Source organism: Seriola lalandi, unplaced genomic scaffold (genome assembly GCF_002814215.2).
Source record: "Seriola lalandi dorsalis isolate HSWRI2012SDOR001 ecotype SW California unplaced genomic scaffold, Sedor1 jcf7180002053697, whole genome shotgun sequence".
NCBI classification, from domain to species: Eukaryota; Metazoa; Chordata; class Actinopteri; order Carangiformes; family Carangidae; genus Seriola; species Seriola lalandi.
Window position 1 is genome coordinate 30,275 of NW_019524250.1, and position 64,012 is coordinate 94,286.

The 64,012-nt window shown below is 39.0% G+C and overlaps 1 protein-coding gene across 1 annotated transcript; it reads right to left on the bottom strand.

Annotated features, from left to right (window-relative positions):
- Positions 1-3,801: 3,801 nt before the first annotated feature.
- il34 (interleukin 34) lies at positions 3,802-38,935 on the bottom strand. The gene is made up of 8 exons (XM_023401568.2): positions 38,720-38,935; positions 33,539-33,852; positions 17,778-17,878; positions 16,425-16,502; positions 16,087-16,164; positions 13,856-13,963; positions 12,457-12,640; positions 3,802-7,916 (listed from the first exon to the last, which is right to left on the bottom strand). The coding sequence occupies exons 2-8, from the start codon at positions 33,582-33,584 to the stop codon at positions 7,858-7,860; spliced, it is 654 nt and encodes a 217-aa protein (XP_023257336.1). The 5' UTR covers positions 33,585-33,852; positions 38,720-38,935; the 3' UTR covers positions 3,802-7,857.
- Positions 38,936-64,012: the final 25,077 nt, after the last annotated feature.

The following is a 64,012-nucleotide window of genomic DNA, read 5'->3' on the forward strand; positions in this document are numbered from 1 at the left end:
ATAATGCATAGCTGTAGATTAATTTGCTTTATTTCCTGCCGAACAGTTATAATGCTGTTAATTCAGAAATAATATATAAAGATTTGCTTTAAATAATATTTTTTGTTTTTATTTATTTATCAATTGTTTTGTTTTTGTCATTATTTTCTTGTTTCCTTTTGTCTTTGATTTTCATTTACATTATTGTTTTGCTTTATGATTTAATATTTGTGTGTGAGTGGACCCCAGGAAGAGTAGTTGCTACATTGGTAGTAACTAATAGGGATTCAAAAAAGTTGATAAAGAAAGAAATTAACGTGTATCATATGTGATGAGTGAATGCATGAACACAAACAGTAACTTTCATACAAACAGAGAGCTTTAACAAAAAGATACTTTGTGCAGTCGTGGGTGTAACTCAGACTGATGAGATAAGGACATGCAGCTTATTGAAACATAGCCTACAGCCTAGAGTCTATAAGCTATTACTAAATCCCTCATATACATCATTCTGCATGTGCTGACCATGAACCGTTGAGAGGGAAACATCTTCAGTTTATTAACAGAAAACCATCTTTACCATCGATACTCATGTCAGGCATGTAAAATACAACCACCTGTTAAACACAGTACTGACATATGAGACTAAATTTCATGAAATTGGCAGATTCAGTCAAGCAACAAGACAAGATCAAGGATGCAGTGCACTCAGCAGCTATAATGGATGTCCTTAGCAAATGAAAACAATGACCGGATATAGCTGTCTGAATTTCCTAACAATTCAGTGATCTCAAGAATAAACAGTAAACATGGTCAAATAAAATCAACCATGTCTGCTTTGCTAATTTAGCTTGCTAGCTAGACGACTTTGTTTAGGTTATTTGAGCAAACTGAGCCCAGCTGTTATTCATTTATTTATTTTATAGTGCCTATGCTGACCCTTTTACACAAACATAGCCACTATGCACAGTCGTCAACATATTAGGTCAGCAATATGTTCGTCGCTGGTTTGGTTACATGAGTGCACTGAATGTGAGTGAAACAAAGACAATGAGATTTCCGCTTAAAGCTTTAAGTGAAGGTGTTCACATCCAGGGTCTCAGAAAGCTATCACAGAGCGAGGCCCACAAATTAGTGTTAGCCAACTAGCTGTTTCAGAATTTCTTGACCTCTGGTGGATGAGATCAGACATAAATATGCAGACTACTAGTGTAGGTATTATAGCACACTGAAGATATCTTGAAAGCACAACATCGTGTTGTTCATATTTCACTTTTGATGGTCCAAAACAGTCTGAAGAATTTGGACCCCCTGCAGCTGTTCTGTCAGCATGGACCATTTTTCTTCCACTGCTGCAAAAGTATGTTTGTTTGTATGTTATTTGTAAAAAGGGTCAATTTATCAGTGGACCTTGAACCTGATATTTGGCTGCTGTTGAATTAATCAGGGAGCAAGTTGGCAGTCTTGTTTTTAAATGTACAGTATGTCTACTAACAAAATAAAGCAACGCAAATAGGAATAAATAAAAGCACGTGATAACTTCAGTTTTTTAAAAATGTTTTCCTATTTTTTACTCTTTAATTAGACGGGAATTTATTTAAATATCAGTGATCATACATCAGTTTAGTCAATATATGTGAACATGAACAATTCTCAGTTCAAAACTAGAAACCTGAATGCCACAGCATTAGTATGAGCTGCCATGAAAACACAAATACTTTGGACATGTTTACTGACAGAGATTTGGAAAATCTGAGCAGTTGAAGCTTTTTACTCCAAAATTAGTGTAGAAATTTTAATTTAAAGTTTATATGCGCATACAATCATCTCAAATATTGTTACTGTGCCTTCAAGTTTAGTCTGCTTTGAATGATGGTGACATGCCAGGGTTGTTTTTTTCTCAACTTTCCTTTCAGATTTCACTTTTTTTGCAGAGTCACATACAAAGTACTTGCAGATGTAGTTGTTAATCTGTACCATATTGGCAGTATATACGTATATACAACTGTGAGTAAACCACAGAGACTTGGACCACTGTTGCAGCATTTTCAACTGATACTATCTGGGTAATTTCCAAACCACACACAGACTTCATGAAAGAGTGAAATATCCGATTCATCACATGACACATCACAAGATTTTTTTTTTTTGGCCACTGTAAATATATGCAGAATGTAGAATAATAGCTATTTTAAATTACATTAAATCTTCATTTTTCAGCATGATGCATCAAAGTGAATAGCTCACTCACTGTCTCGCCAAGAAATAGATGAGAAGACTGATACAACCCTCATGTATACATGCTCAATGTGAAGCTGGAGCCAACCGATCAGCTTGGCTTAGTACAAAGACTAGAAACGGGGAAACAGCATAGCTCTGCCTAAATCCACTTACTAGTATCTCCAAAGCTCAGTAATAAACATGTGTCCAGTTTAATCTGTACAAAAACTGGCTATATTGCATGTAGTCTTGTAATTGTAATTCCTGTGTAGCATAGAAGAAGAGTGTCAGACAGGAAGTTCCTTCTGTTCAGCACAGTGAAAAGCAGAGATCAGCCAAGCTTTTATTTGCAAACGTTTAAGTGGCATTAACTGTAAGTTTATTGTTAATCATTACTGTCTTAATGTTTTTGGTTAACTATTTTCAGGGTGGTCTCATGAGCTAATATTGTGTTAATGTGTGACTACACTGTTCATAGCATACTTACCTCATGTATCTACTTCTGTATTTGTCTTAACAGCTTACCTTTATTTTTTACTCTACCTTCTTTTGTCAGTTTCACACTTCATATTAAATTTTGGCTAAAACAAATATCGCCTGTTCATCGTAGTGATAGTATGAAGAGCAGGTTTGCTGGTGGTGATGTGGATCAATTAAAAGGAGAAATAGAGCATTTAGACAATTAAAAGCCCACAACACATCAGAAACATTGGTCCACTGTAAAAGAGCACAAGCAACAGTTTAGAAAACAATTACATCAGCAAAACGTATATCGGAGACAAAACTGTAATGAAAATGGGAGAGAAACAGAAACACATCTGTCAGGCGTTTGGAAAATGATAAGGACAATTTATGGCATAAGGTGTGACTCTGAAATACCAGTGCTCAACATAATTGCCATGAGGTTGCAGCCTGCTTGTGTCTTTTTTTTTTTATGTTGCTGTTTCCATTGATGAGACTTAAAGTATTCAATGAAGTACCCTACGAGTTTTCTCTGCCAATGAACATGGTTTCATGCAGCTGGTGGTTTGCTGCTTGACAAGAGCTTCGGCCATCGTTGCGTGTACAAGACAAGACGTTATAATACACCCTCTGAGCAGCGCCATCTCTTCAGGGCAGATTGTAGGCTACAGTGAGTGGCTATCGGAAAGTGATGAGACGGGCTGGGGTTAGCTGTTAGCATGCTAACTTCAGTAGAAGATGTGATGGAGACAAGAGCTCTCTCTCTTTCTAACTTGATAACTACAATTTACACAAGCACATTCTTCTTGTCTTAGTTCCAGGTACCAAGTTTTGTCTATTGTAACTTCCAGAGTTAATTCAGCATTTAAGAAAGAAAACTATTTAATGTTATATAGACTTTAAAATAGCCGGGATCAGAAATGAAAGAATTTGCCAGGAAACCTTTTCATCAATAAAGGTCCAATGGGCATTTTCATGTTATCAAAGATAAACAATGAGTAATGTTTAAGAGAAAGAATAGGAACAACACAATATCAAAACACCTGCATTTTATTATGCAAAACAACTGCACACAGTGAAATAATAATGTCAGTGTATTTAAAAACTTGCTTTAATAATGACTAGACTCTGGACACAGGGTTAGTTGATAAAAATAGGAATTTGATTTTTATTTCTTTCATAAAAGTATTGTCACATAGCATTATACAGCATTATACATTTCCAAATAATAAATAAATTCAATATCTTGTGTATAAAAAAAAAATCTGTTTCTAAAATCTATTTTCAGACCACAGACAACAACCACCCATTTGTTTGCAGTTTTCAACTCTTTGTTGTTGCCAGTCAGTTGTGGGAAATATCACTTTATTTTCACAATAAGGGATCCTTGAATACACCTTAAAATGTTCTTATGGTTACAAAAACACAACCATATGGTTACATATGATCGATAAAGTATAATAAAAATACACACTGCATTTATAGAACTACGCCAATAATTATCATTTATCTGTTACATCATTATAGAGCTTCTTTGTCAAGGTTTGGGTTTAACCCCCTTAAAACTTATGAAAGCTGCTCAACCCATTGCTGTATATAACATAATAATTGAACAACATCATTCTCCCTCCTTAAGAGTGACACAATTAGGCTTGCAAGGCGTGAACGTATATCATATGTGAGGTTAGGAGTGAAGGCGTAAACTCAAAGTGTAACTTTCATACAAAGAAAGAGCTTTCACAAGAAGATAATTTGAGTTGTCTTGGGTTTAAATATATACATGAAAGATAACCAATTCTTATTCTTTGCTCAGAATTTTGAGTCTTTCAAACTAACTTTGGTAACAACTGCATAAAAAATATTCTATCACAATAAACACAATTAGCCCAAAGGTCATAAACTGACTAAACCAGCAAGTCAGGATTTGCAGGCAATTGACCAGGTGCATCAAGATAAAACTCACAACCGCTGCAACTCATATGCAAACACAACGGGCGTAGAAAAACACTGAAAGCATGAAGTAGTGAGCAAATATTCTTCAGCCCTGACGATGCCCAATACTGTAAATAACTGACCCCGCCCACCTCACTGTCACTGAACGCTTGTAGCAAATAGACACCTAGAAACAAATACATTTCACGCCACTCCAGCAAGTTCCGTTTACTTTTTTTTTTTTCAGCCGAAGGCTTGGTCACAGACAAGTTCACAGGTTATTATGCGATTCTTGTCGATAAAGTTCCCCTTGATTTGGCCTGTGTGACAAGCAGGTCCTTATCTTTTAGCGCCTGGTACATTTTAATATAAAGCTTAAAAAAAGTCAAAGATGGTATGTTTATTACCAAAGTCGTTTGTCGGGGGAGTGTGTATAGCTAACAAATATATTATAACTCCCATGTATTAATCCTAATAGGTAATGCCTTTTTCAACCTAAGGTCTGAGCAGGGCAAAGGGTAAGCTTTCTATCCTACAGTGAAGGACTTCCTCTGTTAAAATGATTTAACCGTCAAATAAAAGCCAGAATCTAATGGAATAAACCTGTTAAAAGGATGTGCCATTTTTTAAATCTATTTATTGGGCCATGGGAAGTATAACTTGCCCAAATAAGCCAAGTGCCTCACAGGTTATTCAAATGCCTCCCAGAAGGCCTACAGTGTCGCTTATGCTATAAATAAATCCCTCCTATCCATCACCCACACGTCTTTATTCTACATGTGCTAACCATGAACCATCAAGAGGGGAACATCCTCAGCTTATTATTAGCATTTAATCCTAACTTCATCATCATCTATAATCAAGTGAGGCATGTAAAATACAACCACCTGTGAAACACAGTGCTGACATATGAGGCTAAACTTTATGAAATCAGCAGTTTGAGTCAAGCAACAAGATGAGATCAAGGATGCACTCCAACTCTGACAACTACAGAGGGCCATTGCGTGATCTACTATACCCCTCAGCAGCCATATTGGATGTCCCAAGCACTTGAATACAATGCTGCTGAGTGTAGCTGACTGAATTTCCTACTCAACAGAACAGTATATTAAATATTCTCACCCTTGCCTTAATAAGCTAAATACTGCCGAAAGTTTGTGTTAAGTGGCTAGTGAATGGAATGAGCTGGTAGCTATAGATCAAATACAATCAACCACACCTGCTTAGCTAATTTAGCTTGCTAGCTAGGCAACTTTGTTAAGTTTACCTGAGCAATCTGAGCCCAGCTGTTACTCATTTACTTGATTCTTGTGTCTACTGACCCTTTTACACAAATACGGCCACCATGCACAGCAGACAGATCATATTAGGTCAATAACAGGCTCATCACTGGTTTGGTTACACTCCAGTACACTGAATGTGAGTGAAACAAAGACGATGAGGTTTAATAGCTCATTTTCAGCCAAAAGCTTTAAGTGGAGGTGTTCACATTCAGGATCTCAGAAAGCTAAAGTATGTCTACAGATAAAATGAAGTGACACAAATGGGAAAAAACCTCACAGCTCATGCAAGCATCACTTCAGCTTTCTAATAGTTGTGACCTTATATTTTACTATTTTTACACATTCATTTTTGAATGGTAATTTGAACTGCATCTCCCAAGGCCTTCTCCCATGGATGCAGGTTTTTTGTTTAGGTGAGTTTTTCTGTCCTGATGCGGGCCTCACACATCCCATTGACATGGCATTTGATAATACAGTTGACTTCAGCTTTTTCAGCACATTTGTATTACCCTTTATACATTGAGCCTTATAATCATTCAGCCTTTTAGACATAAGTATGATCTCAAAAGTAGAGCTGTTTATCTTTCTCAATTACATTTGAAAATGTATGTGTATATATTAAGTTTTGCACAGATCAAATCATCATCAAAATATTCAATAGTTGCCTGGAGGAAAAAAAAATCTGTTACAGATCTTTAGTAAATATAAAAGGCATAGCTTGGATGGAGGGAGATGATTGTATGTTGTTTTTCAATTTGTTCAACCCTCAGTCTTTGTGCAGGATAAACATATAGAAAGAACTAGGAATGGAGCAAAAATGAACAGCTTCTGATTATGCAGTCTGGGCCTATAGCACACTTGTAGAATAACGCTTTAAATGTAAGCTCTAGGTTAAATAGTGCATAGTCAACAACTGAAGAGGGAAAAGAAAACAGTAGTTACCATTTTGCCTTCAGTTCAGTTCATGTACACTGCTCTCGCTCTAGCTCACTGATGTTTGACAGAGGCGTTCATAGAAGAGAAGTCTGGCTATGCTACAAACTCAGTTGATGTTTTTCAGTATAATAACAATCCAATGTGTAGTCTCTCTTTTTATTGGTGGTGAACCGTGCAGGTACACAAGAGCACCTCACAGGGGGGCAGGGATTTGGCAAAGCCACAGTGACATCCTCACTCCAGATGAAGTTAACCCTTAGCTGACGAGGATTAAGCAGCTTCCGCCACACTCCCCTTCTTAAAGAATCCAACTTAGAAAAGAAGTTGTCTAATATATTGATCATATATCAGTTTAGTCAGTATACAGTGAATTTGGAAAGTGTTCAGACTCCTTCAGGTTTTTCAGGCTGAGCTCCAGAGATCCAGTGTCGAAATGGGAAAAACTTCCAGAGGGACGTTTATTTATTTTTTAAGTTTAAACGGATTTTTTAAAAATCATATATTGAGTTTTTCTTTTCAATTGTTTTACCATAAGGCTGCGACATAACCAAATGTGAAAAAACTGAAGGGGTCTTAACACTTTCCGAATGCACTATATGTGAACATGAATAATTCTCTTCCAAAACTAGAAACCCAAATACTACAGCGTCAGTCTGTGATGCCATGAAAACACAAATTCTTTTGGCATCCTGACTGACAGAGAATCGGAAAATCTGAGGAGTTGGAGCTTTTATTCCACAGTGAGTTTCATGTAATTTAATATAAAATCCATACATGCATAAAATAACCTTAAATACTGTTACTATGCCTGCAATTTGGATTGATGGAGCCATGCCAGGGTTGGTGATTTCATCATATCATCAAGACAATCTTGGCCCTATTTGGTAGATTTGGGAAAGATTTATTGATGTTCACAAATCAGGACTGAACTGTCTCGTTTCAGTGTACATTGTCCTTTTTCTCCTCTCCCTAAAGCTCAAGGGAGATAATGATACTAATCCCTAATCAGTATCAACATGGACAACTTCACCCCACTGTCCTCTTCTCAGCTTTCCGGCTGTAAGTCTTTCTTCCTGCCTTTCCTCCAATGGGAAACACCACAGTCTGTAAAATAGACAAGAAGAGAAAATCCATTGAAAACTGTTTAACTGTTACAAGAAATATTGTGCAGTGTCTATCACCACATTTTTTACAGTCATACTAGGAATGTGGATTACTCCCCTGGCTCACTATATATACAGTATGAGCAATGTGACCACAGTTACTCAACTTATGCACAACTTTCCTCTCAGATTTCACCTTTTTGAGGAGACACATATAAAGTAGTTGCAGCTGTAGTTGTTAAACTGCACTATGTTGGAAGGATATGGGCTGTTGGTGTGACATGGCATTTTCACAGTCATACAAGATAAAAATGAATATAATTAGTACTGTCATTATTTAAATATCAAAATGGTTAAACGTTTCTTTGTTTAGGTGAGAAAGGTAGCAGTATTGCACATGATCCAAGGAGTTGCAGACATGCAGCACCTGAGCTTTTTCAGGTACTGGATCACAAATCATTTGCATCTTTCTGCAGGCCTGCTGCATTTCCCAGCAGTGAGTTGGCTCAGCTGATCAATACGTATCCATTCTTTGATGAGCAGAAATGAAGGAATGAGCTGCACACGCTACAACAACAAACTGTTTCACAAGCCACCAAGAGAGTTGGTACAGCTTCTTATTGATAACATACAAGGCACACTCTCTAAGGCATACAATGGTTCTTCAGCTTCTGCTCACGATACCAGCCACCAGCACATCAGCAGAGTGCTCCTTTTCCTGTCTAAAAAGGATAAAAATGTATCTGAGGAACACATGTGCACAGAGCCTGTGTGGTAAATGGAATTCGTTTCACCTTTGGACAGAGCTATGCTAGCTGTTTCCCCCTGTCTCCAGTCCTCATGCTAAGCTAAACTAATGAGCTGCAGGCTGCAGACATGATAGTGATATCAATCTTGTATAATTCCTCTACTGTACTTTTATATCTGATGTAGATATACTGCAGCTGTTTTCTTAAACATACTAATGCTTATTATTGTAGATATGTTTGTATAGAAGATATTAACTATTTCACGTGATACCAGCCCCCTTACCATCATTAAGTAGTAAAACACACCCACAGTGGATTTTATGACTCAGGTAAGTTGCAATAACAGGAGATCATGATGAATGATGGCATTGTATGCTGAGGCTCTGGTCTTATTTCTCCTGCTGTATCCTGGTTTAAGTCATTGCCTAACCAAACAAATTTCCCCCCAGATTGTTTGTTGTTCTGAAGTCCAGTTGTAGTTTACTGGCTGGCTCTCTGGCATGTCACTTAAACAGTTACTTCCATCGACAAACAAGACTTGAGGCAGCCACTTCCCCTGACTAAACAAAGGAGAAGGTACCCTACTAATGCATGTGCCTCGGTTGTGCATGAGTGGAAAAAAGGAAAGAGGAAAGTTTCCACAACCATCTTTCATAGGTGGTTTCATTCGATACTAAAAAGATCATGAGATTTTAGTTTGACTGAGTTTGCTTTAATACCTACATGACTGACATAATGTGCCAGTGTTCGCTCGAGGAATGCAGTTACACTGAGCAGTCACAATCCAGATGTGAGGGCCTCAAACTGGACACGTTATATGCGATTACATCCAGACAATGACGGATTACCCTGTGTATGAGGGTATGGCCAGGGCAGCATAATTACTCATTATTAGTGGAGGTCCTGGTTTACTTACAGCAATCATATTGCATACAACAAAGATAATTCATCTGTTGCACAGTTAGTTTTTGTGCTTCAGTTTTTGAATACATAACCAAACAACATACAGCATGTTAATACTGTACGTTAGTGTAAGTAGAGCACATCACGAGGATTTCCTGTACAGAAGGTTTGTGACTAGATTCTGATAAAGAAAATTGTGTTAAATGTGAGCCAATATGTAAATTTAAACATTCTCATATGTTTAAACCTTTTTAATGTGTTGTTAAGCTACACAAATGGACAACAAACAGATCTGCTAGGAAAGCACTTCCTTTCACTGGGTTTGCATCTGTGGCGAGAGTACAACCACCCCAAAAAATGATGAGACCACAAATGTGTCATGTGTTGGCTGCTGTACTGATGAGCCACAGTTTGTGCTACTGCAGCACAGTGCGGTGGTAGTGATACATGCTTGATATTTGGAGATGAAGCATGACATTGATAGTATGAAAGTAATTAAAAGGTGGCTTTAGATCCTGACTGCCTAATTAAATACTTTTATGCCAACCACCCCGCATAAATAGCAGGAGGTAACTTCTGCCAAGTGTGGTGGCTGCGATATCTATCGTTTTAAAGACATGCATGTATGGCAACACCAAACAGTGTAGCACTGTTTTCATGATGAATGCAGTCATGTGTTCAGTCACCACACGTTAAATACATTGAGCATGGTCACATTCTGACGTTGAGGGAATCCACTGCCATGATTTTGTGAAGTACAGGAACAATTTCACAATGCTTGCATGAAATAAGAATAAATAAAAATGACTTTAGCTGAGCTTATACTGCTGAAGTTTTAAAATCCGAATAGATTTTGAAATCGGGTTGCATCATGGACCTAAGGAGAAAATTCACAGATGTTCTTCTCTCTAATCTAAAACATGCACACATTGCAAGGTTTGACAATAATGATGCATCACATACTACAGGATATTAGTAAGATTATCGTGCCAGAGGGACCAATGAGGGTAATGCACCAAGTCACATGTTCTCATCTCATGTGATCTCATGGGGAAGCAGATGTAAACAAAATGGAGACTGTGGTGCAAGGACTTTGTTGTAATGTTAGTAAAACTTTGGTTCGAGTAAAAAACAAAAGCAGAAGGCTAAATGAGTCTGGGGAGATAAAGCCAACACGGGTTGTCTACTCTTCAGCGAGAACTGGAGGGTAGATTTTAATACTGTCAGTTGTGAAAGTACTGATGCAACAATGATCAAAGTCATCCAGATTTCTCCTACGATTGAGGGTTAATTCAGGGATAAATTTGTGGTGAAGACTCCAGCACAACCCAGAGCATCAAAGGCTTGGATTGGCTTTGCAAGAGAGCACACTTAAGCAGGGCTCAGAAGGGGGCTAAGAACCGAGCCTTGGGGGTCACCAAATCTCAGCTAAGCTGTTGAGGAAGTACAGTTACCCTGAGTGACAGAAAACGCACGAGCTGAGTTTGAAGAAAGGCTGTGTCAGGAGGTCTGCCGCTATACTCACTTCTACAATTCTTCCTCAAAAAGTACAGCAGACAAAGCAGACTGTTTAAAGCTGTTTAAAGCATTATTATTGTTCATAAAAGATATCCATTGACATGAAATGACTTTCGTAAGAACTAGTTTGCAGATTGATCTATAGTAACTTGAGTAAATGAGGTCCAAATTAGGTTTCTTTAGCAATTGGTGAATAATGGCATGTTTCAAACTATATGGAAAAGAACCAGAGGATAGTGAATTGGTAAAAATGTGTGAAATAACAGGGATAACAGTGGAAAATACCTCCTTGAGCAGCTTAGTGGGGATGGTATCCAGGATGCAGGAGGAGGAGTTCATGTATGAGACTGTACTCTAACAGTGAAATTGTAATGGGTTGAAACTGGGTAAAAGAGGCAGAATTAACAGGGGGAATAGAGAGAATGGCAGGATCGGGCTGATATTCTCCACCTTATCTGCAAAATGAGCAAGACAAGTTTCTGACAGCTCAACATCAGGCTCAGGAAAAGACGTAGAGGGACCACTAATAATAAGTAAGTCGATCTCACACCCTAATAACATTTGGTTTCTAAGGGCAACATTTGTTATTTCAGACTTGTTGACCCTCCATTGTCGTTCACATTTTCTGCAGAGTCTTTAGAGTGTGATCATTCAACCAGGGGAGGTTATTGGTTTTTGTTTTCTTTTTTTAAACGATGTGATTTGTTCAAGGATGGATAGGCAGTGGATTGAGAGCAGATACATTGGAATTCAAGGATAATGAATTAAAAGCATCACATAATTTAGCAGCAGAACATCTGTGAAGTTTCTCTGTACGTGACGTAAGCCGATTTCAAAGCCATTTAGGATTTTAAAACTCCGTTAGTCTGAGCCCAGCTTTATGCGACATAGTAGGGCTAAGAAACAAAAAAATATGGGTGCACAGTGTCCTGTCCACTCAATTTTAGCTTTTTTGAGTTTGTTTCTGACTGACAAATGTGCAAGTTGAGTGAAATAAATGCACATCCACCTCAACCTGTTTAAGTTTCATAAAATGTTTAACCCTATACGAGGTAGAACTCTCTGGCTGATCCAATATGTAGATGAAAAACATATGCTGATGGAGGCTTTCACATCAGGACTCTGACATATTGGAATGTCCTGCCCAGGGAGTTTATACAGAATAATCCTCTTAATGTTATAAATCCGTTAGACATCTTTATATGGGATGACTTTTCATGATTAGTTTCTGCTTTGCTTTTTTACACACCTGGTTCTATGTGTGTGCTAGTCTCTGATATTATATCACAGTCACATTAGGAAAAAAACTATTTAGTTGTAGCCCACAGTGTCATTGGTTTTACTTTTACATGTTAACTCTATTATACTCACAGTCCTGCTGCACTTCTGTGCTGGCAAAGCACTCGCTGAAGAGGCAGTACATGGTGTGGCAGAAGTTGTCTAGGAGGGATTTCGGAGAAGCAAATCGCCAGCTGGACTCTGGCACTCTCTCAGGCTCTTCTGTTAAACGATCCCAAATGTCCTGGATAGTCTCTGGAAGCTCCTGCTGTAACACCTGGACACACATGAAATCATGCAGATGACAGTGAAAGGTTAATACACACAGGATAAATGATTTAAAAAATACTAAGCACAAAACTTCCCTGAGCAGCCAAAAAAGCACGATCAGTCACTTTTTTTCCCGACATTTCCCTCATCCATTTCCATTTGGGGAAAACCAACAGATGCTTTCAATTCTCAACATGGCCAAGCTTCCAAACTGAACTTGTGACTCCTGCAGCTTTAGTCGGCCCCTGCCCTCACACCTTACATCCACCCACACCCAAGACCTCAATGAAATCACATGTGAAGTTACAAAATGTGGGACATTCAGTTGTTACTTTGTCGCCTAAATTGTCAATATGGTGACATGATGTATGTCCAGAAATTTCCAGTGAATGGAAATGTAACAGGTGAGCATCTGGAAACAGGACAAAAGTCCAGGACATCTGGTGGGCAAAGGAAGTATGACAGGAGGCCAATAAACAGGGCTGTGATAGAAATGACATTATCTTATCTTTAACTGATCATAAGGCCTTTAATTGGTAAAGGCTTCTCTCAGAAGTTTTAAATAATTGGACTTGAATAGGGACATTTAGTGTCATTAATATGATCACACAATGATTAGATTAAATAACTGAGGTAACAAGCAGGGACTCGATAATTGTCGAGTCCTTGCAATCCAAGAGATACAAGGACTCCAAGTGGCAGACGCCCCTGAGGTATGCAGCGTATTCAGACCACTTCACATTTTTCACATTGTGTTATGATGCAGCTATATGCTAAAATTGGATAAATTCATTTTATTTCATTAGAATTAACTGAAATCTCAAATATCATACTTGATATCATATGTAAGACATCTAATCTGGTTGTGATCAGTCCAGACTTGCTGTCTGCTGACATTAAACTCACTGTCTGCTTCAATCCCGGGCCCTAAGGAATAGTGTAATATGCCTCATAAGACTTATTACCCTGCAAAATATGTTTCATTTGTATATATTCACTGAATGATCAATGGCTGTACTGAATTTAGTTTCACTGAACTTTTTTTTGGATCATAAATAGAAGCTGTGATGGATTTTCTAATGATAAAGTCATTCATTCCCAATATTGATAAATAGCATCAATGCGACATCTCTCTCCTGCCAAATATCCCCTTACACTTATTGAATTACTTCATTCAAGCAGTGACGACAGCTGTGGTACAGATATGTGACCTCTGCCTTACCTCAGCAGGATGTGACTGTACAAAGACTCCCTCAGCATCCCTGAAGCGTCTTTCCAATTCAGCGGTGTATGGACGCGAAGGATGTCTCTCTGGCATAACGCGGATGATCTGAAATTTCAATTAGTTTTTTGGTTACATTAAAACAACATTTAAGATGTGGCGATAAACTTGGACAGCAAAGATACACATCTTCTCTTTGTAAATGCCTAAAATTGACAAAATGAATATGTTGGTGGAAGGTTGGATTGATCAAATGCAGGACTACATTCGCAATCTGCACTGTAAGGAAGTGAAAGTATTTACTACAAAGTGCATAATACAAAATAAGATAAGCTTTTGCACACTGTAACACTTGAGTTATGGTAAACTTTAATTATTTTATATACACCACTAGGAACTGATGAACTGGAAATGTATTAAAAGTCATAAGATGCCTACTAACTAGAGCCACTAACCACCCCCAACAGCCTAGTAGCAGCTGTTTCCCACAACAGCGAAACAAGTCAGGCCCTCATGAGGGACAAACACGAACACCACCAATGACAAATCAACGTGGGGGCATGGTCCTCCACGCTGCAGATTCAGAGTCAGTAAAAAGCGGACTTTGTTTTCAGTTACATAACTGAGCTTTTGTCACTAACAGAAACAGAGAGCTGCTTACTCAGCTTCTGAAATTAAAACTGCTGTACTTTCCAGCTGAATCCAACATGTAATGAACTTGAAGAACACAACTTTTTTGTTGATTTCATCTGCAAACTAGTCTCTATGTGCATTACTGCGCACAGATGGACTGATGTATTGCAGCAGACTGTGATGAACTGTGCTACTCACTTAGCTCTGAATACCAGTCAGTATTAGGTTAAGTGAGCATCATGTGTGGTTTAAGGGTGTTGCAATTTTTTATAACTGTTACACACTTGTCCACATACGTGTTGACGTGTGAACACGCATTCTAAGTGTTGAAAACCCCATGTGTGGGTTTTGGGACAAACCAAAAGAGGGACAGAAAGGCCATCAGAAGAACTTAACTGTAGTGATGGTTACTTGTAATTAGAGCCTACTTAACGCACAGGATTACAGGGGCCCAAACCCTTGGCATTTAGAGGCCGCAAACAGACAGGAGACAGAGCTCCAGGGCTTTGTCAGCAGCTCTGGTGAATGGCATATATTACTTTAGTTTTTACCTGAAGGCCAAAACCGGTCACTGGTCAACAAACAGTCATTCAGTGAATGACAGACATCTGATTTTCAACTTATTATCTTGATTGATTGACAGAGTTTTAGTCATATGATTCACCTGAGGGCTGCATTTTATCTATGTAGGAACAAAACAAAAGGAAACATGACAAAAGTGGCTTGGTGAAGAAAAAATATTTCGAACATAAGCTTCATACACTACATGAGCTAGACTGTGAAGCTGATATGAAGCTGTTATTTGAGACAGTTTAGAGTATGAAACTGTTGAGTAACATGAAATAAAAATTAAAATACTCTTTCTCTGTTTATTTGGAAATAAGTTAATGAGTTAAGTAGGAAAAAATCTATTTTGTTTGTTTGTTTAATTTTCCTGCAAATTTCTCTTTTATCTATAAGGTAGAATAACTTAACATGAGCTCCTCCCTCACTGACACTAGGCTACATGTAACTCAAATGAATAGAAACAAGAAGGGAATATTTTTATATGCTCAAACCATAAAACAAAAGGGTTGAATGAGTGGGTGAGCTACACTGAAAAAACTAAACTAAACTTAATGAAAGAAACAGTGTCATTAATAAATACTGGTGTGTCTCAAAATACAGGCGACGCACAAACCCTCTTGTGATACATCCAACTTCACTAGAAACCTTGTTCCATGGGAACAGCTTTTAATTTGTCCTGCTGAATGAATGACTGCACAACAGACATCCTTCAGCTGTTAGCATTTTATGATCCTCAATCAACTCAGCTTAACCGTAAATAATAATAACAGTTCTCAACACATGCTTTGTGCTACTCACAATAATGACACACAATATAAGCAAATAACAAAATGTCAGTTTGTAAACTTTTGTGAATTTGGGATTGTTTTCCAACCCATTTCGATATTCATACTGAGTACTGACTGCTCTGCATGTGTTAGCAGGTCAAATTAGAGGCAAGGTTTCACATGTGGACTTGTGGACTAGTTGGTACTTTAAAGTGGTCCTTATCTCAAATTCCAATACTATATACTTTTTTCTTTTTTTTTTACCTTTTTTAACACGCCTTGGTTGACCTCGAACCACAGCCTCTGGAGAACAAGGTCATCTAACTCCTCCACTTGTAACTTCTGATGAGGAGAGGAGAGGAGAAAAAAATGTTAAAAGGGATGATGACTATATTTTAATAAAGGTTTCAGGTGCAGTTTGAGATGCATTGGTCTGATTTCCCAGACCTTTGACTGACAGAAAAAGGTCACAGACATGAAGTCTGGCCTTCTGAGACAAGGAGCACATCTGAGGAATGTCATCCACCTTGTCCTCTGACAGGAAGAGAGTCCATAAATCAAGCTTTACTCAAAGTGAGCAGAGAGAGTGTCATGATTTTTACCATTCTGCTGATGTTTGACAGTTTAAAAATTTCCTTCTGATGAACCCTGATGGTGTAGTTGATGGGGAAGTTGTGCTTCTGTAACACAAAGAAAAGGGGGAGACACAAATTAGCATGTGCATTTCATACACCAAAATCTTCCTTTAAACCCTTAAAAAGCCATGACCGGTTTTTATGCTATGAAAAATTGGTTTTGACATTTACTATCAAACCTGACTGTTCAGTAAGACACAAGGCAGTCAGAAATATGTCATGATTTATTAATGATTATGGCCCCATGTGGGCCATTCAGTGGAGCAATAAATCATTTCCCCATGTTTGGTCAATATCGTTGTAGTGCTTGTTTATTTGTGGTCATGCACATACAAGTTCCTGGCCCACATCTTCTAATAAGACACCAAAAATACAGTGGTTTAACAACATTTGTCATATTCTATTGCATATAATAATTAATTACAAACAAGGAAGTTACAAATATGTCACAAATAAGTAAGCCCGATCAGAGTAAATTTTTAAAAGCCATTTCATTTCATTACAATCTAATCATAATTACCCAAGGTACTTTGCATAATGACTGGAGAAAGGGCACTGATCCATGTTTCTGTGCCGACTTCATTGTTTGAGACAATTATTGCCACAGAATGACCAGTTAAAGGGATACTCAACTCATTACGCAAGTATGTATTTTTATTAGTATATGCACCTTGTTTTATTACCAGTACTTAAAATAATTATATAAAATATTATCCATTAAAAAAAGGATTTTACACTTCAAAGTGAGTTGAATTGTCATAAGGAGTATTAGTCTGATGATAGTGATGTCAGCACAGTTATCTCAACTTGAGCTAGGAGACTATACATCTCTAACATAAAACCTAGGGGCAGATAGTTTTAAATTGTTTACCATGCAAAGAGAGTTTAATATGTCAGCATTTGCTGCTTCAAGTTTAACCATTCTTTTTAAAAATTTGTCTCGCACCAGTGCTCTGAGTTAATGGAAGTGCAATGCTAAATTGATGGAGTCCCCGTTTAAATTCAGTTGAAAAAAATGTTTTAATTTCTGTTGAAAAGTCCCTTTTGCTTTTGTTTTGTTTTCTATTACTGTCTAAGTGGCAAGGATCAGCAAAAGTCATCCTGGGAATGGCTGGAAGTCATAAACTTCACCAAGACCGCAGTAATATACCAAACACATACACAGATGAGTATATTAAGAGTGTACTTGTTTGAAGTTGACATTTTGCAGTAAAAAAACTTTACTTCCTCTGCTCTGACTTCCCCATCCGGTCCAGACATTAGTACCACTGACTGTACAGTTTCGTCCACATGGATACAAGCATGCCATCATTCTCTCACCATGTACCGTCGCCTGTGGCTGAGGCTGTCGTTGAGTGTCTTCAAGGGCGTGCACATGCTGGCTGGCGTTGAAGCCATAACAGGCGCTAGCAAAAACAGGCCTACAGAAACAGAAGCAACAGATCATCAGATTGTGCAGTCATTTTCTTCGCAGTGTGAACTGTTGTGCTTGTGCCAGAACTCTACTACAATTGTGTGTACAGTTTGTGTGTACTGTCTATACATATGTTTTTCTTCTTCTTTTTTTTTTTTACAGTCTAACCCTAACCCTACAATAGAGAGAGGACTTACTTGATTTGTTAGGACAATATACTGTATATGGTCTATCTCAGTAAGTAAGCATTGCACATATGTGAGAAACGTGAGAAGCGTCTCTCTGTGAAGGCTGTCAGTGCTTGCAATGCATCTGTTTGATCTGTATAATCACTTTGAGCGACATAAAAATCTATCTATCTATGGTAAATATTATTCTTGACAAATAGTTGGACCTGACAAAAATCACACTTTGTTGATTTTTCTGTAACCTCTTATTCTATACTAATTAGTTTTACCATGAATTAAGCCATAGTTGACTGCAGTCATCACATCTAATTGTGAACCTATGAGGTATAAACCTAGCATATGGTTGGAATGTGTATGGATGACCCCTATGAAATTCGGCTCTCTTGTTCACCCCGTCACTGAGAACGGTGTGTCAAAATTCTTGTCCGGTAGCCGTCCCACCACATGTGCACTCCAGGCCTTTGACCTGTTTCATTACTTCCATTCTTATCTTGTATCAAAAGGGAGGTTGGCAAGCAGGCCTCAGAATTCCTCTCACAGAATGTCCTCCTTGATCCAAATCAGTGGAACCTTAAGAGCGACCACTCCACTGAAACCGCTCTATTGTCTGTGCGAGAAGCCCCCAGGGCAGCTAAAGCTGCAGCTCAGTCTTCAGTTCTTATCTCGCAGCCTTATCAGCAGCCTTTCACACAGTGACCCACTGCATCCCTCTTTTTGTACTCTCAGATATATCCACATGCATGAAGGAACACCACCTTCAACTAAACCTCTCTAAGCCAATCAGTCTCTCCATCATGATATCAATATCAAAATCGCTTTTTCATCTCTCACTGCAACCAAGGTTGGAAGAAACCTGGGTGTCATGTTTGATGACAGGCTTTCCTTCTCTGGCCATGCTGCGCCTGTCTCCTGGCCGTGCCGCGTTGTACTGTACAAAATAAGAAAAATTAGACCACACCTGACCCAGTACACCACCCAACTCTTGGCACAGGCCATGGTTATCTCTCACATCCACTACTGCAATGCCCTTCTGGCGAGCCTCCCTTCATTCATACTGAAACCATTACAGATGGACCAGAGTGTGGCAGTGAATCTGGTCTTTTATCAGCCTAAATGGACACGTCACTCCACTGCTCATGGACCTCCACTGGCTATCCATGGCTGCCAGAATCAAATCCAAGTCACTATTGCTTTCCTACAGAGTGACCTCTGGGTCTTCACCCATCTACTTGAACTCAATCATGCTCAATCATTCTAAGCCACTGGGTTCCTCCAAGGAATGCTGTCTGGCATTGCCATCCCTGCACACAAGGCTATCACAGTCCAGACTGTTCTCGTTTGCAATTCCCTGATGGTGGAATGAAGTGAATACTGGGAACAAAGACAGCTGACTGAGTTGACATCTGACACTTGTATGTCTTTTACTGGAACATTTTAACATAAGGTAAAAGTCAGTGGCATCGATATAAGTGAGACGAGTTTTCACTAAAAACACATGAGCAGTGGCCATTTGTTCAAATGTGTGAAACATGCTGCCATTGGGATGCTAGCACTACAAAGAACTTTCACAGGCTGCTAGAACTACTGTATGAATATGAGCATATAAAATACTGTATCAGTATATCAAATTATTGCCTTTTCATACTGTTTTGTCCAAAAAGTACAATGTACAGCAGAGTATATAAGTGAAACTTTACTGCCATGCTAGCAGCTCTGTGAGGATGTGATGCAAACATAATTTTTAGCAGGCATAATGTTGATAGTTTTCACCATTTTAGTTTAACATGTTAGCATGTTAGAACCTGCTAACTATTAGTTTATTTGCAAGTATTTGGTCATAAAGCAAAGAATTGAACAAATAAAAAATTTGACCTGATGGTGCTGGTAAATGACAGTAAAGGGACCACCAGCCCTTTCAACAATAGACACAAAGGTAAGATTTATGCTTTGTTGGGCTCTATAGTGTTTTCAAATGGTATTTTTCAGTTCTGCAAGAGAAAGACTTGCAGTCTAACTGGTTGATTTTTCAAATGTACATATAGTTCACTTTTCCACCTCCATTAAACCGTAGTGCAGAGCTGCATCCTGGAACTGTTCTATGGGACGTTATGCATTAATCACCCACATCCTTGATGAGACATAACAGTCCTGACCGGAGCAAAGAGAGTTGTTTCAAACATAAACATACATTTCTTGATAATCAATTCAATGGTTATCAACACATTTTACTCAGAACTAGAAATGTCAACCTCAAGGTGGCACTAAACATCAGAAGATTGCCAAAGACAGTAGTATACATCTTCTGGAAACCATAAATGTCAACAGCATGTTTCACAAATTTGGCCAAATGGCCACTGTTCTTCTGTTGTGTAGTGAAGACTCTTCTCATTTATGGAGTTCACTGACTTTTACCTTCTGTTAAACTGCTGCAGTAAAACACATAGAGGGATCAGATTTCTAGTACACTTAAACCAACAAATCAATCAAGCGAGACATTATGCTGACAGTTGCCTGACATGCTTTGTTAATCGTATAATTTCTGTGACAATCTAACAAAAGCAAAAAGTCATATATTTCAGGTAGACAACTGCTACATGCCGCCCTCTTATTTATGCAAATCCTGCACTGCCAATCAATCAGCTTTGGTGGTTCCCACTATTCACTTCAGCTTATCTGATTTCACCCTGACTTCTCTTAGCCAGCAATCTAGTTGCTGTCAGCATTTACACTTCAGCTGTCATTTCAGCACTTCAGAGACACTTCACACCCCCACTGCTCCACCTCAAGTTGGGATCCAGGTCCAGTACTGCCACTTTAGAAAACCTAAACCATGTCCCAAAACAGACAATACAGCTCTTCAGATGGGAATCAAACCTTAAGAAGGGAAATCCCTATATGGGAAGATGAGGGTCTGATCCCCAAAGACTCTTTATCTTCACACTCAGCAATTGCTGCAGTGCATTCTGTAACAAATATAGGCATGTGTGGACATCTAATTATCCCTCACACTGAACTGGTAAAATGTACACTGTGTGAGATCAATTTACATACAAAAAACTGAGCCAGTCTCAATCAGTGACTGGGTCAGACTTTTCACTCAAAGTTACTCAATGGACCCATACCCTCCAGGGGCTATATCCATAAACATTTTGACTCTTCACTTGAACTACAGTTGAACCCAGAGAGGAGTCCCAGGTCAAGATAAATGGAAAATGGACTGTACTTATATAGTGGTTTTTGTGGTCTTAGAGACCACTCAAAGTACTTTACAATATATGTTACATTTACACTCCCATAAACAAACTCATACACTGCATAGCCATCAGTAATTTGGGGTTCAGTATCTTGCCAAAGGATAGGAATAGGAAAGGAATACAGTAGCCAGGGATTGTACCACTGACTTTCCGATTAGTGGACGACCCATTCTACTTCCTGAGCCTAAATCGAGAGTGATTTAGGTAAGCGACACAACATAGTCTAGAGTCAGGTTTCCTGAAACTTCACAAAAAAATGGTAATCTTTTTGGATATGACTATGATTATGATGATTTTATATCATTCAGACTTTAGGACTTATGCTTACGAAGTTATTATTATGATTTCTCACATGTAATGAAAAACTTTTTTTTTGTTTGGGGGGTTGTCTTATATTCCAGAACAAGACAATTACATGTTCACAGCATCAGATATTCTTTTTGAATGGAGAAAATACCAGCGTAACTCTGTCTTCTACAGAGAGGATAAAGACCGTCTGAAAAGTGCTGTCAGAGAAAATGATCTGGACTATTTCCAAGAGCCAAGACAGGAGAACTTGTGAGTCAGCGACTGATAGACAAGATAACCAAAAATGGGTTTTGCATATTACTGTATTTCATGTTTCACTTGTATGAGAAAAAAAAAGGCTTCAATGATGAGGACTCTCTTCTCCTTGGATGAACAGTATCGTAGAGAAACTTTCCCAACAGGATGAGAATTTCCTATCATCAGACTAAAGACTAAAGGTTGGTATCAACTTAACTGATACAGAAATCTTCATTTTTATTTAATTACAAATTCCACTTCCTTGTCAAAATCTGGTGATCTAAATTGCCCACAATTCAAATCAACCTTCAGCAGATAAGTCAGGGGTTTGGGTGTTAAGCTAATAGCAGTGAATGTAGCCTCAAACAGGCCAGAGAGGTCTGGTGAAGTGATCTCTTTCTAAATCCACACCCCCAAATTTTTTTTCATTTGTAGTTTTCAGACCCAGCTGACACTAAGTCAAGTGGTTTCATTTGAGTTGGTTTCCCTTGGAACCACAAAAGGCTCTTTACAAATTATTTCACATATGCAGTGGTACTCCCCAAAAAGTAGACAGTAGTCCCTTTCCCTCACCTAGAAACATCACATAAAAAAAAGGAATTATCTAAACTCACATTCAGTGAACAGGGATCAGTAAAATTTTTGCAAATACTTTTTCATACATACTATATATAAACCATACCCTTAGTTCATTCTATCATGTTTTCCACCTTTTCAGTGCTGACTTTTTTAACCTGCAGCTTGTTATCCTCAGCAGAAATCACTTTTTACACACTAACTACACTTTTGGGGATTTGAATTGTTGTGGACTGTTGTTCCTTTACAACATGGATGACTTGGAAACCTTAGAGAGCAAGTTACAGAAGTTCCCCTGAGCTTAAGCTGTAGCTACCACTCTATCCAACCAATGCACCATTCAATGTATAAATCTGCTAAAGGGTCTGACCTAAAAATTTCAGCATTGTCGCATTTAAGAACACAACAGTACTAAGAACAGTCGATTCAAGTAGACGCTTCTGCAAGCCACATAGTTTCATAAACTTGGTGATTAATTCCACTAAAAAACTCCTTTACTGTTTGAATGATATGAATAGCACAGAAAACTACCTATGGCTGCTACATATTCAATAAAAAGAACCATATGTCTTCTTGCATGCGATTGTGTATGTGAGTGTGTGTCTGAAAACAGACTGATCCCTCACACAAGCCAATGTGCTGCTGCCTGTCTCAAAACAGGGTCTATTTACTCACAGGTAAGAAGTGCTGCTGTACCATCTGGAAGTATTTCCATATGAGGAGCACAGAAAAAGACTGTCAGATCCACACACTGATTACTGTAAGATGAAGAATGCCAAGGCCACATATGGAACGGCCATTACTTTGGTTTGAATATTCAGAGCTGCTTTTCTTTATGCCTTCATGCTGTTGCAGTTGTGACCGGAGGCATTATGTTTTCAGGTTGTCGGTCCATATGTGTGTCCACTCCATTCTCATGATCGCGATATTGTAGGACCTCCTTGAAGGAAGATTAGATTCTGATTAGATTTTGGTGGTCAAAGGTCAAAGGTCAAGTTCACAGTAACCTCATGCCATTGTGAACAAGATATCCCAGGAATGCCTGCAGGGAGTTTCATTACACCTGCCACAAAGATTCACTTGTACTAAAGGATGAACTGATTGAATCTGTCGGTCAAAGGTCAAGGTCAACATTACCACACAAAACATGTTTTTTTTGGCCATAACTCAAGAATTCACATTCTAATTAACTGCAACTGCACTTGTTGGCAGAAGCACACAAACACAAGGCAGTAATTCCAGTCTGTATTAGGTATGATTAATTCAAACCACTGATACAGATATCCCAGTCATTCACCGAGCAGTTCCTTATTAACATAATAATTCACATTACATTAATGATTTATTATAAGGAAACATCTATTGTTTGATTTAGTGCTGAAACAAAAAGGATGTAAGAATATCTGAGTAATTAGTTCAGTTCAGTTACTGTACAGGTGAAAGATTCAGAGAGGGTGTAAATGCTATGTAAAATATGGTTCTGTATCTGAACCTGCATGTCAGCACATGTTTGTAACTGTGACTGTGTGTTTGTGTCTCTATATGTGTGTGCGAGTGTGTGTGTGCGAGTGTGTGTGTGGGAGAGAGAGAGAGAGAGAGAGAGAGAGAGAGACTGAATTGATTCATTTTTTGATGCTGCCAATTGATAGAATGCTGCTCATGGTGTGTTTCAGTCCGTTGGATCACATTGTGCCACAAACACCTAGCTGGGAGAGTTTCATTGGTCAAACAGGTTTTTTCTTAGCCGATAGAACAATGATGTAATGATGTAATCAGTGAGTGGTAGTCTGCAGTTAATGGTCCTCATTGACTGTAATCATGACACCAAGATTACTAATGTGCTTTATTTCGCACATTTGTTTGGTTTGTCTTCTGTATCATAATAACTCCCAAAATGTTTGTACCAAAGTTCAAAACAATCTATCCAATATTTGTTGAGACATTTCACTGAAAACCAAAAATGTCAACCTCATGGTTGCACAATAGGAAAAGTCCAGGGATCACCAAAATCAGTAAGATCTATCCTCTGGGGACCATGAATGGTTGTATATAACTTAATGGCAATCCATCCAGTCACTGAGATACTTTATGTACAGGCCAAACAAAACCTCAGTAGTTGCAACACAAGTAACGGTTTTCCTTGAAGTAGCTAGACTAGCCCACCAGCTTGAGCTCACCATTCCTAAGTTGGAGCTGTATGCATCTCGAATGGCTGTGTCAATGGCTAAGGTCAGTAGAGAAACAGACCTGATTTTATTTTGTTTTATTTTGTGCTACAAACACATTGGTAGCTTGTCCCTCCCCACTGACCAGAACTAAGCAGAATGTAGTTCAAGATCTGTTTCAACTTTCTAGCACTTCATGAGTCACTGGAAAGGAACTCCTAAATCTTTACCAGATGAGCAATTGGTGATATATGTCATGAAAAATAGAGACACTTTTTTCATATATTCTTTCTAGCAATGAATCATCTGTCTATTGCTACACATACTACAGTACATTATTTATCCATATCAATCACACCTTATCCAGATGATGTCCCTGATAGTAGTTCCAAGCAAACACTACACAAGTTTCTGCAAGAAGCAAGATTCAGGTCTATTTTAAGATTCTTCAACAGGCTGGATGTGACAGAAACGATTACAGCAGAGCATTTTGTTATCCAGCTTAAACAAGAAGAATCAAATTGACCAAAGCTTCAGTGTTTTGATGCCAAACATATCTTCCCAAAGAAAAGTCAGCTAAAAAGTTTAGTTCATTTACTGATGGTAAAGGCTCGCTGGACAGGGATTATGATAATCCCCTTTTAATTACAAGTTGCCACTATGTAGCAGAGGTGAAAATTAAACAAGTACATTTACTCAGGTTCTGTACTTAAGCACAATTTGGAAGATTTGTACTTTACTCAAGTATTCCCATTTTACACTACTTTATACTTCTATTCTACCAGAGGCAAATATTGTTATTTTTAGTCCACTGAATTTACTGACTGCTACTACTACTGACCTTATATTAAAATAAAAAAAAAATCTGATGACACTATAAAATGCAAATTAACGCGCCATTGTCAAGGGTAAAATTCCCAAGTTTACAGTATAATGTCAGGGTGGCTATCACTTGCTGAAGCTCAGTAGAAGTTTGGTGATGCAGGAGGACAATGACCGAAACATCAAAGTAAATCTACTACTGAATTACTTTTAACAAAGGAAATCCACCTTTTGGAGTGGCCCAGTCAGAGCCCCGACCATAACCCAGTAGAGATGCTATGGAAGGACCTGAAAAGAACTGCCCACACCAGACATCCAGAGGCTCGTTTGTGGTTATTGATGCCAAAGGAGGTTTGACCTGTTATTAAAACCAATGGTTCACTTATGAAAGTTTAATGGTGTTCAATAAAGACATGAAAGAATATAATTATTTGTGTGACATTAGCTTAGGGACTCTGTGTCTGTCTACATTTCTGACTTAGATGAAGATCCGATCACATTTTATGAGCGATCAATGCAGAAAACAAGCTTATTCTAAAAGGTTCAAATACTTTCGGTTCACGTACAGGATACCTTAGTGATAGCACATAACCAAAAAACAGGTTCACATAATGGGCAGATTAGAGGGTCTTAGCTTGCGTATCTTTCGGCTGTGGGAGGAAACCTTTGTGAACACACAAAGCTTTCAAACCCCAAAAAATTCCAACAGGATTGGGCAGGACCTTCTTGCTGTGAGGAATTAACCCTCGTGTTGTCTTCACATTCTGTATACTCCCCTTGTCCTCCGGGTCAAAAATTACCCACCTTCACTAAACCCCTACAATTAAGAAGCTTAACTGAATTTTTAACACCAAATGTAGTTTGCATGAAGAAACAACCTGCCATTCATCACAAACTGTGTGAATATCTGAGTTTTCCCTCTTCACAGTGCAGAAAGACTGCATTTAATCAGTGGACCCCACTCGTTGTTATTACAACACTGCTGTCACAATTGTCTTCTTTACTAAAGTAGAAGTTTATTGTTAATATCATCATTTCTTAAGGTACTGCAGAGGTGGTAAGTGGTTAATATTAGGCTGTTCAGCAGTAAAACATGCATTCATGGCTTCAGCACAGAGAGAACTTGGGGTAGTGTCATCTGCAGCACCTTTCCAGCCTCTGAATGTAGAGGTATTAGTGAACAATTCTTTCAAGAAATCTTTATTTTTTGTCTGAAATTGTTTGAACTTGAGTCATGTATGGGGTCGTGGAAAGACGATGCTGCACCTGCACAAGAAAGTTGTAGTTCTGTCTAAGATCAATCAGTAGGACACAAACTCAATTGTTTGTGTGTGTCTGTCGTTTTTTAAGTGTGTAACTGACTCTGTGACTGTGATTTTAACTGCCGGGTCAAAAATGACCCGAAGACAATATTTGTACCCTGGTGGTGTACAGCTTACATGGAAATAGGAATAAAGGCAATATTTCACTTTTTCTAATGTTGGGCTCACTCTAGGAAAAGTAATCGAATTTCAAGTTGAAAAAAGATCATTTAGGGAGTTTTCTCTGCTGTTAAACACAGTGGCGGGTCAATTTTTACCCGAAGACAACACAAGGGTTAAGTACTAAAACCTTACCAACTCACTCAGTTGGCTATTTTATTATTATAGGCTATTTTATTATTAGGTGTACTCTGGATAAATGTGGACCACACCGATCACAGCAACTTCTGCAACCATAAAGCATTCCTGACTAACAGAATGAACTGCCAGGCTACACTGACCCACTGACACGCCACACACTTGACAACATGTGTGCCTGAATCACGGGGAACTGTCAGTTCTCTGTTTCTCTCTGATACAGCCCATCTATCTTCATTGTCTTTGAGAGGACCATGCGACACCTTAGGCTTAAAATTTTTAATACTGTTTAGATTTAGACAGCCATCAGTGTTTTTATTTTAATTTTGATCAGTTTGCAAAGATTGAAAGTGGAGATAATCTGGTATACTGAAGAGCATGTCTTACTCTACTTTTGCTAAATTATACTATTTATGCTTCTGCCTGGGGCATTTTACTGTCATATCTAAATATGGTATGGTAATATTCTCTTTGTATGGCACTGTTTTCCAATGCAGAGACATCTGAAGCAAATATATAACAGATGTCTGACCGTAGTAACCTGACTGTTGACTTGAAACTTGAAGTCATTCATTGGTGAAGGAATGCATTGATGTAGTGCTAAGAGGGCTATTGTAAAAATGTGAATTTCCTTGTTGGCCACCATTCCTTTTTGAATTGTTGTTTAAGCTCAGTATGTGAGATGTAGAATAAAGTAGCATAACGTTCACGTCACATCATCTCAGTCATTGAGTCACGGTATTTTACATGGTGTAAGAAGAGGTGAAGAGATTGAATTACAGTGTATACATTTTTTCAAGCGGCTGTAATTCTTTGATCCTGAGACTACAGAGAATCACCTTAACCTTGAGAATTTGCGGTCAGTCCTAGTTAATCCCTGGGCAGTGATTCTCTTCACGTTGGTTTGTCAGAATGCTTTTAAAGCCAGAGGATTATGAGGGCTGTTCAACAATCAGATAATTGTCAGGACAAACAAAAGCTTTAGAAATTTTGGGTTAAGTTGTGCAAGTGACTGCAGGTGTTGGACGTAAAACCACAGGTAGCAAAGTTGGGTGCAAAAGGATTAAAAAGGTCAATATTCTAAAAGGAAGAGCCAGTGGAGAAAGTGAAAGTAAAAAATGTGACATGGGTTTAGCTGATTTCTTTGGATATGCCGAAGAAGGTTGTGTGGCTGAGATCAGTTCATATAGATCACGTTATTCAATCTTACCTGGGGTGCTGCTTTCCTTCACCTGACTCAATTTTATCCATATCAACACACGCACACATAAACATAAAATAAATACACTGCATACATGCGTGTTGGTTAATTGTTGTATCCTCATGTTTTTAGCCCCATATCCCAGAAAATAATTCATAATTCAGTTTCATTTTTTCACTTCACAGTCCCTGGTTTCACGTACAGTAGCTGTTTGGATCCATTGTACTTGAAGCACCATTAAGAATATTTTAATATTATTTAAGTGTGAAAAAGTAACTTGTACTGCATATGACAAAAGCAACTCTGTACAATTTTCAGCGGCATTCACAAAAGTCATTTGTATACTACCTGTTCAGCACAAATGGGAGAGTCAGCTGAGAGTCAAAGTATACATGTGACTGGTAGAGAAAGTTTAGCATTAACAAGACAGTAGACCAGGCATCACCAAATGGCGGACCGCGGTCCGGGCACGGACCCAGTGATGGTTCTGCCTAATAAGGCCTAATAAAAAGATAAATCATTCGTGCATGCACAGCTAATTTAGTTTATACGACAGAAACGTCATCAATAGCCAAGCCAATCAAATCGATTGTTTACCTTTCAGCACCAGAGAATAGAGAGGGGGGGGGGGTGAAAATGGCTTGAGAAAAGTAGACAGTGAAAACCGAACTTTTAAAGATGAATGGACGGACCAATACATGTTCGTCCTGCCTGCAGCCAGTTCTAAACCTGTGTGTCTCATATGCTGTGAAACTGTGGCGTTAATAAAAAGTAGCAACGTTAAGCGTCACTATGAGACCAAACACGGATCGTTTGATGAAACATACCCGCAGAAGTCCGCAGTGAGGGCAAGTAAGATTATCGAACTGAAAGCACAGTATGACCGGTCTACCCGTGTCCTCACACATGCATTTACAGGCCAGCAAAGTGCAGATGAGTGTTCACTTAAGATTGCGTGGATTTTGGCGCAACCATCAACCATCAACTTCAACTCTCATCAGACAATTTAATCATCTGACTTATTCTAAGTTATTTCATTATCTTGAGATAAATCTTGTGTCCTTGAGATAAGATAAAACAAAAGGCTGTTTCCCCTTATTACTTATCTTTATCAGAGATCAGGAGTGCCATGCATATGGCGTCTTGGCAACTGTAACTCATTTGTGCCTTGACGTACTGCTCAGTTATGAATCCTCTCCAACATGGCATGACAGTGATTTTGAAGGCTGAAATCAGTTGTGATCAAATGAACCAGACACTCATTTTTGAGTTCTCCATAATAATAAGTTACTGTCAGATAGCCTTGTAAGCAGCTAACTGTAGTTATTGAGTGTAACTTATCAACCAACTACATAATATACATTATCACTTATATTATATACTTATTCATAACTTGAGCTTATCGCGTAAAAATTTAGTTGCTCGTCAAATGTATGTGAGAGGCTACCATCAGCTCAAGCAGCTGTAGAGTGCCGTTGTCAACAATATCATTTAGGTAGGGCTTGTCAGATGTCGTTAACTTAGCTTTACATTGTCAGTCATGACTAGCAAAACTCACGGGAGTAACAGAAAAGTAATGCAATGAGTCTAGTAATAAATCAACATAAGCAGAGCATGATTCTTACTTTTGAAGTAAAAAAAAAATACCGGCACTCACAGTTAAATGGACGAATTATTCAATATGGAACAAATGTGTTTCAGCTATAAGCCATCATTTAACTGTGAGTACTGGCATTTTCTTCATCTTGTTGACTCAGCTGCGACCATGTACCTGATACAGTGCGCGCTGCCACTGCGCCCTACTTTTGAAGTAGTTCCACTGAAGTGCGACAGTAAAGTTCCTCAGAAGATCCCCCTTTAAACTGTCATCCTGACAACAAGGGTCACAGTCTTGTGACGTTACTGTGAGGTCATCTTATCTTTATCTCCTCAGCTGTCAGTCTCAGTTGTATGTATTCTCAGTCAAACAACTGGGACTACCAGTTGAATGTTAGACTACTACGTCTTATTAACCTGCCAGCCTTCAGGAAACCCATTCATTGTAAAAACTAGAATGATAGCTCGAGAATTCTTCATGTGACTGAAGAGAAAGATAAAAGAAAACACTGTGTAGCTTCTCTATGTGCACACCAAAGGCTTCCAAGCAATGTCACAGAAGGATCGCATTTGTTTATCTGAAACCAAAACTGGAGTCACTGATATACAAAATATTATTTTGTTTCTGTGGCCGGTAACAAACCAACAGCAGCCTAATGATCAAATTGAATAGGACCTCATATTTAAACAGTGTTTCTATGTGATCATCCACATGACAAACTGAGTCTAAATCAAATGTCTATATTGATTTCCTCACAGAGAGGTGCCGTCAATCACTGTTGGAGAGCCCTGTTTTTATGGTTTGAGGCAAGAAGGATAGTTAAGGCACCAAGCCTGTGTGAGAGAGACCATTGGTATATCCCACCCATGGTGCAGTTGGGAATGGGCTGTGATTAGGAGTGATGTGTTTGGTGTGTTTGGGGTTAGCATTAATCATGGACAGCCCAATGGGGGGGGGGGGGGGGGGGGATACTACCCAAGAACTTTTTCACAAATAAATAACTGAACATAATACACCTACAGTATCTCTGTGCTTGCTATCAATCTCACCTGTTGCTCCTGACCTAGCTGGCTTTCCCACAGCAGCATGTTGGCTTCTATCCTCCTCCTCCTTCTATCATAGATCTCTCTCTTCATTTGCTACAGCTATCCCTTCCTGACCCTCTTTTGCTGCCTCAACTGCCACAGCAGTACTGGTTGTAGCCTGAAAATATTCAAAACAAATTACAAATTAATTAATTAGCCAATTACACTGGTTGAACTGTTCTGCTTTCCCATGTTTGTTTTCTTAAGTTTCTAGGTATTAACCTCTGGTCCAGACTGTCTTTACACCTCCTCAGGATCAGTCAATAAGGGAGCAAACATTCAGTATTATAGTTAGATAATTAATACATTATCCACTTGCACAAGCAGTCGATATTGACAAGCAACTATGCCAGCCATCTTCCCGGCAGGGAAGCAATCTCCCGCTTGTGATTGATTGAGTGTGCACAGAGAGGAGGGGCTGTTCAGACAGTCAGTGTTGTCAGTGTGTGTGTGTGTGTGTGTGTGTGTGTGTGTGTGTGTGTGTGTGTGTGAGTGAGTGAGTGAGTGAGTGAGTGAGTGAGTGAGTGAGTGAGTGAGTGAGTGAGAGAGAGAGAGAGAGACAGAGACCGAGAGAGAGAGAGAGACAGAGACCGAGAGGGAGAGAGACAGAAGGAAACTGCGAGAGCCACAGCTGACTGGCGTGTTTTTAACATTCACATTATTTACATTTTTATATGTAAGTACAATGTATTATCAGAGATATAATTCAGTAAGTAGAATGCCTAAGATATTTGCATGGGCCCCTCCTTGGCCTTGGGCGTACAGATGTACCCGTTGACGCCCCCCGCACATCTGTAACAAAATTGTTGAAACCCTTAAAGTCTTAAATTTGTAATACCTATAAATAAACGAGGCAGTGAACATCATTAATTCCCAGACTCCACCACCATATGCCTTACAATGGGACCAATTCAAATCACAACAGTGGGCACAAATGGGGACCATCCAACACAGTGACAGTGATAGTGCTCCCACTGCGACACCAGCAGAACAGGCTGTCTGTATCTCACTATGCCAAAGAAGGTTCAAATAATGAATGATTCCTCAACAATAAAGCAGCCTATCTAAGACATACAGGTCTCGCATTTAACAGATTCAAGGATTAATCAATTAATTGGGAAAATAATCAGCACATTAATCCATAATGAAAATAATCATTAATTGCAGCCCTAATAAGAATTGTTAACAGTATTTACATCTTTACAGCCAATATAGTGTACATACTGTAAATAACAAGTAACCTTTCATAAAATCTGATATTTTGATGGCAATAAGAATATCAAGTCCATTTCACAGTGACTGACCTATGACTAAAAGGCAGTGTAGCCAATCAAAGTCTTTGCACTTGAATCCAGCGCAGCAGAAACATGAAAAGACAGGAGGTGCAAATAACTCCAGTCCTAGATGTCATATCAAGTTACATATTTGAGGCCAAGCCTCAAGTTTTGCCCAAAGCAGCATCTACTAACAGGAAACTACTTTTCTTGTCCTTCAGTGTGCAGAGTCACATTGTGTGTCATCTTAAACATGACTTTACTGTCCAGTGGTGCAAATGTGCTTTCATATCTATATCTTTTGAAAGACTAGTGTGTGATCGTTGTAATTAAACTGTGCAATAACAGCAGGCTTTGACTACGTTTGAATGCAACAATAATATCAGCAATAGTCTGATTTATCCGCTGAACAGACTACAACAGAATATTCCCCAGACAAATCCAGTCACATTTTGTCGAATTAAACCAAAACTATGAATATATCAGGAGGTTAATACAAACGGGTCTTTTGTATGTGTAAACTGTTTATCAAGTGTCTTGTTATTGTGTCACCAGCTGCCACACTCCTGAAAGCCCATGTCAAATACTAAGTTATAGAAAAGACATGGAGTTGTAGAGTTAGAATACTGACATTGATCAGTTAAAAGAAGGTTCTGTGATTATTTTTGCAATAGCCTGCTTACCACATCAGATACAAAATGCACAATGCATTGTGACATTCTTAAATATAAGGGTGCAAATTACACGCAAACACGCACACACACACACACACACACACTGCTCCTGCAAGTGGCTGCAGGGGTTCATTATGCCAGAGAAAAGCCTCCTCTGGCAGTTGTGAAAAACACAGATGTGTAATTATCCATATACGCTTACTGCCATTATTAGATTTATAGGATATGTTCACATATTTTCACTAGCTTGAAGAATGGAAAAGAAAAACATGACTATATGTGGTTTTGCAAACACCTACAGTTGAATGCAGGCCAGCTGCATTATGTGCTATATTGGCGGCCTAGTTAAACACAAGGTACCACCTGATACCAAAACTCCTAAATGAAGCCGTGTGAGAGAGAAAAAGAGAAAGACATGGCAGCAGAATAAGAGTAAGAAAATATAGAAATAGTATGACCATCTCCTCCTCACTCTTTCGCACATCATTATTAAATATCTTGCACATCTTTTAGTGGATGCTCAAACTGACCTTATACCTGTCCGTACATTATGTACACACACACAGATACTCACAATTCCACTTCTAACCCTAACCTTAAAACCAAGTCTTATCCCTAAAAAAAAACAAGCCACCACACACTCATACACAAACAAATTTCTCTTACCCAAAAGGCCTCCCACCAGGCAGACCGAGGTGGACAGTTGGACCATACTCTGGCTTAAGTCCTCAGCTCCACAGTGCTTTCAACTCAGCAGAATGTGTATGCACAAATACACAGACAGGGCCGGCCACACACACACACACTGCTGCTACAACACTGGCGTCTGTAACTCTTCAGTGTGTGTGTTCAGCATGTCACACATGGATTGTAAGGCTTCAGGTCTTCATTGCACTGTTGAGCATCTCTGAAACATCCCAGCAGAGACAGCTCCTGGCTTTTATGGCTCTTGTGCTTCTGTACTTCCCGCTGTTGCAAGTCTGAAAGTAAGAGATAAAAACCAGTCAGGGAACCAGAAAGGAAGATACGCAAAAAATCAGACAGATGGTGGAATAAAAACTGGCAGTTCCTCCAGAGACAGAGTTTAAGCCTGAAAAGTCTCAAATCTTCTAAAATATTTGTATTTTGTTGTACTTGTAGACCTGTTAAAAGGTTTCAAGGATTAAATTTTTATACAAAAACATTGAATTGGAACTGTCTGTTAAGACAACAATAAATATTTTATGCATATACATGCAGTATGTGCATGTAAAGAAAGTCTTCAGGTAAAGTTTATATGGAATCATTTGGTCATTTGGTATTTGGTCATAAACCACAGTATTGGACAAAATGACATTTCACTCTGATGATGGGACTAGATGAGAAGTCAGAGCATCTCCAAAGTTACTACCAGTCGTCTAGAGAAAGGTATTAACATCTGTACAAAATTAAAAATGACAACCCCTCCAGTAGTTGTTGAGATATTTCCGTTCAGACCAACTTAATAATCAACAATACTGAATGGATTTTTGAGATATTTGATGTAGATATCCATGGTCTAAAGAGGATGAATTGTAAGATAGCAAAATCATCAGGTCACTCTTCAGGTTGGTTGTTTTGTCTGATGTACAGTTCACATCTACATCCTTATCAGGTGCATCTTGCTCCTTTCAACGCAAATGAGCTCCAAGGTCCTCATTTCAGCTGCTCGCATCCACAGTCTCATTCTTTTGATCACTAAAAGCTCATGGTCATAGATGAGGGTTGATCAGAAGCTTTGCCCTCCGCCTCAGCCCCCTCTTCACCACTGCCGTCTAGTACAATGTCAACATTGCTGGTGACACTGCAGCAATCCTCCTGTCCATCTCACGTTCCATTTTGCCTTCACTCGGAACAAGATCCCAAGATACTTAAATTTCTTCACCTGGGGGAGAAACGCACCCTCAACCGGGAGGGAGCAGTCCACTGTTTTCTGGCAGAGAACCATGGCCTCAGATTTGGAGGTGCTGACTCTCATCCTGACCACTTCAGACAGTGCATGCAATAAGAACGGTCAAATGAAGCCAACAGAACCACATCATCTGCAAAAAGCAGAGACACAATTCAGAGGTTCCCAAACTGGATACTGGTAACTGTAGCCTGGATGGTCAAACTCCCATGACCCCCTCAGCAACCTTGCAAGGGTAAAGATTTGGTCCTAGTGTTCTACGGCCAGAACAGAATCCACATTGCTCCTGCTGAATCTGAGGTACAACAATCGGTAGGAGCCTCTTTTCCAGTACCCTGGTATAGGCTTTCCCAGGGAGGCTGAACAGTGTGATACCTCAATAATGGGAGCACACTCCCTTTTTGAAGATGGGAACCACCACCGTGGTCAAATAACAATACCATTTCTAATTCCCAAATCCCTGTGCCTCTATTTGTAAACCTGCCTCTGGATGTAATGAGCAAGTAATCACTGTTACAGCTGACATCTGGTTCTGCTAAGAGCCAAAATGGTGTAATTATATGGACAATTACAGTATATCTGTCAGGAGGATCTTTCAAATTAGAACAGTAATGAATTCTGGTGCTCTTACAAACCCACTCCCAGACACCGTTCCTGAACTGGTACATTATCATTTTACAATTCTGAATCACAGGGGGTGTAAGGTTACCTGACACACAAGTGACTGCTGCAGGCCAAAATGAAAATAAATCTTTACAATTTCATCTAAATAAATGATAAAAAACAGAACAACTGAGTATTCACCACCATCACGGCAATATGTAATAGGCGGAACCTTTGGGAACAATTAAATTGAGTCTGTAACACTGGGAGTCTTGAGATTGCAAGAGAAGTGACATTTGGGAGAAAATTTGCTTTCCAGCAAGACAACCACCCCCACCCCCCCACCCCCGCGGATATGAGCCCAGGTTGCATCAGGAAGGGCATAAAAGTAAAACTATGCTAAATCCAATCTGTGGATGGTGATAGGCTGTGATGACCCTTCACGGGAGCAGCCAAAAGACAGCAACCAGAGGGAACTCTGTACTTCACCTATAATCTCTGACGCTATCATCAGCATCCATGCAGATATTTACAAGAGTCCCACAGAGATACAGAACTTAGCAATTGAGCCCAGCCAGCTTCCACTCATCACCAATAAAAGCCAGTTTACCTATTAGGTAATTCTATAGGATAAGGTCTGTGCACAGTTCAGAAAAGTCCTGCTGTTCATCTTCAACTCTGACCCATCTTTGGGCATCATCTGCGCATATGGTTAACAGATGTATCCCAAATACAGACAATATGCTTGTATCCTCACATTCAAAAACCTCGCACCTTCTGTGGAACTGCAAGGTAATCTGATATTCAACTCTTGAGCTCAGTGCAACTTCACAGCATGCAGCATACAAGATCAGAAAGAAGATCAAGATAAAAGGCAAGTCTATACATTTCACACTGTCAAAGAGGGGCTGAGTCAACTCTATGATCCTTTTGGAGGCTGAGTTTTGTGGTGTTGTTGTACTGGAGTGCATTATATTTATATTATAAGTGTGTCTAATATTTGTCCAACCCCATTAGACACAATATTAAAAAACATGTCAAAGAAAGCTGAGGCATTCTCATTCAAGTCAGAGAGCAGCGCACCCATCACTCTCCTGTGTCTCATCAATAAAATGTTCCGCTCTCAAGTAAACTCCAGTAAAGCTCAGGAATGCTTCTGATCTTTTGAATACACACATGGGAACTAATCTGTATAATCACTGGTGAATCCCACCAATTTGTTAGTCATTCAACAGAATATGGTATTTCTAAACAATTCCATGTGTCGATTTTGGGACAACATACTGATGTCATGTCAATAATGTAATTTATAGTTAATAGAGAGGCATAATATTTATGTGCAGTATTTATCCAGACAGTAAACAATTTTAATTATGAGTCATTCCTTCCTCCTCTCCCTCTCTTACTTGCACATTTTATTCCTCTGTCCCTGCCTTAATCTTCCTCCTCATCCCTTTCTCGCCCTCTTGATCGTCCTTTGGCCAATTTTATTCCAGCACCTCACTGCTGCACATCATACGTCAGTGAGCAGGCAGCTGGCTATAATTCAGTGACTTGCCTTCTGGTCGAATATGCCACCAGTGGTGTAGTCATTGCGGCAGGCTGCCAGCCTGTTGCTGCAGAGGTCAAAAAACGACTAAACCCAACAGTTGGCTTCAACAAATATGGATTGAACGGTCGACAGATTTGGCACATTTGATTAATATTTTTCTGATCTTACAAACACGACATATCAGCCACTCTAATTATATCGCCTTCCACTCTAGGTGTCACCAGAGCTGCGTGCACTGCTCAGTAAAACTGCTCGTGTTACACATCTGCAGCCTGCATTTCCATACTCTATTGGTAACATACTAATTGCTCTTAAAATTGATGTGCTCACTTCAGGTTTAAACATGTAACAGAGCAACTAGAATTTGTTTACAAGCTGCTGCTCAGTTCTACAAAACTGTGTTAATTGGGTAAAGGGATGCTCACCTGACCAGACACAAAACTGTCAATATGCTATAATATGTTAGGTCTCATGGTGAATCTTTTGCACCTACACTGGCAAATAATTAATAAAAGTTTAATCTCTAAACTGTTTTCAGGGTACTCTCAGAAAATGACAGTCTGTGATCATCCAAATTATTTACCAGTTGATTTGTTTAGTACTTCTGTTCTTACAAAAGCCCTAACAGTATATATTCATTCCCCATACATCCATGCTAACCTCATCCTAATTCTAGACTTAAACTCCATAGCAGCCATAATCCTCACACAGCGACGTGAGTGGGTCAAAATGTCCTCACAGAAAAAGTCATCACTGGAGGTCTAAACCTCAGGTTTGTCCTCACAAAGACAGATTAATAGGAGCAGGCGCGCGCGCGCGCACACACACACACACACACACATTGTTTGTAGCTGACTCACTGCAGCTTTCCTCCTCTGTTCTCTTACCCTCCTGTCCCCTCTCTGCACTCAGGATTTTTTTGGGGTCTACAGTGAATTTTTCCAACAATTCTTATCTGTCCTTTTAGCTCATCAATCCATCCATGCAGGTTTAATAAGTGAAGATGACAGGCCACTGAAGGGTGCACCATGATAAGATGAAGCAGAAATGCCTGCTGCATTTGCACTTACTGAAAAAAAAAGCTTATTCAATTGCATCAAAAAAAATTGAAGCTAGCTCAGATGAGAAAGTTGTTAAGGCGTGAACTGCCCCTAGTTGCATTAACTTCTCTCACCATGTCCACTTAATAGTTATTTACTCTTTTTGCAAGAAAGTTTTGATTCAGCCTCGGCTGCAATCACACCGCACTGCGTTTGCTCTGGTGTTGAAATTGCCTGACGCGGATGTTTATGTAGTCTAGCTGTAGTAGCGTACTCTTGCAGTGAGAAGTTCCCCTCTGGGATCAATATATTCTCACCCTACATGATCTATGGCAGCTGCTGTAAACTTCATGTGACTGGTTGAATAAGTCCGCGCAGGCTGAGCTACAGAGTTTATTTGTATGGCAAACCTCATCAGAGGGATCATATTGTAATTTTCCTCTGGCAGAGGTGGACACCGCTCAAGCAATAAATATCCTACGCACCTGACGAAAGTGAAAGTAGCCTGTTCCTGCACAACTAGAGGGGCAGCTGCATGCACACGCAGCCAGGAACACTTACAGACGGGAAGACAGAAGCACACCTGTGTGTCCAAGAGGAAAGTCTGAGAAATTAAAATACACGTCCAACAGCACACACCCACTCGCACACGCGTACATACATAGATACATACATACACACATACATACATACATACATACATACATACATAGGTACACACGCACCTCGAGTGTCCGTTTTGCCCAGGCTCCCGGGATGCGTAAATGAGGCAGATTGTAATGAGCCTTTATTAGATTAGAAGAAAGGCCGAGCCGACAAGAATCCAATCATGAAACGGCCTAAAAAAAGTCACTGAGGGAAGTCCATTACTGGCTCCGTCCATCCACGCTGCTCTGGTGCGCTGAATGTGTGTGCCGCCAAGTGCGCAACAGGCTGGCCTGCGGCTCCTCCAGTCAATTTCAAGCCGCAGACACGCACACAAATACAACCTGCTTTCAAAATAAAAGCATGCGCTGCTCGGTGCCCTTGTACATACCTTGCAATCCTGCCCAACCAACCAACCAACCGCCCACCACACGACCAACCGCACTCTGCATATGGTTCTCTTTATCTAAATTATACCAATCGAACATTACAATGACAAAATCGATAACTATTGATCCTGAAAAATACTCTTAAAATAATGCCTTAAAATAATAAATAAGAATAAAATAAATAAAATAATAAAAATTACAAGCAAAACAAATAACAATTTCGACTGCCATAAAATGACGCAGAAGCAAAAATAACAGACTTGCATTTGTAGGCTAAATTAAATCTAGGCTATAAAACAAACTACTTCTAAGGTCAGGTCAGGAAAGATAATCTTATTGTTTTATATCAACTACCGAGAGTGACCCACGTCATGGTATTAATTGTCATTGCTGTTTGCAGTTTATTTTTCTAATAACAACTCTTACCTTGACTTTTTTTTTTTTTTATTAACCCAACTTAGTCTTAACCCCCAGCCTACCTGGACAGTCCTGCTGTGTGATGCAAATATCGCAGGGATAAAGCTGAAAATCCTGGACTTCGGTACTCAATTAGAAGAATCTGCCTTTATCGTCAGGTTTCACGCAGTTTTGTCTCCATATAGACCTGGTTTATGAATGTATTGATGTCACAGCCTGCAGGGGAAAAACATGTGGTCTGACTTAACACAGAAACGCTCTCAGAGCTGTCCTTTCGTTTCTCGGCATGTTGCGTGGTAAAGGGAACATAAAGGTGTCGCTCCATGGGGATTTTACTTTGAAAGCTGAGTTAATCATCCACAGTAATTTCACAGCATCACCCCGCTTCTCCTCGGGTGGCTACTCTGTCTAGTCACATGAATGACCTGAACTCCCGCCGGGAAGATCAACATCCATGCCCACCATTAATCTGAGAATGGGAGTTTATAAAAGCCTCAGACAAAGCCCAGAGGACTGAGATGATCTTGTGGTCCCCGGACTGTCAGAGAGCAAATGTTCATTCAGCCTTAAAATCCAATAGCTGTCAAATCAAATCATAATTCAACTCGTTATAATCAGCTCTGCTTTCGATGCCATTCGGCTAAATTCCATCCCCCCCATGTGCAGAGAAAATTGTCTCGGTCAGTGCGTCTAGCCAGACGTCGCCACAGACGACCACGTTGTCCTGCCTGAACTGTCTCCTTATTCAAGTTTAGGCCCTCCAGATGTGAGGGTGTAGGTGTACTTCACTTCTATCTATCTATCTATCTATCTATCTATGTATGTATCTAGAGCCGCTGGTGCATTTTAATCAATTAATACAATACATATTCATAATATGTGGCTGGCCGCTCTTACATGATGGAGGGATATCATAGCATTATTACAAACCAGAGCCAGATCGCACCAAAAGACTCCGAACCAGACCTCCACCACAACCGCATGAGACACTCCAGGCTGCTGCTGAGCTCAGATGGGAAACCCCGCAGGAGCTCAGCAGCAGCCTGGCTGATTTTTTTTTTTTTCAGGATTATTTCCATATAGTCATACGAGGTTGCTTTTGATATAGCCTAGTTTTTAAACCAAGCTGTACTAAGATTAGGCGATTGAGTGCAGTATGAGCTGCAGACAAAGCTAAAAAAAAAAAAGTAGGACATAAGAGTAAGCTATTATCAAAGTCACTGAAATCATACATCAAAGTAAGTTGTATAAGTGCTGCAAAGAGAAAAGTACATTGCCAGAGCAGTTATGAACCTTTGATAAGAAAACGTTTGGGTTGCTAGTTTGTGAAACATTGTAAACATTTACATTACATTACAGATGCTTTTATCCAAAGTGACTAACAAGTGAGGGGCATCATTGTAAACATACTGTAGTACTACTATCCTATAAATGATCAACTAAGTATATTTTAAAGTTAACTCCCTTTATAACATTTGTTAAAACTACAATTTCCAGAAAAACCACCAAGACCATGACCTCAGTATCCTCTGTGGTACAGCAGCTACTGCCCTGAGGCCTGTCAACCTGAAACATTGCACCCCAGTACCGGATAACACTGGAAGCTGATGCCCTGAAGACGCGGATGAGCAATGCAAATATTTACAGTTACCCAGAGCACAGTTCTGATGATTAGATCCAGAGAAGACAGGCATTAAAACATTCATGAAATAATAATCAAAGTATTAGTAAAACCATAGAAAAGCTCTCCCCCTGCCAACAGTAGTGACTCAGCTGTGGAGGATTGTGGTTATACTTGGATTTGTTTTTGTTTTACCAGCTATCCATTTACAGTTTTCATGGACAAGGCCCAATTTAAATTTGGTATATAAATAAATATAATATGAATCCTTATAGATGACACCTTATTACAGAAATGAGCTGCTAGAACAGTTCAGACAAAAAAAAACTACTCTGGTGTGATGTAAACCTTTTCACACTCGGACAGTGAGAGTCAGTAGATTTCAGACTTTATGCCCATCAGTGGATGGCATGTCTATGAGACTTTCCTCTCTATACAAACACCACTATGTTAATTACAGAGTAGAGATGCTGCTAACAGCTACAAACAGCCTGAAATGCCAAAGTGAGCTGCATGACCTAACTTGCTCCTTTAAGTTGCTGATAGTGTTTACTGCATGACAGGCTCTACATCACACTCCGCCTCCTCACTGCACCACATTGCCCTCACTGATACATGTAATAAATGAATGATAAGGTATCTTAGGAAGCAGTTTTGTGTTTTATTGCTTCCTTGACCGTGGGGCTCGATTTTACAAGCCTGGCTGGAAGTCAAACTTTCACCATATCGGTGACAATGCCATTTGTCCAATGATTGTTCCTCCAACTGAACCATGATTCTTTTTGTCCCTCACAATGATATTGGGGAAAGGACTATGGATTGTCAATAGCCTGTCCGTCCATTTATCAAACACAACATCTGTGAAATATTCAATCAACACCATTGAGTTTGACTGATATTTGTTTAACCGTTTGATCACAACTAATATCTTTGGCCCTACTGCTGTTGACCCCACAGATGAATCCTAAAGAAATAAAAACTGTTTTTGAACCTCATTGTGGCTGTTTACACAGATTTACATGAGGAGAAACAATTGCACCTCCTGTGAGTGTGACATGGTTTAGATTATGGCTGTCATGATATAAGTTTTTTACTACATGATCACAATATCTAAAAAAGAATATGAAATTCATCTTTAATTTTATTTTTTATGCATTTTGTCTCTTTTTTGGCAAATGAATTACACTCAGATACGTGTGTAGGGAGGTAGAGAGAGTCTGTAACCATAACTGTACAAAAGCGCCAGATGAACTCCACAAGACCAAACATCTGCTATCACAATATTATCATGTGTACTATTAACATTATATCAATATTTAATTTTTTAAATGTCATGGTTATCATCAATTCTGGTATATAGAGACACTTCTAGTTTAGATTCAGTACATGTTAGAAATACTATGGCATCATGGGAGTTAGTCGTGCTAAAAGCTCTGTGAGCCTCTAGGTTACTTTGGCATTTTCTGGCTTAATGCTAACATCTGCATGCTAACATGCTCACAGTGACAATGCTAATATGCTGATGATAAGGGGGAATGTTTATCTTCAAATTGATATCTGTCATAAAGGTGCATTCATTGTCATTAAAACCTTAGCCATAGTTTACGTTGGAAAATACTTATTACTAGTGCACTATTATATTGACAAGATGGCTAAGCATTTTGACTATCTTAGATCTATCTTATTTGTAAACATTGAGACAAGGACATGTCAATCTAATGGCTCTGACATGTTCATTGACATAAATATTTACTTTATGAGGGACCCCCTCTCAGTGGGTGTAAACACGGGCCAAGAAATGTTTTTTTTTTTTTTTCTTCAAACGGGCTCCTGTTTACAACACGTTAATCCAGCCATGTTAAAACACCCTGCTAACTAAAAGACCACCAGACAACAGCAACTAATGCATAACTTCACAGGGATTGATACTGATGTCAATGAACTCAATGCAGTGTTCAACATCCACCCTGCGCCATCTGTGGTGGCTCATATCCAAAGAATCCCATCCAGGAGGTGACAAGCTGTGATTCATCTTTCTCTGGACAGAGCACTTTCAATATCATTCTGGTATATGTTAAATATGAGGCTACAGTCAGCAACCAGTTAGATTAGCTTGTCTATAAGGAGTAGAAAAAACAGCCTGAATTCAACTTTGCACAGCTAGTAAATTGACATTGACATGTAAAATCACTAACATCCCTTTAAACTCAAAGCAGAGAACAGCTCACACACAGTACTGAAGTAAGCTCAGAGGATAAGACAGAAGGGTTAGGAATTTTCCTGCTTCATCATCTCAAATAATAAATTCAGCAAAACCGACACGTTGTAGATAAACCAGTCCCAGGCTCTCTTATAATGTAAACATAAAAACAATTTCATGCTGCTCTGACACCAACAGCTCCGACTGCCTCCTGAAGACATTCGTCGTCACCACAAGACTCTCAAGACTGTCATCTGTTCCTGGTACAACAGGACTGGCTGTTCCCCATTTGTTTTAATGGCTCAACTTCAAGCTGCAGTGCAGTATGTTAATTTTTATTTGAACACTTCATCCTCTTCTGAGCTGATTAGCTGACATTACTTAGATACATTTTATTGTGATGATTAAGTGTGAACAGGGTCACTTTGCTGACCTTTGATTTATGATATTGGTAGCCTGGCTCAAAGGAGAGCTCGACCACCACAGGGCTTTCTGTTTTTGTTTGACGTTGCTTCACTGCTCTTGCATCACTTTATAAAATCAACTTCCCCTGGCAGTTTCTGGGTCGCTGAATACATCCAGCATATGTGTCTCATCCAAGTGGACCTCTGGGTTTACCTACAGTTGAAATGCAGAGCTTTAAAACCAATGCCGGTGTTTTTGGTTGCTTTCCCATTATAAGGGAGATTGGACTGAGGTTTTGTAAGAAAAAACTAAACTCATCACAAGTGGCAAATGCACACATCTTTCCATACTCAAACTGCTGTTTGGAGAATCTCTGAGTGTGCTAAGGGTCAAAGACACAGCCTGTGTTTTCACCAAACTTCTGGCATTAAGGAAGGACAAAACTAAAGAGAGTTATAGCATATTTTTTGAAAAACGTCTGTGATTTACAATATGTTTTGAACCAGAAGTGTCAAGTTGTAGTGAAGGTGAGAAGGTGAGCGTGACGGTGAGGAAATTAGTGGTCTGGATTTATGGCTGTAAGACAGGTAATCTACCATCATAAAACTTACTAATTTAGAGGTAAAATACTGTTGTTTGACGTGGGAGGAGGAGGTGAATGACTACCAGGTCAGATGTCAGAGTTGGTCCACTCTATCAGGTATGCTTGTGATAATTATTGGGCCCACCCTTTGGGAATCTACATTCTGTCTCAAATACTTAAAATACTTAAAATACTCTGTCTGCTCTGCAAGTCGCCATTTTATGACACATTCAATGCTTAAAATATACCTTCAAGTGGTATAAATAACCACATACAAAGTTAAAGGTTTGTAAAGGCACACAATAAATGAAACACTACTTAGCTCACACAGTAAAGGGGCTTTTAAAGGGCTGTAAAAAGCTTGGTATGATAACCCGGAGAGGCTTTTACACACTCAGTGATGCCTCATCAGTTTTTTTCAAAGAGCCTCTAAGGATCAGACAAGTCAGCTATGTCATCAGAAAATGTCAAGAGCCACCCAGCCATGCAGAGATTTATTGACAAAACAATAAGCCCCTTTCAAATCTAAATTTATATTATTCTGCTACTTTGTAACTACTTTAAAGCTGTGTACAATTCCTTATTACATGAGTGTTTGTTGAGTAAATCAATTCTTGTGTATAATAGCAGTCAAGTCAAATGATTCATACATTCTATGGCCAAGCCCAAACCGAATCTACAAAACCGAATCTACAGTTGATTTCTCAACTGTACTGTACTGAATTTGGCTTTTGGCTTATTACTGCACGGTAACTGCACCATAACTTCTTGTCTCCTATTATTTATTGTATTTTATTTTATTTCATCGCCTTCTGTTCTCATTCTTTTCTACTTTAATTGATTTCATTTACTTTTTTATTGTGTTTTTAAAAGTTTCTTAGTTGATTCTTCACCATATATGAAGCACTTTGTATTGTTCCTGATAGGTGCTATACAAATAAAGTTGCCTTGACTAACCATCATCTTAAAAATGTAAGATTTGCATTTCACCTAAATTTAGAAAAAGTTGACTACGCTAAAAAGTTGACCAGACATTGCTGATAGAGTTTTCAGTAAGACCAAGAAAGTGCATTGCATCCCTACAGTTCAGAGATTCTTGCACTGGCTTCCTATTTGGCAGTGAATAATTGACATTATAATGCTACTGCTGGTTTATTAAGCCCTAGACCTCTCAGACGACTGTCTCTGGGACAGGTCTGCTCACTGTCAAAACTAAACATGAACAGAATTCAGCTTTTATGCTCCACATCTGAACCAGACTTCCAGAAAACTGAAGGTCTGCTTCAAATCAAGGCTTAAGACCTCTGTTTACCACTGCCTTTTATTAAATTAAACTTGAGACTATTCACTGAGATCTTGCACAGCACTTATGTACTATATATACTACATATGCTATTTGGAATATGAAAGCTTCCACCTTTCTTACTCTTTTGTGGAGAAAATAATGTCATCTGGGTCATCTCATTGCCAATCACTATCCATGCACAACGCAATCAGCAATAATATGGTAGAATTGATGACTGCATCAATTACATACAATGATAAGTATACAGCCCAGTGGCTTACTGACATGTTTATCAATTATTTGCATATCTGTTATCTTTCGTCGCCATCCTGGCCCACTGTTATTTAATTGTTTTATGAATAACCCAAAATGGACTGATCAGCGCACAGCACCGTTTTGAGGATATAATATAATACCTGATGTTAAGACACTTCAAACCCTTAACTGGCATACAAGCTGTATTATTTATGTTCATATTTCCAAGTATTTAGTGTCTTCTCCAACAGGCAGTTTGCAAACTGTAGTCACATAAAATGATGCAGAGGCTACACTATGGACAGTATGTTGCATAACTCAAAGCAACCAGGCTGCTGCACGGTGACACACTGTACCACTAAGCAAAATAATCTAGATTTTTGTCTTCTGAATTTGAATTATTTGTTTTGAATTTATTTGATTTTATGATGTGAACAATATAGTAGAATTTATTAGTTAATTTATACCCAGAGTTTTAAATTCTTTTTTTCATAATCATTTTTTTCCCCAAAAATGTCTTATGAAGCTGAATAAAAAGCAAGAATTAACCAAGCAAATTGAAAATAACAATAATAATAATCTAACCTGGAAGTGAATTGGATCAGACATGGAAAAACCAAGCGTGTAGTCTGGATCAAGTAGCAACCTCAGGCTGGGGTTCAGCCAGAACATCCCACTTCTCACATCCCACTTCTCCTGCATCCATCCTGGGCAGGTTGGTGACACAGAAGCCCAGTGTTCCACATTCAAAACTTGCATTCCTGAGAATTGGAGCTGTGGCTCGATCCTGCACCAAGAGGTTGCTGGTGGACACCAGTTGTACAGCAAGGCATCAGGTTGAAGAGAAAGCATCTCACTTTTGGCTACCCAGGCATCTTTTGACTCTGGGGACAGGCACCAGGTCAGAAGTACAGTAAATTCCATGGCTGCAGAAGTAAAAACGTGCCTGAGGGAGGAGTTCAGCAAGCACACTGAGAAGGATGACCATTTGGTGACCAAAAAGTCATCAATCTGTTTGATAACTCAGAACTTCACCCAGGCTGGTCCCGGCTAGACGAGACGAGTGACCTTTTGGGTGCAGTTGTTAAGTCAAAAGTGGGAAGAATACTTTGAGGAACTTGTGAGATGTCCCCTCCATGGAGGAGGCCAAGACAGAGGTCTTTGGGAAAATGTTACCCATCTCCTTGAAAAGTGAAAGACAAAACACTCAGCTGTGGCATGGTGCAAGAGGTGGACAAGATGCTGAAGGCACTGGATGTATCAGGCTGTCACACATGACACCATCTTAATCACACGTAGAGGTTGGACGCAAAGCTTGCTAACTGGAAGTTAGCTGCAGTAATATATGGAATCTGAGGGTGTGCACCAATTCTTGGAGGATCACACTGCTCATCCCTCACCCAGACCCCTCAGCCTGAGTGGGAGACACACATGGGAGGGATCGTGGGAGTGTGTCCATCAAGTCTACATGTGTTTTTAAGACTTAAAGTAGGAGTATGACCCAACAGATGGTTCAGAGCCATCTGGTTCTTGTATGACTGAGAGCAGTGGCTGTCATTCAAGACAGTTTGTCAAGCACTTTCTAAATGGGTGACGGGCACTACCAAGGCTGTCATCAAAGACTTTCTTTTGACTTCAGGATTACATCTCTTTTGCTGCAGATTTATGGGAGGAAAATGAGCCCCAAGTATGTAGTAATATTTGTGTCATATGCGTCTCTGAGTTTTCAAAGTCCATCCTGTATACTCGCTATGAGTAAATCATCCTGCAGGTCTCATTACCTGCTCAACTTCAGCTCCTGCAGCAGCCTCAGTTCAGTTCTGTGAGTTGATAACAAACAAAATAGCTAGATGTTTACAGGGAGCAGACAGCTAACAGCTAGCTAACATATATATTTTTATCAATAAAGCAAGTAGGGGTTTGCATTTGAGATAATTCTTTTCAATTTCTGACAAATTTCTAAATTCTTACTCAGTTCTGCATAGGAAAGTCATGGGCAACAGACATATGAATAAATACAGGACCAACCTGCAAGCAGAAAATGTACATTATGTGATTTTGCATTGCATTTGTGTTTCTTCATTAAAATAGTAATGTTAAACATTTTGTATACTCCAGTGGGTTTTAAGCGATCTAAATCACAGGCTGATTTACACCTGGAGCTCCAGCCGAAGTAAAGAACAAGTAGAGGTGGTGATGCCACAAAAATCTGTTTTCGATCCAACACAAAGAAATAAGAGGACAAGGGTCGCTGATATCAGTACCAATATTGATATCTTGCATTATTCAACACATACTCAAAATAAGACTTAACTTTGGGGATCATTCCTCCCACCCCAAAGAACAAGACATTTGTTTAATTTAGTGTCTGTTTAATTCACGGTACTATTAAGTTAATGTTAATGATATTGTAAACTTGTAGCAGATGCTATAAAATAAGTTTAGGGTGGTTTACACTCCCAGTTTGCTCTGTTGTGAACACATTGCAAAAGACTGCTCTATAAAGTGAACAAAAAATGGATGTTTCTAGATGATAACATTATTGACTATGGAAGACTTCCTTTAAAAAGGGTGATGCACTTAACATCAGCATTTTCCAAATATATCCAGTCACACATACAAAATTTTCACCCTGCACATGTGTAGCCTCCAGATTAAGAATAATCCTAAATATTTTATATAGACATAATGCTGAAATATATTTTTGCTTTGTTTGTTAATTGTAAATTATATTTTTTCACAGGGCTTTATTGAGCTCTTTACTAGAGTTAATGTATACTGGATGACTGACTGTTAGAAACTGATCCCTCTAACAAAAGGCCTACTTTATATATTTAAACCAGTTCTGTGTTTATTGTAATAATAAAACATCTAAAATCAAAAATCTTATCAGATGGGGGACCCTGGGACTTAGTCTTATCAAATGGGGGTTTACGGTCTAATTTGTGTCAGTTTAGGGGCCCGTGATGTGAAGTTTGAGAACCACTGTTTTAAAAGGTCTCTGTTCACAAAATAAAGGCTTGTTGGAGGGGCTAGGGTTAAGATTGTACAATGATAGGTTTGGTGATGGACCTCCTTCCAATATCAACAGGAAATAATGATCTTTAAGGATGATTTTGGTACTCAATTTAGTGAACTGGACCATTACACATTTTTGTTCTTCAGGCTCTGAGCTTCAGTACAGTCAATTTGAAATGAAATAATGGACACTGCATTAAAGGGCTTAATCTTGGTTAAAGTTTGAGAAGGTTTATATCAATAAAAAAAAAAAAAAAAAAAAAAACAGGCATGTATTGATGATTATGCTGCTGAAAAAAGCAACAGGGTGAATGCAGAAGTAAGCAGGAGCATCCTGTGTGTTCAGATTCAATTACATCAAACTCAGTGGTTAACATTCACAACAATCTTTCAGCAGGACAACCATCCTAAATGTATGGCCAGGGTGAAGATGTGGAATATCCTCCAGTCAGTCACTTGATCTCAGTCTGATTGAGCTGTGTTCCACTTGCTGAAGACCAGACTAAAGGCAAAGAGCCCGAAACAAGCAAGAGCTGAAGGTGGCTGCAGTGAAGACCTGGGAGAACATCACCAGAGAAGATACAAAGTGACTGGTGATGTCTATGGCTAACTGTGACTGTAAGATGTTCCTGTTTTATCAAGATTATTACCTTTAAGATTTATGAATTCCCCTGTACATTCGTTTATTTTTATCATTTAGTTCAACCACACATGGAAGGAGACTATAATTAAGTCTGGCAGTGAGCTTGTGTGTGGAACTGAATGAGACTTATTGAATCACTGCATCACAAAGCATTAAAAGCTAAAAGGGCCAATTCAATGAGGAGTCTGAATATAACAGGAATTCCTCCTGTGGGGGCATCCATTAAGGTTTATAGGGGACCACATAACTTTAAGGGGGAACACTAATGCCTATCACTCTGTCTGTGTGTACCCAATCCTGATTTGGAATAAGTGATAACGTGTGAAAATCCTACTCCACTGATCAAAGGTCAGTGGTGGTTTGACTTTCTAAACTAAATGTGTTTACTCATTCAAATCAGGTAATAAAAGGTGACATGACATCATAAAATAAGCTTTAAAGACTGACACAAGCCCATTTGGTGTGAAATTAAGTTTATGGCAACTGAAACACGTGGTATCTTGTGAGCTGAGATGTTGTCGTTGACATGCCTCCTTTTGTTTTGTGTCACACCACTTGGTCTTATTTTATATTACCAGTGGGACAGTGCTCATAATGGTGATGCCTCAGGATATATCTACTATAGATTTGAATGCTCCTATGTTTTGGTCACAACAGACCAGGACAATCGTTGGTGTCCATTAAAAAAAGCTTTGCCTATCTCTTTGTTGGCAAAAGTTTGGAGTTACATTTAATGTCTCTTGGTTCTTCTGCTACTGTCAGCACCTAATTTAATTTCTATAATATTATTCTGGCTTATAATTTATTTGAATAAGCGATAATAAGATGTTAAATTCAGTTATATTGTATGAAGGCAAATAATCAAGTCGGAAGATGGGATTTTAATGTGACTGATGATAAATCTCAGCATGATTGTATGTACCCCTTACCATATGTACATATAGTGGGGACCAAATTGAAAATCTCTGATATTTTCACTTTAGCCTGGAAATAATCAGAAAGTTTGAGGATTCAGAAACACAGAGACACAAAAATTTAAGTCATGTAAAACAATGAAGACATATTTAAGATTCTGCACAGTCTCTAGGTCAGAAATCAACTTTAAGCAAATCTGGGGCACTGACTAACTTAAATCCTTTGTACAAAAGGTCAGATTTCCTTGAGTTGTATACGTCCCATTGAAGCATGTGCTCAGATGGCATGAGATTTCATCTACTCATCAGAGGCTCATTCAAATAACTCAACTTGCAGCCAGGGTTCACCTGCTATAAATAAAGCTGTGCGCCAAGTTTCCAGCAGATCATAACTTACTAAGTAGCATTGTGACAGCAAGGACCCTGACCTTGATTGAATGGTTGAATGTACCACAGACTACATTAACATAACGGCTGCTTTTTCACCTTCCACAGGTTGAACATGTACTTGACCCCCTACAGTTCACCTACAAAGAACATAGTGGAGTGGATGATACAGTCCTTTACATGCCCCATCAGGCCCATTCTAACTTGGATGAGCCAGGTAGTTACATGAGGATTATGTTCTTTGATTTCTCAAGTGAATTTAACACCATCCAACCCCCCATTCTTAAACACAAGCTGGAAGGGATGGGGGTGGATCCCTACTTCACGTCCTGGATTGTGGATTACCTGACAGGACGAAGTCTGCAGTGAAATGCTGCACGTTTTATCAGTCAGTGGTGGCCAGTGTGATCTTTTATGCTGCAGTCTTCTGGGGCAGCAGCATGTCCGACATGAACACAAAGAGACTGGACAAGCTGGTAAAAAAGGCTGGGTCTGTGCTTGACAGGAGTCTGGACTCAATGTAAGATGGAGGCCATCTCGGACAATACCAACCATCCTCTCCACAACATTCAAACGTCTCATCTCACTGCAGAACAGAGAGGTTCAGGAGATCCTTTATTCCCACTGCCATCGGGCTGTAGAACACCTCAGCCAAAAGGATGTGGACTAATCTAATTATTATTTTTTATTTATTATTAACTGTTTTTATTAATTATTATTATTATCAACAATGTGCTAATGGACACATGAATTTCCCCTAGGGGATAAATAAAGTATCTATCTATCTATCTATCTATCTATCTATCTATCTATCCATCCATCTATCTGATAGTGGGAAAAATTCCAGTGCATGGAACACTGCAGATACTGGATCAGTTGTATCCAAAGCACATGTGGGCAAACCAAAAGTGACAACACCATAAGAAGATCAATAAATCAAGTTTAGTTCCCTGAGAGTAAAAAAAGCAACTTCATCACAGATACAGGATTTATTAATCCTATTAATATTTATCTATAGAATGCAAGACTTCAATCAGCAAAAGTACTGTCAAAACAAGGCTGTCTTATACTGGTCTCAGAGGACAAGTAGCAGCTTCTACACTAGGAGAGGAAACAAGGCCAAACTCTTGGGGTGGCTTAAGAAATACTAGCATTTCACAGTGGATAACTGGAAAAAAATCATATTCACTGATGAATCCAAGTTTAAAATTCAAGGCAGTAACAGAAGGGTGTAGACAGGAGAGGGAAAGATTCTGCAGTGTATCAAACATGTTGGTAGGAATATTTCAAGTCGGGGGGGGTTTGCCTACTCTGGACATCTGCACTGAATTCACTACATCCTGACCAAGGAGAAGTATCACTCCATCCTTCAGAGGAATGCTACGTCCTCTGGTTTGCATTTTTGTGAAGAAGGATTCATACAGGGCAATAACCCCAAACACACCTAAAAGCTTTGCAAGAACAGCTTGAAGACCAAAGAAGACCATGGAGTCCTGACTGTCATGCTCCCACTTCACTCCACAGTCAAGCCGAGCGTTCTGTGACACAAGAAGCTCATTGCAGCATTGTTAAACGACGCTGGAATAACATTGGTCAAAATAAATTGATTTTGCACAAACTTCTAGAGTCCATGCAGCTCCAGTGCATGCTGTCTTTAAAGCAAAAGGGAGACATACCAAATGCTTTGTACATTGCTCGTATTGGTATTTCATATTCACTGGCACAGTGAAGGGGAAACCAGCCAACTGGACTAACTGGCTGTGACAGTCAGACATTTGGTGATCTCAGAGCTGAAACCCTGCTCCCCTGCTGTGAAAAGAGAGACACTGTCTCGCAGGAGGCTGCATGCAGAGCCTGGACTCTATGGAAAGGCGACACATCCCCCCCTGCTGGGATCCCCCTGACAAGCTGCATGAGGCTGTTGGAGAAAAAGGACATCAGAGCTCACCTCAGCTCACCCTGCAGCCACACTGACTATGAACCAGATAAGCTGCAAGACAATGGACCAGTGAGTCAGGCTGGCTTTCCCACTGATTTGCTGGTTAGTGTCAAGTGTACGGTTCATGTATGATCTTATCAGGTATCTTTGTACCTGATAGAACAATTTTCACCAGACTCCACAAATACAGCCAACAAGACATAGAGGATAAAAAAAAGAAACAAGAGGACATTACAATGATTATCTAATGCGGTTTTATGCTCTCCTGCCCTGGACCTTTCTGACCCTGTGTCCTGTTTACCACCACTAACAGTTAGGGTTGTGTTTTTGTTTTTTGTTTGTTTTTTTCTGGACATGCCCTCTGAGAGTGGTCTGTTTAACATTGTTTTGTCTAAATTCAAAAACATCAAGACTAATACTAGATTTAAAAAAAAAAATTAATTAATTAAACAAAGACTCAAAAAACAGGTATGTTTAAAAAAAAAAAAAAAAAAAGGCTTCTCCCTGATTTAATTATTATTTTATTTCAAACATTTATTACGCAGTAATCCATTATTTTTCTTTGTCTTTGACTTTGTTTTCGAAGTTTGCAGTTCAGGAGGCAAATTCAGGTCTTCTCAGGACTTAGTAGAGATTAAAACTGAACTAAAAGGAGAGCAAATTTGGGACTTTTTGGAACATATCTACTGGATGTGTAAATGGGCAACTGTTCTCCAATATGGGGCAATATCCCATATGTCCATGTCCCATCCAATGTGTTGTTTTTTTTGTTGGTTTTTTTTTTTGCTTCATGTGGAGGTTGGACAGAAGGCATTAGTCAGTCACACTTCACCACAGTTTACTACATTAATTTAACAATGTCATAAAAATGTCATGGTTGTGTTTTGTGTTTTGTTGATTTGTTCAGCTGTCAAATTTTCTCTTTTATTGTGAGAATATTTTCAAACACCCTTCTCCCACACCAGTAAATACTCAGGTATGGTCATCGAGATTGTAAAATCATACAAATGCTTTGGTGTGCACTTAAACAAACTGGACTGGACGGGCCATGTTAATGCACTTGACAAGAAAGGCCAGACGAGACTTCATCTGTTTAGGTGTTTTCGGGTGCAGGTGGCACTCCTTAAGACCTTTCATGACTCTGTGGTGTGTCACTCATTTGTTAAGGTGTGGTCTGTTGGGGTAGCAGCGTCTCAACAGCAAACAGGAAGAGACTAAATAAACTGGGAAGGCTCTGTCCTGGAATGCCTCCTGGATACAGCAGATTTGGTAGGACAAAGAGGGATGTTGGCCAAGCTTTCATATTTAAGGGAGAACGTCTCCCACCCCCTGTATGAGACTGACAGCACTGGGCAGCTCCTTCAGTAAATATTTTTTCTGAATATTCTTCTAAATATTCTTTCTTAGTGTAAATATTTCATTTTTTCTCTCCAAGTATGCTTATATGTACCCTCATCTATATTCTGCTGCTGCTATAACAATGCAAATTGGCCCTGACTTCCTCTAATGACGCTGAGAATTGTTGTTTTTGAGCTTCCACTTCCAGGACTAGCATTGGACATAAATTGTGAGGAGTGATTACTCCATGTATGTACTTCATAGGCGTCTAATACATCCCTACAGGATGTATTGTAATGTAGATGTTTAGATATTAAGCCAGCCAGAGGAGGAGGTGAGATGAAAATGCAGGAGAGTGAAAGAAGGGGGAGCAGACAAAAACCGAAGAAGGATGGATAAGACAAGATGAGAGAAAAACAAAGATGACGGTGGCTGAGTAGAGGAATGGAGGATAAAGAGCAAAGAGAAGATGCCTGCTAGAAGACAGACCCTGTTGTGTTTCACATTATAATGTTTGATGACATCTCAAGTGGTGTTTTTAACTATTCTGACCTTATGAGCAGCAGCTGTTGTGGAGCTGTGAGACATCACAGGCTGCTTTTATAATTCTGAGCTGCGAGCTTTATTACTGGTTTCCATCGTTCTCTTCACCCTTTGTCACAGCCCGCCTCTCTGGCTGCCTCTCAGCCACCATGGAGGAGCACTTGATGCGCAGCAGATTTTGAGAAAATCAAATTCAGAGAGTTGAGACAGTCATAGAATAAAAATCAGAGGTCAATTCTGCACAGGTTTCTGTAATTAACTACTTGTTTGGAGACTTGCTACATTATATGTGTTGTGAATAATGCTAATTCTCTGCAGATGCCGGTCTATCTGCCCCACCCAGTTTTCTCTGTAGGTGCCCTGCTCACCTCTATTTCCATCACTATGGCCTTCTCTGGGGGCGCTGCCTCATCGCAACACACATTAAATGAAAGGAATGAATCAGGATTATGTCACTGCGGTTATGGTGAACATTAACTTTAATGCACTTAATGACCAAAACTGGAATATTCCAGGAAAACAGGAGTGATTCACTTCCTGTTCATGCTTGTTGTTATATTTGAATTCCTCATCCCGGATTTCCCATGGTGTTAAAAAAATAAAACTAATTTTTAAATAGCATCACATCTTCCACATAAGATGAGTGTCTCCCTGCTTTAGTCGAAGTGACGTACTGTATGTCATGTTTCATTTGTGTTTGGATGTCATAGAAATGGAGTGGACTCAGCAAACTGCACAATAATGGTTGAATAATGAGGCCGTTGTTTTTTTGTTGTTTTTTTTTGCTTCATGTGGAGGTTGGGCAGAGGGCATTAGTCAGTCACACCACTGATTCACAGCATTACTTTTCCATGTAGGAGCAGCCACCTCAGACAGTTACTGCCACATCTGACTCAACTGTTTTCAGCGTCTAAAGGAACTAGATTAGTGGAAAATCAGTCATGCCAATTTCAGTTTATTTTATTCCATAATGCATCTGTCTCAATTCTCTATGTAATGCTTTACTGGAGTCCTTACAGTATTCTAATGGTTATGAGGCTTGGCTTATATACAGTATTCGTGGTCACATATCCCCACATCCATCCCCTGAGACGTTGGGTTAACATGTTTTTTATTTTAAATATTTCACTAGTCAACCAATTAAAACGTTATATGATTCTGTTCTTGTGAATGACATGATCTTGGGAATGAGGAAAATTGTTCAAAGGGGAACTCTATGCCTGAGGGGCATAGAGGCGCTGACCAAATTCTGGCACTTTGTCAAGACAAACAGAGTTAAGTTTGCTGCAGAAGTGTTACATATTCAGAAGATCTGTCATTTATTAGAGCAAAGAAACTGTGGTTTTCCAAATCACAGAATACTGATTTTGAAAACTTATGACGTGTTTTCATAAATCTGCCCCAGTGATAAGATCATAGAAGTTTTTAAGTAAAAGGAGACCACCACGTCCTGTTGGAGTCTAGGTAAGCTAAATAAAAGAAATGTCACCAAAATCATGTTTACAGGATGCTGAACAATTCTGAGACAGACGGACAGGAAGCTGCAGGATTCCCCAACATATGAAGTAGAAGCCTGAGTCAAACTGTGGTTATGAGGAAGCGTTAAGTGTAATCTAGTGAAATGGATACTTCCTCCGGAGATTCACTGTCTCCAATCCCTAGAACAGCTGGGAGAAAATCTGGCCTTGTCAGCGTTGTAATGATGATTGAAAGAAAAAGAAAGGAATGTCAACCACATAAAAGCAAAGACCAGATTCAGACCAGGCTCTTCCTGAGTCAAGCTATGCCAATAAGTCCCAGGCTTTACCATCACCACGTTGTCAGGCAGTATAGCTGACAGCTGTAAAGCATCCTTGTTGCTATAAATATATTCTTTTTCTTTTCAAATCTATCTTGTGAATTAGCTTGTTTTTCCCTGATGACGATGGCTACTCCCTGTGAGATTGTACATTTTTAAAATAGTATTTCTTCTTGCTTGTTTGTACTTAAATTTGACTTTGCAAACGACACATGGTCTTACTCAAACATGCACACAGCTGCAGGACATGCTGTCTTCACTTGCATTTTTCAGAAGGGAACAAACTAATTCACCTCTGGAAAAAAGACATTCTGCAGCAAAAACATTTCATGCATCAACAAGTTTGATTTTTAGACTTTGGTTTTGAAAAAAGTTATGCCCACAAGTCCCTGCAGATCAGCAAATAGTGGTGGTCAACCTTTCATTCCTTCAACCAACAGAACAAAATATTGTGCCATTCTTTCCTCAAAGGGCGATCTGTTTCAGGCCACTAAATACCTGGTAAGTAGGTAGTGCTAAAGTAAATTGGGTTATTTAAAAAAATCAGGTTATTTTGCAGCTATTTTTGGTATCTCACTCCCTTCTGAATGAAGTTAAAAATAAATTTTATTAGCTGATCACCATGCTGAGCATATTTCAAGGAACTCAAGCACCCATACACACCGTGCATCACCTAACTTGTTTGCCAGCACAACATGTGCTCGTGACCCTGAGCACACAGGTCCATGCGCAACACATTAGACAGGTCCAAAGCACAGGGATGATTGATTTCTGTAGGCACCCATGAAAATATTATTTGTCAAACAACTCTTGACTGTCTCTGATCTGACCAGCAGCTTTTGTTCTTGGCAACGAATGGATGATTTTTAGTGGCTGACTGAATTTAAAAAGTGTGGGAAGAGCTGCACTGTAACTGAAAACTGTAATGGGGAAAATGGATTTAATTTTGCTCTCCATCGGCTCTTGTTTTACACTTCATCAAATACTGCTCTGTAGTTGTTCTTTTCTTTTTTTTTTTTTTTTCTTTTTTTTAAAGTTACACACTAGCAGACTTTGTCCAACCGAAAGTCTTCAGTTGTCAGCATATTGCATACATTACTTAGATTATTAGATTGGTTTAGATTTTTTTTTTATATTAAAATATTTAATCATGTTCCTGTTTTAAGTCACTTTAAAAAAGGTAATTGGTGTGAAATTTCTTTCATTGCCATGTAGGGTGAGCATGCTTAAGCAAGTATTGACATTTCTTAGAATTTCTGCAGGAAAACTGAACATTTGGCTGATTAAGAGGAGCTAGGTGCAGGGTGTGGCCAGAACAGGTGCTGCAAGAGCATCTTTTGCAAATAAATGCAGAAACTTTAGGTCTTCCAGTTCATATAGGCTGTAGTCAGGCTTATACAGCTGGAGCTGACAGTGACCTGGTTCTATATTTCCAAAACATTATTGGATTGTATGGTAACAGTTCTCGTGTTCCTTGGGTTTTCCCTGTGGCGGTTCAATAAAGGCACGTCTGTCTCTCTTTCTCAGGGAAAAGCAGTAAAAAGCTAACATTGGCAAACACACACACACACACACACACACACACACAGACAGAAACATGAAAGGACAATGCTTTGTCTTTTTCCATGCCGAGAGCCTGGGGTCTTGGTGATTTTTCCGATGACGTGCATGTTCAAAATAAGTTGCAAGATGCTTTGGAGTTGGTTAAAGGATCCTTTGATGGAGCTGGACTGAGTGACGTACTGTAACTAATTATTTTTGGTATTGAGTACTTAGTAAAGTCATGTGATTAAATCTTTAATGGCCAGTTGACTACATTTTTTAAATAAAATGGCCCACATTGATGTATAAATTATATATTATATAGGATGTACAGTCCTACTGCAGCAGCACAAAGACAATGAGCCAAAATACAGTCTGAATAATTGTATTGAGAACACTGCTACATGCAGCAACATCCACTGGTTTCAGCATCTCAAACATGAGGTTCTATTCTTTTCATATAATTATATATAAGTGTGAACTGAATACGTTCGGGTTGTGGATTGTTGGTTGGACAAAACAAGCCCATATGCAGACGTTTCAGGTATGGGAAGCTTTGACAGGTGTTGTTGGTGTGTTCACTATTTTTTAACATTTTATAGACTTAATGAATACATTAATTTATGAAAAAGAAGTGGTGAGAGCTTAACCAATAATGAAAGTAATATTACTACTACTACTACTACTACTACTACTAATAATAATAATAATAATAATAATAATAATAATAATAATAATAATAGTGGTAGCAGAAAAAAAAAAAGAATTATTTGTCTGTGAATATCTAATCTGCACTGTGAATGTATGTAATGTCACAGCATTATTCAGGGCTTTAAAACAACGACTGTGCCAAAACATGTTTAAGCCTGCAAAAGCAGCAGGTCACAGGAGGAACTCAGGCACACCGCACCCAGCCACCTATTTCCTGTGGCCATCTTGAAGTGATGTCAACCACATCCTCTCAAAAAAACCAAATAAACAAATTAAAAACCTCCCGTTGGTCATTTAACACCAGGATATCCTTGGAAAAACAAATAGCCACAATGAAAGTAAATGGTTCAAGGCCACTGACAGCCTTCTAACAAACCAATTAAACTAGAACCAGTCCAAAATGTGTTAACTTGCCCTCCGGAGGACCAGGAGGAGGAGGGAATGTCATTAGGATTTGCAATCATGGCAGCTCTTGTACAGTATCTTCTATCCAGTCTCAGCCACACAGTCATTACATCTCAGGAGCATTTTTCCTTAATGAAAAGTTTATCAGGAATGAAAGGATGAACTGATTAGCCATGTGGTGAATTTTGGAGCCAGATCAGGGCCACCTGTTATATTTAAATCAACTAATTTCAGCAATGGTTTGATGTAGTGTGGGAAAATATCTGTGAAGACGCCAAGCCAGACAGAACTGTTAAACAAACAAGACATTAAGTGGGTCTGCATGGTGATGGAATACAACTAACCACATAACAAATCAATTTTACTAAACCACAGGATGACATGTATGACAGATTTGTATTCAGTTCAGTTCAAAATGAAACACATATGGTAGATACTGTACATGACTTACACCTAAATACTGAACCACTGAAAGGCTTGTACTTGAAGATGAATGAAAATAGTTTCCTCACTACACCTGAAGAAAATTTGCTCCGGCAGAAGTGACAAGGTTGAAAAATGGAATAACTTTTGGCATCTGCTCGTGAGCAGTCTGGATGAAGATGTGATATGACAACAAAGTATGACTGACCGTGTGAAGTAAGTTGTTATACAACACAGAATAAAAGCGAAACGAGGAGGAAATAATTCTAAGAAGCAGGTACCGTACATACTTTTTTCAGGCAAATCGCACAGTCAGTGGTCATCATTAATGTTATCAGATACATTGACACCTTACTGCGATATGTCAAAATGTCTGCTGTGAAAAAGGCATATATAACTTCAAAAACTGCATAGAAAGTTCACATTATGTGCATTTATAAATGCTGACTGCTTTCAAACTGAAACCTGCTTGAGATATTGCACTAAACATTTTGTGATGGATTACACACACACAAGTTTCAAGTTTCATGCTCTGCAAGTTGATTTTCATTAGGTGCCTATAATAGACATCTGAAATAATAATTATATAACCTTCGAAAGAGTAAACTTTTAGAGGGATAAGTGACTGCAATTATAGTAACTGGGTGAACCCTTGGGCTTTGTGACTTTGTGGTCCGTCTATTCCATCTAGCATCTGCTATTGTTTTATTGAACCTACAGGATTTACAGAATTGCTTGTTGAACGTAGTTATCTTCTGTGGAAAATCCAAAAAAGAAAGCGAGAAATAAAACGCAGATCACCACTGGGTTCCACATGAAATATGTTTGGTTGAAATATGATAATTAATGAAAAAAGAACCTGTAAGTCATTATAGTAAGAAACTTTCTCAAAATAATGACTTAGTATCTCAAAATAATAAGAAACCTTCTCAATTTTTCTGATGTAGGCCTAGTGTGCCCCTGCTGGCTTTCTGTCATTGCTTTCGAAAAAATATGAGGAAAGTTTATGAGGAAATTTTCAGAACGTTTCTCATTATTTGAGATTACAGGATTTTTTTCCATCACATTGGCAGAAATGCGCTTCCATAGAAAATAACTATGATGTATTAGTGTTGATGTTTGGCTTCAATGATGGTGGTTACAGCCACATTTAATAAACTGTGTAGAAATTGTAGCACATAGTTCTCTAAAAGCAAAATGAGCCATGAAGCTTACACTGCTTACCTAATATTCTTTAGAAAAAACTTGTTTTGGATATTAGCTAAGAATTATTGATTACGAAACGAAAAGGCAAAGGCTAAATGTATCCTCTATGAACGTGGTCCGTTTAGTTGTGTGTAGAGGGAAATAAAACAGTTCAGTCAGTCAGTTCATGATGATGTGATGATGGTGACCACAGCTCCTGTTAGATTTGTGCAGATGATTATAAACAGCACCAGTTTTCATATATAGTATTATTGAGTGCAAACTTTCTTCACAAGTTTGGCATTAATGTGTGGTGTGAGTTCTCAACCTTGCAGCCAGCTGTGAATAATAAATCTGTCATGAGAAGAGGAGCATGAGCCCGCCAAGCTCATCTCCTCAGATAGACGCAGACACACAAATGGAGACTGGGAGAGTTCAAGGCAAAACAACTTTTACAGGCACACTGACAAAGGTCAGCTATGGTTGAAAACTTGGTCTCAATTTAAAGCCTTGTGCTGAAATTCAATTTCACCATCTGCATGACACAAAATCTAATCTTTTCATTGCCATTTGAACATGGATACATCTTACACTGAGCTGCCGTCTGTGTTGTACGTGTGACTATATCAGCTTATATGTCCTGAGGCAAAGCCCATAGATCTGCTTAAAATTTAATTCAGTTTAGATTTGTTGCCATTACTCTATCTGGCACTAAGATGCTCCTCTTCCACATGCTGAGTGTGTCACGTGGGTGGAACATGAAACATTTTAGGCCCCATGTGCCTCTGTTGTGTATTGAGACAAAGTTGTTCATCATACTGATCAGTGGCGTGATGGGCAACAATAAAGAGACAAGAATGTTTTTTTTTGTTTTTTTTTTTGAAGGGACTGAATAAACTGGTGTGTTTACTTAGATGTGCTGTCAGCTGGTTCAATTTTACTTCAAAATATGGAGCTGACATAAAGTACAGTGGTACCTCTATGGAAGTTAAATGTTAAAATCTTATTTAATCTTATATAAATATCACACACAGTTCATACATTTTATGTAAATTCATTATGAGCATTATTTAATAAGGAAAAGGAATGCCCAAAAATAGAATTCATGCGTTTAATCTGTTAGGACTTGGACTGGTCTGAAAACTGTAAATAAGAGGGTATAATGAAATAAGATGATGGTGTGACAACCACAGGTTTGTGAGTTAATTTTCTGACCAGTCATAGCGGCTCAGTCAAAGCTTTTCTGAGCTGTAGCAATTTGGCTTCCTGCATCTGTCTCATTTTCATATTTCTAGTCTAGTACTTCTTACTTCTTCTCTTACTTCTACTTTAGTTTAGAGTTTTTACAAGTTTCTGCTACACTGGAAAGTACAAAAAGCTAAAAGCAATGAGTTGAGCTTGATAAGATACAAGAAAATTATAATTAGTGGAAAGGTGGAAGCAAGATAGGGTTTATTTTCTTGTAAAAAATCCATCTTATACTATTTAATTTCTTTACATGGGGGTTGGAGCCATTCCCAGCATGCACAGGGCAGAGTGCAAGGCAACATCCCTGACAACTTTGCTATGAGCTGTTGAGAATATCCACTTCACCTGACTTGTCTTGCCATTCACCTGAAGGTCTCTGGGGCTGTGGACCCAGCAGGCAAACATGAAAACTCCACTTGGAAAGGACAATAATATGTATGGATGATTTTCAAAAATAGATTCTAACAATTAAAAAATTAATCTCAGTATGGAAGCCCAACATTCAAACAGAAGCTTGGACATACATTCACTTTTCCCATGGTCAGTGACAGTGATAAACATGGCCAATAGCTACACACTCTCTCTGTACCTGGATAATGCCTATAAATGCCAAAGGACTCGGTGAGTGAAGTCTGTCTCGCTCTAGCAGCACCTCTCCTCTTCTTCAGACCACAGCTGGATAACTCATCATATTCTGTATTGTGTTTAAATCTTAGATGCGTAACAAGATGTGGTGTTCCCAAAGAGCCTCGCGGTCCTCCCACACACACATCACATACAGTGTTGTTGCTGTTCTGAGAACTGAAGTTCCACTCAAGACTATTTACGATCAGACATCGTTAACGTCAACGCATAAGAGTCGTAGTTCGCATATGACTAGGACAGGCAGAGGGAGAAGTACCTGTAAATTGGGTATATTTTAGACTAGATCCCTCAGAGTTACTTTCTACTGCGTCACCAGTTATGATAAAATACACATTTACCCCAAATTACTGAGTTTAGATATCAATCTTTTAATATGAGAAATGACCCCAGAACAGAAACATTTGAAATAGTATAGTATAGTAAGTACTGATATTTCAGGATGGATCTGCACACCACTGCACTGATTTACAGAAGCTTCATATTTATATTATAAATATATTATATTTTTGTTTTTCATAATTTATTCATTCGATTATTTATTTCATAATTAATTAGCAATTTCACATTTATTTAACTAGGAACACCTTGGGGTTCCATATCTTAGTTCCTTAAAATATCATAATGGACTTCATCATCAGAATAAAGGCACTAATGGTCAAATCCTCCTGTACCACCTGTGGGCAAACGTCACGGGATGCCACATGAGGCTTTTCTAAGAAGCTCCTCCAGCGCTATCTTTTACCTTGGATGCCTTTAGTCTGTGACTTCTTCTGTCAGAAAACTGCATGAACATGAATACTCTGAACAGTTTACTCAAAAATAACGTTCTCACACAATCCCAACTGTCTGTGTGATATAATATATATATATATATATATATATATATATATATATATAATATTCAAACATTCGAAAAGAATCTACATCCCACAAAAACAACTTCCTATGACCATTATGACTTTGCTGGGCATCAGTGAATTCTTACAGAAGTATACCTAAAATCCATGAGGTTATGAATGAGGAATTCCCCTCAGGTCATGTTCGTACTTACATTTAGTTTGTAAGTTTAAAGCACTATCTCATGAATGTTGGCAGGTGCCCAGTGTATAACAGAAAAGCCAGGTGTCAGATTCATTTTTTACTTCAGGATTCCTCTCTCTCTCTACATGTTATGTACGTTATTACATACGTTTATGTATGACTACAGATGGGCCAAACTTTGATAAATTCTGTGCTGTCCTTTACTGCCAGAAACAATCGCCATGGAGAAAACTCTTCTGGCCCACATCTCTTGGCAGAGATGTGGGCCAAATACAGTGGCATGCGGTGACTTTTTTACGGATATGCAAGCAGTGACGAACAACCCCCCGCCCTCATTGAAAAAGGGCCTGAACCACAACATACCTTTTCATGACAAGCCCGTCCTGTCTCATGATTTTGTGCTGCCTGTCCCTCTTCTGCATCTGGCTACTGTCTGCA

Coding starts and splice junctions, on each gene's coding strand:
- il34 (XM_023401568.2), bottom strand. CDS start 33,584: ATGGTCCAACTGTCCACCTCGGTCTGCCTGGTGGGAGGCCTTTTGG. Junction 17,879..33,538: donor CCTGGTGGGAGGCCTTTTGG/GTAAGAGAAATT, acceptor CTGTTTCTGTAG/GCCTGTTTTTGCTAGCGCCT. Junction 13,964..16,086: donor ACCAAGGCGTGTTAAAAAAG/GTAAAAAAAAAA, acceptor TTGAAATTTCAG/ATCATCCGCGTTATGCCAGA.